The sequence below is a fragment of the Mustelus asterias genome, chromosome 26 (assembly GCF_964213995.1).
Source record: "Mustelus asterias chromosome 26, sMusAst1.hap1.1, whole genome shotgun sequence".
In the NCBI taxonomy this organism is placed as follows: domain Eukaryota; kingdom Metazoa; phylum Chordata; class Chondrichthyes; order Carcharhiniformes; family Triakidae; genus Mustelus; species Mustelus asterias.
Genome location: NC_135826.1, coordinates 50,323,422 through 50,385,036, shown reverse-complemented (window position 1 = coordinate 50,385,036; position 61,615 = coordinate 50,323,422). Strand labels below are relative to the sequence as shown.

Here is a 61,615-nt window from a genome sequence, read left to right as displayed (position 1 = left end):
CTGAAGTTTAATTTGGTCCATTTGGAAGTTGCCTACACTTGCCATGTGCTCCCAAAAGCTTGTATTTTTCAGTTACTCTAAAAGTACTTTTATTGTTAAGTGTTAATGAGAACTGTTTTACAACCAAAGTTCTAGTGCCAGGGACATGCTATGGCCATCAGAGTTGTTCAGTCTTATTACTGCTTCGAAAATTCAATTTTGTTATTTAGAAAGAGTGTGGGCAGAATTGTCTGGCCGTGCTGGTCTAAAAGCCAGAAATTCCAGCCGACTGTCAATGGGGTTTCACATTGTCCGCAACGCACCCGCTAAAATTTCAGTGGCAGGCAGGATGGGAGAATTTGTTTGGAATGTGAATAGACTAGAAATCAGGGAAGAAAGAATTTAAAGAACTTACATTTATATAGCAACTTTCATGACGAGCTTAGTGGTTAAGAAAAGGGTGGCATGGACAAGTTGGGCCAAAGGGCCGGTTTCCATGCAGTAAACCTCTATAACTATGTCCACAAAGTGCCCCATGAGTGCTCAACTGCTAATGAATTACTGTCTAGAAGGCAGAAAATGTTGTTATATGAACAAACATGACTGTCAATTTGCACACAGTAAGGTTTGACAAACAGCAATGGAAAGATTGGTTATATGCTTGGGTGATGGATGAAGGATATGTGTTGGGTAGGGCAAGGGGAGAGCTCCACTTACAAAGGCAGATGGGACATTGGTTTGATGCTTCACCCATAAGACAGCATCTCCGACAATGTAGCACTCCCAAGTGTCAGCATAAACTATGTGCTCAAGTCCTCTACTGAGGCTGTAACTCACAACTTTTAGATTCAGAGGCACTTTACGATGCACACACAAATCAATAATTCAGACCCCCTTTAAGATTTAAACTTAAGAGTGGTGATCATTTCCAGGCCATTTAAAATCTTGCAAAGGTGGAGAAGGAAGCTATTCATGCATTTTATTCTAGTTGAATTGAGCAGCCTGAATCCAGTTGCCAAACACTCAGGGTCGACACGCCTCGTCCTAATTTCATATCCATCAATATCAATTTGACAAACAAATTTAGAGATTAGAGGATCTTTAGGTGAGGTGAAAAAAATTATTCAGTCGAGAGTGGGACTGTAAAGTTAAGGTACTGTGCATTGTTGTGGCAGAAGATTTATTTTTAAACTGCTCCACCTCACATGATAGTAGCAATCAGTACTGGGCAATTTTTAAAAGCGGCACCTCGGCCTTTTGGCTAAGATGCAAATAAGATCAAGCCTTGGAGGAGGAGGACCTGCACCTACTCCAATCAGCTTGGCTCACGTAGATCAGGCCCAAGACAGGATAGGGGTTGTATACCCTGTCTTGTCAGCTTGGATCGGAAATGTCTCAACTTGTTGAGACTCTGAATTGGACTTGATTTGATCGAATTGGAATAAACAAAACAAAAATCAGTACTTGAGATGAAAAGTGTTCTGTTTCCCTGTCCCTTGCCTCGATGAGTGCCTCCACGTCTTTTAAAATAGAATCCCAACAGTGCAGAAGGAGGCCACTCAGTCCATTGGGTCTGCACCGACAATAATCTCACCCAGGCCCTATCCCTGTAATCCCACGTATTTACCCCGCTAATCCCTCTAACCTATGTATCCTGGGACACTAAGGGGCAATTTAGCATGGCCAATGCACCTAACCCGCACATCTTTGGACTGTGGGAGGAAACCAGAGCACCCGGAGGGAACCCACGCAGATACAGGGAGAACGTGCAGACTCCACACAGACAGTGGCCCAAGCCGGGAATCTAACCCAGGTCCCTGGAGCTGTGAGGCAGCAGTGCTAACCACTGTGCCAACGTGCCGGCTGTCTTTTAAAATATTTGGGATCTTGCATTTCAAAATGATTTTGTAAATATAACAAAGGATAACATCTTCAAAACCTGGGATAAGCACGTGCTGTGTGATCGGTTTCACATTTCCTATGTAACTTACACCTTCGATCTGTCCAGGAAACACAAGTGCTGCATTTGGTGGAGGCTGGTTTCAAGAAGGAGAACACTCATACCAGCGTGTTCAACCTCATTCCTCCCAAAGACTGCAGATTCTACGCGTTTCATAAGATGATCATACCCATGATAACTAAACACCAATAAATCACCTTTTACTAGCACTGTCATGAAGAACTATCTCTATAGTCTTAAAAACATTGAAAAGTAATAATTAAGGGATGCCTTGATCAGTTTTCGTGGCATTTTCTTTGTGATACAATAAAAAACGTTGAACAATGTGACATGCATACATTATGACTGAATGTATTAAACCTGAATTATCTGTGGCACATTTCTGGAAGACCTCTCGCTCCCAAATTCACACTTACCAGGTGTCTTATTTTCCAGCAGTTTCTCATAGAAGTTGATGCAGAAATGCCTTGGAGCCCCCTAAAAGAGATCAATGATGGAGCTACACTAGGCACAAGGTAACAACGTAAAAGGACGCGAGGCTGTCCTCCGACAGGAGTCACATACCTTTTAGGCCATTTCAGTAATCTTCTGAGTTACAGAATCATGGAAACATAGAAACTAGAAGCAGGAGGAGGCCATTCGGCCCCTTGAGTCTGCTCCGCCATTCATTTTGATCATGGCTGATCATCAAAATCAATATTCTGATTCCCCCTTTCCTCCCCATACCTTCTGATTTCTTTAGCCCCAAGAGCTATATCTAATTTCTTCTTGAAATCACACAATGTTTTGGCCTCAACTACTTTCTGTGGTAGTGAATTCCACACATTCACCTCCTCTGGGCGAATAAATTTCTCCTCACCTCAGTTCCAAAAGGTTTACCCCTTATCCTCAAACTATGAGCCCTAATTCTGGACTCCCTCACCATTGGGAACATTCTTTCTGAATTTACCCTGTCTAATCCTGTTAGAATTTTATAAGTTTCTATGAGATCCCCTCTCACTCTTCTCATTCCCCCAATGCTGTATGCAAATTAACTTCCGAGTTTCTATGATTCTCCCCGTGTCTGCATGGGTTTCCTCCAGGTGCTCTGGTTTCCTCCCACTGTCTGATGATGTGCAGGGTAGGTTGATTGGCCAAGCTAAATTTCCCCTTAGTGTCCCAAGATGTATAGATTAGAGGGATTAGTGGCATAAATACGTGGGGTAAAATGCTCTGTCAGAGAGAGTTGGTAGTCATGATGTGGAGATGCCGGCGTTGGACTGGGATAAACACAGTAAGAAGTTTAACAACACCAGGTTAAAGTCCAACAGGTTTATTTGGTAGCAAAAGCCACACAAGCTTTCGGAGCCTTAAGCCCCTTCTTCAGGTGAGTGGGAATTCTGTTCACAAACAGGGCATATAAAGACACAAACTCAATTTACATGAATAATGGTTGGAATGCGAATACTTACAGCTAATCAAGTCTTTAAGATACAAACAATGTGAGTGGAGAGAGCATCAAGACAGGCTAAAGAGATGTGTATTGTCTCCAGACAGGACAGCCAGTGAGACTCTGCAGGTCCAGGCAAGCTGTGGGGGTTACAAATAGTGTGACACACTATGTCACACTATTTGTAATAACAAAGAACAAAGAACAATAAAGCACAGGAACAGGCCCTTCGGCCCTCCAAGCCCGCGCCGCTCCCCGGTCCAGGATTGAATCCTGAATCCAGGATCCCCGCCCAATTTCCCAGCCTATCTACATACCAATATCCTATCCACCGAGCTGTCCCTCACAGCTACGATGCTTTGTTCATTACAACCTATTAACTCACCCCCACCTCCCCATTCCAGACCATGTGATCTCCAGGGAGAGGCGAAAACCCAGAGTGAAAAACCCCAGGGCCAATATGGGGAAAATAAAATCTGGGAAATTCCTCTCCGACCCCCTGAGGCGATCGAAACGAGTCCAGGAGATCACAATGGCCCTGATCGGAAAATGCTTCCCAACCCTAGTCATTTCCACTTCCACGAACACCATATGAATTCCCTGCCCCCGAGACAGGTTCCCAACTATCCGCAGTCTCGCTCTGTACTGGCACCAGCAAGATGATCATAGAATGAAGCCTTGAAACGAGAAACAAGGAACAATTAGCCCGCGCCGCTCCCTGGTCCAAACTAGACCACTCTTTTGTATCCCTCCATTCCCACTCCGTTGATATAGCTGTCTAGATAAGTCTTAAACGTTCCCAGTGTGTCCGCCTCCACCACCTTGCCCGGCAACACATTCCAGGCCCCCACGACCCTCTGTGTGAAATATGTCCTTCTGATATCTGTGTTAAACCTCCCCCCCTTCACCTTGAACCTATGACCCCTCGTGAACGTCACCACCGACCCGGGGAAAAGCTTCCCACCGTTCACCCTATCTATGCCTTTCATAATTTTATACACCTCTATTAAGTCTCCCCTCATCCTCCGTCTTTCCAAGGAGAACAACCCCAGTTTCCCCAATCTCTCCTCATAACCAAGCCCCTCCATACCAGGCAACATCCTGGTAAACCTCCTCTGTACTCTCTCCAAAGCCTCCACGTCCTTCTGGTAGTGTGGCGACCAGAACTGGACGCAGTATTCCAAATGCGGCCGAACCAACGTTCTATACATCTGCAACATCAGACCCCAACTTTTATACTCTATGCCCCGTCCTATAAAGGCAAGCATGCCATATGCCTTCTTCACCACCTTCTCCACCTGTGACGTCACCTTCAAAGATCTGTGGACTTGCACACCCAGGTCCCTCTGCGTCTCTACACCCTTTATGGTTCTTCCATTCATCGTGTAGCTCATCCCTACATTATTCCCACCAAAATGCATCACTTCGCATTTATCAGGATTGAACTCCATCTGCCATTTCCTTGCCCAAATTTCCAGCCTATCTATATCCTTCTGTAGCCTCTGACAATGTCATACTATTTGTAATCTGTGAGGCAGCAGTGCTAGCCCACTTCAGCGGTCACGGGCATTCGGCCTCTGATTTTCAGGTAAGCGTTCTCCAAGGCGGCCTTCACGACACACGACAACACAGAGTCGCTGAGCAGAGACTGATAGCCAAGTTCCGCACACATGAGGCCTCAACCAGGATCTTGGGTTCATGTCACACTACCTGTAACCCCACGACTTGCCTGGGCTTGCAAAATCTCACTAACTGTCCTGGCTGGAGACAATACACATCTCTTTAACCTGTGCTTAACCCTTTCTCCATTCACATTGTCTGTACCTTTAAGACTTGATTACCTGTAAAGACTCGCATTCCAACCATTATTTTGTAAATTGAGTTTGTGTCTTTATATGCCCTGTTTGTGAACAGAACTCCCACTTACCTGATGAAGGAGCAGCGCTCCGAAAGCTAGTGCCTTGTGCTACCAAATAAACCTGTTGGACTTTAACCTGGTGTTGTGAAACTTCTTACTGTGTCTATTCCCATAACCCCATGCATTTACCATAAAATATAGGAACAGAATTAGGCCATTTGGCTGAATTTACCATGGCTAATGCACATTTATCACAGCTAATCCACCTAACCTACACATCTTTGGACACTAAGGGACAATTTAGCCTGGTCAATCCACCTAACCTGCACATTTTTGGACCGTAGGAAAAAACTACAGCTCCCAGAGGAATCTGGCAATTCTGCCTCACAGCTCCAGGAACACAGGTTCAATTCTGGCCTTGGGTGACTGTCTGTGTGGAATTTGCATGTTCTCCCTGTGTCTGTGTAGGTTTCCTCCAGGTGCTCCGGTTTCCTCCCACACTCCAAAGATGTGCAGGTTCGGTGGATTGGACATGCTAAATTGCCCCATAGTGTCACAAGATGTGTAGGTGAGATAGGTTAGTAAATGTGTGTGTGGGTTACAGGAATAGGGTGGGGAATAAGGCTGGGCAAGATACTCTGTCAGAGAGAAGTAGTGCAGTCTTTATGGGCCGAATGGCCTCCTTTGGCACTGTCGGAGAGATGGTGTAGATTCAATGGGCCGAATGGCCTTCTTCTACATTGTATGGTTTCTATGAATAGTAAAGTTTATCTTTTAGTCACAAGTCGGCTTACATTAACACTGCAATGAAGTTACTGTGAAAATCCCCTAGTCGCTACACTCCGGCGCCTGTTCGGGTACACAGAGGGAGAATTTAGCATGGCCAACCTATCTAACCCGCACATCTTTGGACTGTGGGAGGAAACCGGAGCGCCCGGAGGAAACCCACGCAGACATGGGGAAAATGTGCAAACACCACACAGACAGTGACCCAAGCTGGGAATTGAACCTGGGTTCCTGGCACTGTGAGGCAGCAGTGCTAACCACTGTGCCACTGTAGCATTGAAGGCTAAGACCAAGTGCTGGAAAATGGGATTAGAACATATAGATGCTTGGGTGGCTTGCACAGACACAATGGGCCAAAGGGCCTCTATGAAAACTGCTCTATGTTGACACTGTGGGCGGTTTGGTTCAGACAGCACAGTGATGTACTTTGTGCCTCTCTCCCTCTGCTGCCAGCAAATGCCTACGGCCATACTAGTCTGAAAACGCCTGATCTCGGAAGCTAAGCAGACTCAGGCCTGGTTAGTACTTGGATGGGAGACCGCCTGGGAATACCAGGTGCAGTAGTCCTCCGCCAGGATCAACTGGGCCAAGTGCTCCGGACTCCTTGTCGGTCCTTGGGAGACGGACCCCCTTCCGGAGGAGCTCAGGCCTTTCACCGGGAGCAGGACCAACCTCCTCTACTTGGGGGCCCATCTCTGCCCAGCCGAGGAATCCTGGCCGGCGAACTGGCGGGAGCTGGAGGCCAAAGTCTCCGCCCGCCTGAGTCGCTGGACAGGACTGCTCCGAGTGCTGTCCTACGGGGCGCGAGCTCGCATCATAAACCAGCTGGTCGCCTCCATGCTGTGGTACCGGCTGGTCCCTTTGACCCCTCCCCCTGGCTTTGTCACCGATATCCAGAGAACCCTCGTGCGGTTCTTCTGGGGCAATCGACTGCACTGGGTCCCTGCTGCGGTCCTGTATCTCCCGCTTGAGGAGGGCGGACAAGGTCTGGTGTGCCTCCGCACTCAGATAGCGACCTTCCGCCTCCAGGCCCTGCAGAGGTACCTTTACGTTGAGCCCCCTCCACAGTGGTGTGCCATGGCGATGTATTTCTTCTGCCAGTGGCACGGCCTCAATTATGACGTGCAGCTCCTGCATATCGAACTGGGGCGTGCTTCGACCGCCCTGCAGGAGTTGCCCGTCTTTTACCAGGACCTCCTCACTGTCTGGAACAAGGTCGCCTCGCGACGCAGCTCTCCCCCGTCAGGAGTAGCGGCTCTCGTGCGAGAGCCGCTGCTCAGGAATCCGCTCCTCCAGCCGTATAACTTCAGGTGGCTGGCGGAGAGGAGGGCTGTGGACGCCGGGGTGACCAGAATCGGGGACGTGCTCGATGGCGGAGGGGTGGGCTGGATGAGTCCCCGCGTGCTGGCTGAGCGCGCAGGGACGTCCGTCCGGCGCGCGGCCAAAGCCATCCTAGACCTTAGGACGGTCGTGCTCGGCCCCGAAACTGCACGCAAACTTGAGACGGCGCAGGCGTGCGGTGGGATCGCGCCCGAGCGTTCCCCTGTTCGGGCGGAATTCCGCATTGGCCCAAAGCCTCAGCCCCCTCCCCTGGGTGAGGTGCCCCACAGCCTGAGCCGCCTCGCGGAAATGCCCTCCGTGCCTTTTTCTACCGTGCGGAGGCGTTTCCTGTGCGGGCTGCTGCTGCACACCTTCCACTACCGCCTCCTCGCCTGTCGCCCGGATACACCTTGGCGGGCCTTGTTGCCGCCGGGCGGCGGAGGTCCCCGCTGGAGGTCCCTCTACGGAGGGATCTCCCCCAATTACGTCGGGGACCTGGGGTGGAGGGTGATGCATGCAGCAGTTCCGCACAACCGTAGGATTCACTGGTTCACGGGCTCCGAAGACTGCCCTTTCTGTGGCCTTGTGGAGTCCGTGGACCATGTCTATGTTGAGTGTCTTAGGCTGCACTCCCTTTATGTTTTCCTAAAGAACCTTTTGTTGATGTTTTGTCTGCACTTCAGTCCCACGCTCCTGATCTACGGACACCCGGTGCGGAGAGGGGAGGGTCGGGATGGCGACCTCCTCGTGAACCTGCTCCTGGGCCTGGCGAAACGCGCCATTTACCGGTCCAGGCTGCGGGCGATCGAGGGGGCCGTCCATCCTGACTGTCTTCCCCTCTACCGCGGCTACGTTCGCGGCCAGGTGTCCCTGGAGAGGGAGCATGCGGTGTCCACGGGCGAGGTTGACACTTTCCGCGCCCGCTGGGCACCGCAGGGGTTGGGGTGCATTATTGACCCTAATAATCACATTTTAATTTGATGTTTTTTAAGTTTCCTTTGTATTTTGATTTCTGTTCGGGCTGTTCCCCCTCCTTTTTGGGGAGCTGCCCCTTTTACTTTGTCCTGATTTAATCTGAGTTTGTTTACTTGGTTTGGTTTGACCTAAAAAGAGGTCCCTCTGCTGCCGAGGTCGGTGAAATTCAGTAACAAGTGCAGGGGCTTTCTGCTGTTGACTTCTGGTATTTCCATACTTACATTGAGGGCGAGGCGCAGCTGCAACGTGCAGTGTCAGCGTAAGTGGAGAGCTGTTATAAAGCCAGCCTCCCCCGCCCCGGCCCTCGTCCTCTTGTTTCGCCCCCAAGTGTGGACCGACCCTTCACTGCAGAGGAATGAGTTTGGAAAGCCAGAGCCCGATCTTCTCGCAGGGCGAGGACTGTAAGCCGGACTGGAGGATAGCGAGCGCGGAGTACAATGACAGCGATACCCACTTAGAGATCCTGGGCAAACCAGTTATGGAGCGCTGGGAGACTCCATACATGCATTCCCTTGCCACCGCTGCAGCCTCAAAAGGTACTGTTTAATTTCCCTCTTCAATCTGACAAGCCCCACCACACACACACACACACACTTATACAATCCTGCTCACACGGAATGTCTTTTAAAATCTAGGTCACGCCGAAGTGGACCATTTTTATTTAGCATACTCTCCTTTTCAAACATTTATAACTGCAGCACTTAACCTTCCTCTGACTCCACCAAACCTGGCCAAAGCTGATTAAGAAATAAAATCAGTTCTTGGTGCACCCAGCTCATTTTAGTTCAGGGGAATGATTTGATTTGATTTATTATTGTCACATGTTTTAACACACAGTGAAAAGTATTGTTTCTTGCTTGTTTGTCTCTTTTGTGGGGGCCATGAATTGGGTTCAATTTGAATTGGGTTTTTGGAGCAAGCAAAGAATGGATTTGGAGGAAAGGACCAGATGACTCAATGACATTACAATCACAAAAATTTCATATTGGGGACTACCTGGACATTGCAATAACACCACCTAGTAGAGCACCGCCCCCTCCTGGCCGCATGAGACCATATTAATGTTCTTTCCCCAAGCACCCCTTGCGCAGCACGGCTGATTGTTGGTGGTCCTGCACCTGTCTAACCAAGAAAGTTGGCATGTTTCATTGTATTTTCTTCCTAAATAAGGTGCACTTTTGAGAATTAATTTTAACAATGCAGATTGGGGGTAGCATTGTGTATTGTAGCTCTATATTTTTTGATTAATTTGTTTGGAATTTTTTAATAAAACTGTGCCTTCATGGAATTGTTTTCATTTCTAAAATGTAAGTGTAGAATTTGTCTGGGAACTTTAATACAATCTGGATATATTAAAAATTACACCGCAAAAAAAAAGAATGGATTTGGGTTTGCCCGGTCCATTCTGAGCATTGGTTTTAAAGTTAAAGTTAAATTTTATTTATTAGTCACAAGTAGATTTACATTTACTGTGAAAATCCCCTTTGTAACTTTAAGATTGGAATAAAAAAATTAAAAAATAATAAGTGAAAGCCACCTGCTTACCAAGTTGCAGTAAATCTCCCTCTCCTGCACTTGCCATTGATTCGTTTGTAGCCACTGAACTTAAACAGGCAAAGCATACCGCTCATAGAGAAGGAAAGGAGAGGGTGCAGAATGTAGTGTTACAGTCATAGCTGGGATGGAGAGAAGATCAACTTAGTGCAAGGTAAGTCCATTCAAACATCTGACAGCAGCAGGGAAGAAGCTGTTCTTGAGTCGGTTGGTACGTGACCTCAGACTTTTATATCTTTTTCCCAACCGACACAATGTCACTTCATGCAGACAAAGTTTCAGTGTTTCAGTAAAGTAAGCGTGTACAAATTTGAGAATGAGATTCAAGTTTAAAAGCCAGCTGGGGTCAAGATTATTATGGACACAAATTTAAATTGTGTCCCTGGGTTTACACGGTAGCACAGTGGTTAGCACTGCTGCTTCACAGCTCCAGGGACCTGGGTTCGATTCCCGGCTTGGGTCACTGTCTGTGTGGAGTTTGCACGTTCTCCTCGTGTCTGCGTGGGTTTCCTCCAGGTGCTCCGGTTTCCTTCCACAGTCCAAAGATGTGCGGGTTAGGTTGATTGGCCAGGTTAAAAATTGCCCTTAGTGTCCTGGGATGCGTAGATTAGAGGGATTAGTGGGTAAATATGTAGAGATATGGGGGTAGAGCCTGGGTGGGATTGTGGTTGGTGCAGACTCGATGAGCCGAATGGCCTCTTTCTGCACTGTAGGGTTTCTAAGATTCTAAGATTCTCACAGCAGGGGTCAGATCATTTTCTCTCATTCTTGGGAACTTTACAAAGTTCTGACCACAAGTTGGTCTGACCCATGTTTAAGTTCAGTGGCTACAAACGAATCAATGGCAAGTGCAGGAGAGGGAGATTTACTGCAACTTGATAAGCCGGTGGCTTTCACTTATTATTTTTTAAATTTTTTACTCCAGTCTTAAAGTTACAAAGGGGATTTTCACAGTAAACCTACTTGTGACTAATAAATAAAATTTAACTTTAACTTTAAAGCCAATGCTCAGAATGGACCGGGCAAACCCAAATCCATTCTTTGCTTGCTCCAAAAACCCAATTCAAATTGAACCCAATTCATGGTCCCCACAAGAGAGACAAACAAGATCCAAGCCGACAAGATAAGGCATTGCATCCCATCTAAGGACTGATCTGATGCTGGATCTTAACTTGAAGGCTGAGTGACGGCATGGTGAGGGTGGCACATGGTAAGGGTGGCATGGTGGCACAGTGATTTGTACTGCTGCCTCACAGCGCCAGGGACCCGGTTCAATTCCAGCCTCGGGTTACTGTTTGTGTGGAGTTTGCATATTCTTCCCGTGTCTGCGTGAGTTTTCTCCGGGTGTTCCGGATTCCTCCCACACACCAAAGATGTGCAGGTTAGTTGGAGTGGCCATGCTATATTGTCTTTTAGTGTCCAAAGATGTGTCGGTTAGGTGGATTTGCCATGGTTATGGGGATAGGGCAGAGAGGAGGGTCTGGGTGGGATGCACTTTCAGAGAGTTGGTGCAGACGTGATGGGTTGGATGGCCTCTTTCTGCACTGGAGGGATTCTATGATTCTATTGTATGATTCTATGAATATGTAGTGTATTATTTACACCAGTCGTGTGAGAGTTGAGGTGTCAAAGCTAGGTGGACTGATGCAATGGAACAATGTTAAATAGCAAAGGGTGGAATTTTCCCGTCCCGCCCACCACAGGAATCGTAGTGGGAGGGACACGGACCATACAAAGGTCTGTTTGACCTTGGGCAGGATTTTCCAGCACTGGGACGAGCGTGGCCTGAAAATTCCTCCCAATGTTTGCTGGGAATCAGAAAAGTAATCCACAAACCACTTTGCCAAATTATTAATCATTATTCACTCAGGGAATTGTCATGGGCGAGAGTACTGATTGTATTAAAGGGACCTCCTTTGTATCAGCAACCAGCAGATATATTTGAGAAAATTATATTGAAAATATTCTTTACCGTCAAGGCAGTAAAGAAAAAATGGTATTTTAGAACATAGAACATAGAAAGCCACAGCACAAACAGGCCCTTCGGCCCACAAGTTGCGCCGATCACATCCCCACCTCTACGCCTATCTATAGCCCTCAATCCCATTAAATCCCATGTACTCATCCAGAAGTCTCTTAAAAGACCCCAACGAGTTTGCCTCCACCACCACCGACGTCAGCCGATTCCACTCACCCACCACCCTCTGAGTGAAAAACTTACCCCTGACATCTCCTCTGTACCTACCCCCCAGCACCTTAAACCTGTGTCCTCTCGTAGCAACCATTTCAGCCCTTGGAAATAGCCTCTGAGAGTCTACCCTATTTTCTTGTGTATAGGCCTTCAAAGCACATTCTCACTCATTCGGTTGATGTGTTAACTTAGCATCAAGATTGAATTTGTCTTGGTGTTTTGCTAATTAAGTCAGGTAATATTATCACAGAACTTTTTAAAATAAATTACCGATAATGAGCATATGTTTCAGGGTAAAGGTATGTCGCTGCTTTAGACGTGAGTGTCCTTATAAATGTGGGTGTCCAATTTCAGATATGAAGATGAAAGGCAGGATTTTATGGCCTTGCTCGTCCCGAAACCATAAAATCCCACCCGAGATCAATGGACCTTCCCTTTGTCCGCCCCTCGCCTGCTCCGATTCTCGTGGCGGCCTGGTAAAATTCCAGCCGAAAGTCAATTTACTGATTCAATACAATTAGGTTTTGGGTTCACTGGCTGGTCCAACATTTACTGCCCGTCCCTAATTGCTCCTTGAACTGAGTGATTTGCTAGACCTTTTAAGTCAATGACTGATTTGATTTGATTTATTATTGTCACATGTATTAACATACAGTGAAAAGCATTGTTCTTGCACGCTATACAGACAAAACATACCGTTCATAGAGAAGGAAAGGAGAGAATGCAGAATGTAGTGTTACAATCATAACTAGGGTATAGAGAAAGATCAACTTAATATAAAGTAGGCCCATTCAAAAGTTTGATGGCAGCGGGAAGAAGCTGTTCTTGAGTTGGTTGGCACGTGCCCACAGACTTTTGTATCTTTTTCCCAACGGAAGAAAGTGGAAGAGAGAATATCCGGGGTGCGTGGGGTCCTTAATTATGCTGGCTGCCTTCCCGAGGCAGTGGGAAGTGTAGACAGAGTCAATGGTTGGGAGGCTGGTCTGCGTGATGGATTGGGCTACATTCCCGACCTTTTGTAGTTTCTTGCTGTCTTGGGCAGAGCAGGAGCCATACCAAGCTGTGATACAACCAGAAATAGTGTTTTCTATGGTGCATCTATAAAAGTTGGTGAGAGTTGTAGCTGACATGCCAAATGACTGCTGTGGATCTGGAGTCACATGTAGACCAGACCATGTAACAACAGCAGATTACCTCCCGTAAAGGGAACCCGATGGGATTTTTATGAAAATCGATTTATGGGGTCACCATTCGACTTTTAATTGCAGATTTTTTTTTATCTATCGTGGTTGGATTTGAACCCTGAACGCCAGATCATTATCCCAAGTCTCTGGATTACTATCCAGTGACAATACCACTATGCCACCAGCTCCCCATGTCCACATTTTCTGTGTATAAAGTTATTTGTCAAAACTACAAATGCTTCTTGTCTTGCCACTTACTCAACTGTTGCACACTTGTGCCAGATTGTCACTCATTCAGAGGTTGACGTGACGTCTGTAACAGCTGCAGTTGGAAGGGGGCTCCATACAGTGGCCATTTGCCCCTGTAGTGCACTCATTGAAAAATATACAGATACAGGGTACATTTTCTTAAAATGCATTTACCAGTTGCATTGTTTTGCAGGTAATCTCTGCATTGCACATTGTCCCGAAACATAAAGATCGCTAGAAGCTGCAACATAAATATTTCACTGTCCCTTGTTCCTCAGGACATTTTCTCCCCTTCCCTTTTGTCTGTTAGCTGCCAACTCCTGGGTTCCTCCAATGTAACAATATCTTTCAGCTGTCTTTAAATATCCCAGCTTGGAATTTGGATGTAGAGGCAATGCAGTGACCTACAGTCAGTCACATGAGAACATTGGGCCAGTGCAAATATCTTGTGGAATTCTACAACCAGCACCGTAGCTCAAAGTACATCGACAGACTTGCTAAGCCAACAGCTGTTAGCTGCCACCCTATTTTCTGGTGGCGAAGCAGATTCTGGTGACACTGTGTTATCTGCAACGACAGACATAAATGCACTTGATTAAATGGTAAGTTGTGTAGCAGTTGATGGTGGGACAAAACAGTAGTAAGATCAGTTTCTTTCTCTTGGCTTAGGAGGACGTGTTCTGGAAATTGGGTTTGGAATGGCAATCGCGGCCACTAAGATAGAATCCTTAAATATTGAAGAGCACTGGATCATTGAGTGTAATGATGGTGTGTTTAAAAGGTTGCAGGAGTGGGCTAAAGAGCAACCACACAAGGTGAGTGCCCGGTGACTAGCCATTGGATAGTTTTGCAGTTGTTCCAATGAAGAAATATCTCTTCAAGTTTATTGATTTTTATGCTAGCCCCGTGCTTGCAAGTTGTAAAAGTGGAAGTGAAATGGCTCAACTGAACTCACTGGGAATCAGGGGGAAACTCTTCACTGGCTGGAGTCATACTTGGCAACAAGTAATATGGCTGCGGCTGTTGGAGGTCGATCATCTTGTCCCTGAGTCATTATTGGGAGAATTCCTCAGGCTAGTATCTTGGACCGAACCATATTCAGCTGCTTCATCTATGACCTTCCCTCCAAAGTAAGGTCAGAAATGGGGATGTTCACTGATGATTCCACAATGTGCAGCGCCATTCGTGACTCCTCAAATACACAAGCAGTCTCTGTCCATTTGCAGCAAGACCTGGATAATATGCAGGCTTAGGCTTATAAGTGGCAAATAACATTCGCATCACACAAGCGTTAGGTAATGACCATCTCCAACAAGAGAAAATCTAGTTATCTCCCCATTCAATGGCATTACCACTGCTGAATCCCTCACTATCAACATCCTGGGGGTTACTATTGACCAGAAACTGAACTGGACTAACCATATAAATATTGTAGCTACAAGAGCAGGTCAGAGACTGGGAATTCTCTGGTGAGGAACTCACCTGCTGACTCCCCACAGCTTGTCCATCATTTATAAGGCACAAATTAGGAGTCTGACCATGCAAATTGATCCATTTGTTTGGATGAGTGCAGCTCCAACAACATTCAAGAGGTTTAATGCCATCCAGGACAAAGCAGCTCACTTAATTGGCACCCCATCCACCACCTTCAACATTCACCCCCTCCAACACTGAAGTGAGGTGGCAGCAGTGTGTATCATCTCTAAGATACACTGCAGTGATTCACCAAGGTTTCTGAGCCAAACCCACCCAACCTCACCAAGGGCAGCACATGCATGGGAACACCATCACCTTCAAATTCCCCTCCAAGCCATGCACCATTCTGACTTGTAATTATGTCGCCATTCTCTCACTGTGGCTCGGTCAAAATCTTGGACTTCCGAAAGGCACTCGGGGGTGGGTGGGGCTGGGGGGGGGGGGGGGGGGGGGGTGGGTGGAGGTGGGGGGGAGGGGTGTGTGTTCATGACAGGCATACTTCTGTTTCTATGAGACATTAAACTCAGGCTACGTCTGCCTGTTCTGTTGGCTCAGGTAAATGTTAAAGACCTTGCTTTGAGGAGAGGCATGGAATTTTCCTGGAATCATGGCCAACCCTCAGCAAACAACAGAATTCCTGATCAATCATCTAATTACTGTTATGGTCTCTTGCTGTATGCATGCGAAAATCACTAGCCTACATGACACCACTCACTGTTTTAACATAATATGGGACATGCTTGAGATATTTTGGAGAGATTGTAAGACACGATTTGAATGCTAGTCTTTCTTTCCATCATATGGGAAATTTCAATAGAATGTTGCAGCACAGTAACAGGCTGTTTGACTCATCAAGTTGTTATTGGGTTTTCTTCTACAAGAGCTGCCTGGAAAAATTCCTGCGAACATCCAAATAACGGAGGAAGTACATTTATAATCTGTCGTTAATTTAAATGAGTCTTGTACATTTTTCAATGCAGATTGTTCCTCTCAAGGGTCTCTGGGAGGATGTGGTCGCAACATTACCAGATTCACATTTTGATGGTAAGTTTGGCATTAGTGTTTTATCCTGGGGTATCTTTATTATTTTATCAAATTTTTGACTATGTACACAAATTTTAACAACATTTTCTTTAGTAGTGACAGAAATTATGTTTAGAGGTAGGATTTGGAAGACAGAAATCCATTTAAAACACTGAAACTAATGTTTATTAACATATTAATTAAATAAAAACTTGTGTTTATATATTGCGTCAAGGGGGCGGCACGGTAGCACAGTGGTTAGCACTGCTGCTTCACAGCTCCAGGGTCCTGGGTTCGATTCCCGGCTCGGGTCACTGTCTGTGTGGAGTTTGCACATTCTCCTTGTGTCTGTGTGGGTTTCCTCCGGGTGCTCCGGTTTCCTCCCACAGTCCAAAGATGTGCGGGTTAGGTTGATTGGCCAGGTTAAAAATTGCCCCTTAGAGTCCTGTGATGCGTAGGTTAGTGGGATTGGTGTGTGGGGGTGGGGCCTGGGTGGGATTGTGGTCGGTGCAGACTCGATGGGCCGAATGGCCTCCTTCTGCACTGTAGGGTTTCTATGATTCTATGAACCATTCTTTGAAGAAAATACACTCAGTCGTGATTATCTAAAAAATGCATTGGCTGAAAGAATGGTGGAAACAGATTCATAGCAACTCTCAAAAAAAAGAAGTAAAGTTAAATGACCCAAGGAGCTATATCGGAGCGTTCTCAACCAAAATTTGACACTGAGCCACAAATAAAGGTATTGGCTGGAATTTTACTGTCCCACCTGCCACGGGAATTGGAGCAGACGAGGGGTGGCCCATGGAAAGATCAACATTACTCAGAACGGTGTTCATTCATCCGTTGTCGCAGCATCTGCATCTCCTCCGGAGCCTTCAACATGTCATTGATGAAGACGAACATCTCGCCAAGGCCATCCCCACACCCCCACTTCTTGCCTTCAGACAACCGCACAACCTCAAACAGACCATTGTCCGCAGCAAACTACCCAGCCTTCAGGAGAACAGTGACCACGACACCACACAACCCTGCCACAGCAACCTCTGCAAGACGTGCCGGATCATCGACACAGATGCCATCATCTCACGCGAGAACACCATTCACCAGGTACACGGTACATATTCTTGCAACTCGGCCAACGTTGTCTACCTGATACGCTGCAGGAAAGGATGTCCCGAGGCATGGTACATTGGGGAAACCATGCAGACGCTGCGACAAGGGATGAATGAACACCGCTCGACAATCACCAGGCAAGACTGTTCTCTTCCTGTTGGGGAGCACTTCAGCGGTCACGGGCATTCGGCCTCTGATATTCGGGTAAGCGTTCTCCAAGGCGGCTTTCACGACACACGACGGCGCAGAGTCGCTGAGCAGAAACTGATAGCCAAGTTCCGCACACATGAGGACGGCCTCAACCGGGATATTGGGTTCATGTCACACTATCTGTAATCCCCACAGACTGCCTGGACCTGCAGAGTTTCACTGGCTGTCTTGTCTGGAGACAATACACATCTTTTTAGCCTGTCTTGATGCTCTCTCCACTCACGTTGTTTGTATCTTAAAGACTTGATTAGCTGTAAGTATTCGCATTCCAACCATTATTCATGTAAATTGAGTGTGTGTCTTTATATGCCCTGTTTGTGAACAGAATTCCCACTCACCTGAAGAAGGGGCTTGGAGCTCCAAAAGCTTGTGTGGCTTTTGCTACCAAATAAACCTGTTGGACTTTAACCTGGTGTTGTTAAACTTCTTACTGTGTTTACCCCAGTCCAACGCCGGCATCGCCACATCATAACTATCCTGAGACCATAGGCGAGATTTTCTGGCCGCACTCGCCCCAAAGGTCAGAAAATCCCACCCGAGGTCAACGGACCTTTGCATAGTCTGTGTCCTCCTGCTACAATCCCCGTTATGGGCAGGGTGGGAAACGTCCCCCCCCCTTGTTGGACATGTACTCATTTGGGATATTCTGTGAGATCAGCGTTGAGCTGTGATACCAGCTGGAGCTGAATAACATTGAAATCACCATCAGTGATAAGGGTCAGTAAAGATTATTTTAAAATTCCTCGTAGTTTGATAGTAACATAGGAACACGTGGTAAGAAGAAATAAAAGTTTCAAATAGTAAATAAATTGAACAGTTTGGTTCCAGATTAAAGTGGAACATTTTTCAGTCCTACCCTCCATCTGCACACTCTAATGTTTTTGTAATTAAGAAAATAGCCTACAGTGCAACAATAATTTAATAAACTTACATTTGGAAGAGAAAGAAAACAGCTGTGGATGGAAGGAGGTGAAAAAGGAAAGAAAAAAAGGAAAAAAAAAGTTGAAAGAAGAAACCCCACCACAGTGGCACAGTGGTTAGCACTGCTGCCTCACAGCGCCAGGGACCCGGGTTCGATTCCTGGCTTGGGTCACTGTCTGTGTGGAGTCTGCATGTCCTAATCATGTCTGCATGGGTTTCCTCCGGGTGCTCCAGTTTCCTCCCACAGTCCAAAAGATGTGCTGGTTAGACGCACTGGCCATGCTAAATTCTCCCTCAGTTTTACCGCACAGGTACCAAAAATCAGTAACAACAATAGTCAGGTCTAGTTCCACATGTGATACACATACAACCAAATTAGAGTCAGTTATATGAAAGTAGGGAGCAGTCGTTCCTCAAACTAATCTAGGAAAGGTTGCCAAGCTCCATAAACACCATCAATGGAGCCCCTTATAGTGTAATTTATTTTCTCAGGTTTGAGATTCTGTATAAGATCACGTCTCCAATCAGTAAAAGAGGGCGGGGCAAACTGCTTCCAATTTAATAGAATGACTCTGGCTAATAATACAGAAAAGGCAAGTACATCAGCCTGAGCTTTTGTAAGAGGGACGCCATTTGGTTCCAGGCCAACCAGTGCTGTAATAGGAGAAGGTTCAATGTTACTACTGAAAATGTGAAAGTGATGTAAAAACCTTTGTCTGAAACAAAGCCAATTTAGGACACAACCAGTAAATGTTGGATCACAATTTGGATAAATCGTAGATAGTTTAACTTTGAATAGGTGAGTACAATGTAAGATTTTAAAATGGAGCAATCCAAGTCTTGCACATACAGACGAGGAATGTACACGAGAGAGAAAAGACTTCCAGTTACCTTCCGAGAAGTCTGAATCAAAATCTTGCTCCCAAAGTCTATCATTGCTGATTTCTGTCCCAGTATTGCTAGACCTCTTGGCAGACTTTTGACATGTTGCTTGTTCTACAACATGAACAGAGCTGTTTACTTAGAGTGGCTGTTTGCCCCCCCAGTCTTTTTGCATGCAGTACATATCCTGGTATTCTAAATACTACCATAACAGTGAACTCCACAGGTACTGGTTAGACGCACTGGCCATGCTAAATTCTTTCCCTCTCACCAAAACTCTGGTGCGGCCGCACTTGGAGTATTGCGTACAGTTCTGGTCGCCGCATTATAGGGAAGATGTGGAAGCGTTGGAAAGGGTGCAGAGGAGATTTACCAGGATGTTGCCTGGTATGGTGGGAAGATCGTATGAGGAAAGGCTGAGGGACTTGAGGTTGTTTTCGTTAGAGAGAAGAAGGTTAAGAGGTGATTTAATAGAGGCATACAAGATGATCAGAGGATTAGATAGGGTGGATAGTGAGAGCCTTTTTCCTCGGATGGTGATGGCTAGCATGAGGGGACATAGCTTTAAAATGAGGGGTGAGAGATATAGGACAGATGTTAGAGGTAGGTTCTTTACTCAGAGAGTGGTAAGGGCCTGGAATGCCCTGCCTGCAGCAGTAGTGGACTCGTCAACATTCTCGATGGGCCGAATGGCCTTACTTCCGCTCCTATGTCTTATGGTCTTATTAAGAGCATTCAAATGGTTATTGGATAAACCTATGGATGATATTGGAATAGTGTAGATTAGAGGGGCTTTAGATTGGTTTCACTGGTCAGCGCAACATCGAGGGCCGAAGGGCCTGTACTGCGTTGTAATGTTCTTTGTTCTATGTTCTACTGAATGAGCCCATATGGTTCAGATCAAGGGAATCAATTTTAATTACACATGATAAACAATAATAACAAAATGACAGGTTGAGTAAACGTCAAAGGTTTGTGCTGTGATTTGAATAGTGTTGACAGGTTGAATTTTTTAAAATGCTCTGTATTTGAATGAAATGTATGTTGCAATTAGATGTTATGGGCCAGATTCTCCAACCTCGCCCGCAGCTGAGATTCTCCAGTCCCGCTACAGTGAACGGAGATTTGGCTGAGCATCAAATTATCCGTTTCTTGCTGGCAGAGACAGCGAGGCGTGAACAGCTGGAGAATTCTGGCCAATATGCTGTTTAACAGTTTAGTTTAAAGTTTATTTATTAGTGTCACAAGTAGGCTCACATTAACACTGCAATGGAGTTACTGTGAAAATCCCCTAATCATCACACTCCCGACGCCTGTTCGGGTACACTAAGGGAGAATTTAGCATGGCCAATGCACCCTAACCAGCACGTCTTTCGTACTGCGGGAGGAAACCGGAGCGCCCGGAGGAAACCTATACAGACACAGGGAGAACGTGCAGACTCCGCACAGACAGTGATCCAAACTGGTGAACCGAACCTGGATTCCTGCTGCTGTGAGGCAGCAGTGCTCACCACTGTGCCACCGTGCCGTAACAGGTTTAGAATGGTGGAACTGAATTTTTTAAAACATTCTTTCACTGGGTGAGGGCATCACTGGCTGACCAACATTTATTCCTCATCCCTAATTGCCCTTGGGATTGCTTTTCCCCCACTATGGTTGTAGCATTTAGAAGACAGAGGATTAGACAGCAAGTGCCAACTGCAAACCTGAGTTAGAACTGCCACCGTAGACAATCTGCCAAAAATGCCTGTAATGGCACTGTCACAGAGTTTACAGATTAGTCATTGAGTGAGTAGAGATCACTAAAGTTAATACACTTGCAGAGCCACGCTTTCCAGGATTTGATTGCCAGTGAAATTCCTGTTGGGGAACAGTAGCTGTCAAGAATTGGTTGTCTGTCCATCATTAGAAATTCAAGGCCTGGAAGTTTAAGCCAGTTGGCTTTACAACCAGAAGCTGCATGTGGCCATGGCGTAGTGGTATTGTCACTGGACTAGTAATTTAGAGACACTGGCTAATGTTCTGGGAATTCGGGTTCAAATCCCGCCAAGGCAAATCTGGAATTAAAAATCAAATGATGACCATGAGACCATCGTTGATTGTTATAAAACCCCATCTGGTTCACTAATGTCCTTTAAGGAAGGAAATCTGCCATCCTTACTTGGTCTAGCCTACATGTGACTCCAGACCCACAGCAATATATGTGCATTTAGAACGGAACAATCTCATTAGTGACAGAAGCATGATTTTGTAAGAGGGAGGTCGTGCCTTACAAATTTGGTGGAGTTTTTTGAGGAAGTGACAAAAACGGTTGATGAAGGAAGGACCGTGGATGTCGTCTATATGGATTTCAGTAAGGCATTTGACAAAGTCCCACATGGCAGGTTGGTTAAGAAGGTTAAGGCTCATGGGATACAAGGAGAAGTGGCTAGATGGGTGGAGAACTGGCTTGGCCATAGGAGACAGAGGGTAGTGGTCGAAGGGTCTTTTTCCGGCTGGAGGTCTGTGACCAGTGGTGTTCCGCAGGGCTCTGTACTGGGACCTCTGCTATTTGTGATATATATAAATGATTTGGAAGAAGGTGTAACTGGTGTAATCAGCAAGTTTGCGGATGACACGAAGATGGCTGGAATTGCGGATAGCGAAGAGCATTGTCGGGCAATACAGCAGGATATAGATAGGCTGGAAAATTGGGCGGAGAGGTGGCAGATGGAGTTTAATCCGGATAAATGCGAAGTGATGCATTTTGGAAGAAATAATGTAGGGAGGAGTTATACAATAAATGGCAGAGTCATCAGGAGTATAGAAACACAGAGGGACCTAGGTGTGCAAGTCCACAAATCCTTGAAGGTGGCAACACAGGTGGAGAAGGTGGTGAAGAAGGCATATGGTATGCTTGCCTTTATAGGACGGGGTATAGAGTATAAAAGCTGGAGTCTGATGATGCAGCTGTATAGAACGCTGGTTAGGCCACATTTGGAGTACTGCGTCCAGTTCTGGTCGCCGCACTACCAGAAGGACGTGGAGGCGTTAGAGAGAGTGCAGAGAAGGTTTACCAGGATGTTGCCTGGTATGGAGGGTCTTAGCTATGAGGAGAGATTGGGTAAACTGGGGTTGTTCTCCTTGGAAAGACGGAGAATGAGGGGAGATCTAATAGAGGTGTACAAGATTATGAAGGGTATAGATAGGGTGAACAGTGGGAAGCTTTTTCCCAGGTCGGAGGTGACGATCACGAAGGGTCACGGGCTCAAGCTGAGAGGGGCGAAGTATAACTCAGACATCAGAGGGACGTTTTTTACACAGAGTGTGGTGGGGGCCTGGAATGTGCTGCCAAGTAGGGTGGTGGAGGCAGGCACGCTGACCTCGTTTAAGACTTATCTGGATAGTCACATGAGCAGCCTGGGAATGGAGGGATACAAACGATTGGTCTAGTTGGACCAAGGAGCGGCACAGGCTTGGAGGGCCGAAGGGCCTGTTTCCTGTGCTGTACTGTTCTTTGTTCTTTGTTCAATGCCCCTTCGAGGGTAATTTGGGATGGGCAATAAATGCTGGGCCAGCCAGCAATCCCCAAATCCCATGAACAAATTTTTTAAAAGGTGGCTTATCACCCATTGCTAAATGTAGAACTGGGATTTTGTTCGGTTATGTAAAAATTAGTAATTTTATATAATCATAGAATCCCTACAGTGCAGAAGGAGGCCATTCGGCCCATTGAGCCTGCACCAATGACTCACCCAGGCCCTATCCCCGTAAACCCATGTATTTACTCTGCTAATCCCTCTGACACTAAACAGCAATTTATCATGGCCAATCAAGCTAACTTGCACATCTTTGGATTGTGGGAGGAGACCGGAGCACCCAAAGGAACCCACACAGACACTGGGAGAATGTGCAAACTCCACACAGTCACCCGAGGCTGGAATCGAACCTGGGTCCCTAGGTGCTGTGAGGCAGCAGTGCTAACCATTGTGCCACAGTACTACCATGCCGTGCAGAGTGTTTTCCTCTTTCCTCTTTTTCCTTCTTTCCCCAGCCCAACAATTTATCCTGCTTTTAAAGCATTATCTCTTGTCCACCTACAAGATCTCAGCAAGTTATTTGGCGAGAGTTAAACCTCAATCTGTTTTCCCCACTTAAATCCGCACACATCAGTATTTCAGCCAGGATCACTGACTAGCAATCAGGAACTAGATTCTCGGCTCGTTTTGCTAGTCTCTAGTCGAGTGGCCCTGAGGCAAACTCCTGGGATCAGTAAACCTAGCGTAAAATTACAATCAAAACTATAATCGTGTAAGTCAGTGTGACTGAGGACAGAATTATCTCCATTAATTAAGCAACTGAAGAGTGATATTTGTTTTATTGCAAATTGACATTTCTCATCCTTCCCCCTTTGACCTTGTACCTCTTTATCTCTTTAACCTCCTCTAATTCGACAACCCTGCAACAAAATAGAGTTATAAAATTTTTATAGCACAGAAAGAGGCCCTTCGGCCCATCGTGTTCGCACCAGCCATCAAGCACCTATCTATTCAAATCCCATTGTCTCTGCCTTCCTCCAGTTCTGACTTTATACATCTCTGGCTTTCTTTTCCCCATCATCAGTAACTGTACCTTCAGCTGTCTGGGCCGCATAGATAGTCACTTGCAGTGCAGAAGGAGACCATTTGGCCCATTGAGTCCATGCTGGCTCTCCACAGAGCCATCCAGGCAATCCCACTCCCCTGCTTGGTTGCTGTAACCTCACAGGTTAATTTCCTTCAACTGCCCATCCAGTTTCTTTTTGAAATAGCTTCCATAGTTTCTTCCACCGCCCTCGTGGGTTGCAGGTTCTAGGTCATTACCACTCACTGTGTAAAAAACTAGAAGCAAGAGTAGGCCATTCGGCCCTTCGAGCCTGCTCCACCATTCATTTTGATCATGGCTGATCATCAAATTCCATATCCTGATCCCCCCCTCCTCCCATATCCCTTTAGCCCCAAGAATTATATCTAATTTCTTCTTGAAATCACACAACGTTTTGGCCTCAACTACATTCTGTGGTAGTGAATTCCACACATTCACCACCCTCGGGGTGAATTTTTTCTCACCTCAGTTCTAAAAGGTTTACCCCTTATCCTCAAACAATGACCCTTAGTTCTAGATTTCCCCACCAATTAGAACATTCTTTCTGAATCTACCCTGTCTAATCCTGTTAGAACTTTGTACATTTCTATGAGATCCCCTCTCACTCTTCTAACCTCCAGTGAACATAATCCTAACCGACTTAGACTCACCACATGACACGCCTCACACTCCCCTGCCTCTCTTGCCCAAATTGTTCATCTGTCCTCCCCTAGTAGAGTCCAGAATGCTCTGACATTCCATCCTTGAATATCTCCTCCTCCTCTTATGATCTTATGGTCTCTTTCCTCCTTAAAACCTACCTCTTTGACCAACCATTGGTCCTAATGTCTCCTTCTTTGGCTTGGTTTTAATTTCTCCTCTGTTTCCACCTTGTGAGGGCAGCATGGTGGCACAGTGGTTAGCGCTGTTGCCTCACAGCGCCAGGGATCCGGGTTTGATTCCCGGCTTGGGTCACTATCTGTGCAGAATCTGCACATTCTCCCCGCACCTGCGTGGGTTTCCTCCGGGTGCTCCAGTTTCCTCCCACAGTCCAAAATCATGCCATGCTAAATTCTCCCTCAGTATACCCAAACAGGTGCCGGAGTGTGGCGACTAGAGGATTTTCATACTAACTTCATTGCAGTGTTAATGTAAGCCTATTTGTGACACTAATAATTAAACTTTGTTAAGTTTTGCTATTTTCAAAGGCGCTATGTAAATGCAAATTGTTGTTTAATCTCTGGATGTGGAAACAAACAGGAATTCTTTCCTTTTTCATTTGCTTTTCAGGAATTCTTTATGACACTTACCCATTGTCAGAGGAAACCTGGCACACACATCAGTTTGCATTTATAAAGGTAAGTGCAGTGCGGAGAGTGTTCCAGATTTTGCAGTCAGCCGTGAATGATTAGTGCGAGTTGCTGATTGCACTTAACTCCTGCTCACAGTCTTTCTGTGGGCTTTTGCACTGGAAATCTGAAACTGTGCCACACTCCACTGGGAACCTGGCCCCTGTGCACAGAGGGCAATCAACATTTTCCGATGAGTTTAGTGCTGCAACTTCACACTCACAGGAGCAAAATAGTTTCAGTTACTGGAAATCTGAAACAAAGACAGAAAATGTTGGAAATAACTCAGAGGGCCAGCCGGCATCTTTGGAGAGAGAAAAACAAGAGTTAATGTTTCAGGACCTTCCCTCGGAAAGGCTGGAAATGTAATAGGTTTTGAGGAAGGGGTGGGAAGTGGAACAAAAGAAAAAAGTCTGTCACAGGACAGAGGGCAGGAGACACGTTTGTTCCTTTTCCCACTATTACCCCATCACCTGTTCAAAACCTATTTTTAACTTTTCCCTGTTCTGATGAAGTGTCACCGAACGGAAACGATAACTCTGTTCCTCTCTCCACAGATGTTGCCAGACCTGGTAAGTATTTCTCGCATTTCCAGTTTTCCTTCCACAGTGCACTTTTGTGATTTTTTTTTCATATTTGGGATTTTTGCATTTTTCTGTAGATGGCGCTCTTGATTTTTGGGATGTGTGGCCCTAATTTATTGAATATAAAGTGAGAAGTCTCACAACACCAGGTTAAAGTCCAACAGGTTTATTTGGAATCATGAGCTTTCGGAGCGCTGCTCCTTCATCAGCTGAGCGAGCAGCGCTCCGAAAGCTCGTGATTCCAAATGAACCTGTAACCTAGTGTTGTGAGACTTCTTACTGTGCCCACCCCAGTCCAATGCCGGCATCTCCACATCTTGAATAAATTTGGTTTGGCAGTGGGGAGAAAGGAAGTCTGGCATTTTGTGCATGTAGATTTGCATTTCTGTTTAATTAAATGTCTAGTCTGTTCAGCAACCAACAAATTAAGGGTAACTATTTACTCAAAACTTCATCTCATTGTCCTGTGTATGATGTAACAACCAACACCCACCTTCCACTTGTTTCGATGTCATCCTATAATTGTCCACACCTACTCGTCCACCACTTTTCCAGTCATCTCCTTGCGCCTTCCATCTAAATCCAATTAACTCCCCACAATCTTAAAATTGCAATTGATATTGACTCTCCTTGTGCAAAGCCATGGGAGGTTAATTAGTTCAATGTATCAAATAAACCTAGGAAGGACATGAGGGCAGAGCGCAGCCAGATCAAATTGTAATAATTAAATTCCTTTTCTTTCAGGGTCATGCCTTGCGATTGCTGAAGCCTGGTGGTGTTCTTACATATTGCAACCTCACCTCCTGGGGAGAGCTACTGAAGGGAAAGTATAATGACATTGAAAAAATGTTCCAGGTAAAAATGAAGCACGCCCATTATCCGAAGCTACTGTGCAATGTGGGACAGTTCTATTTGGCCCATTGGAAGCTCCAGAGAGCTTGTATTTTTCATTGAGTTATTGTAAAAGTAATCTCATTGCTCTGCATTGATGAGCAATGCTATGCAAACCAAACCTCTTGTACCTGCGATGTGCTCCAGCTATTCTGTAGTTGTCTTATAGCTGCTTTCAGAATTCAATCTTGTTACTTAAAACCAGAGTTCCTTTGGAATGTAAATAGACCAAAAATCAGGGATTAATTTAAATAACTCATTAATAGGATGATGAAAAAGGCATATGGCGCACTCGCCTTTATCAGTTGGGGTATAGATTACAAAAGCAGAGAGGTCATGATGGAGTTGTATAGAACTTTGGTGAAGTCACAGCTGGAGTGCTGTGTGCAGTTCTGGTTGCCATATTATCGGAAGGACATGAACGCACTGGAGGGGATGCACAGGAGATTTACCAGGATGCTGCCTGGGATGGGACATTTAAGTTATGAAGAGAACTGATTGAGGTGTTCAAGATTATGAGGGGCATGGACAGGGTGGATAGGGAGCAGCTGTTCCCCTTAGTTGCAGGGTCAGTTACGAGGGGACAAGTTAAAAGTGAGGGGTGGGAGATTTTGGGGGGATTGAGGAAAAGCTTTTTTACTCAGAGGGTGGTGACGGTCTGGAATGCGCTGCCTGGGAGGGTAGTGGAGGCGGGATGCCTCACATCCTTTAAAAAGTACCTGGATAAGTATTTGGCGCGCTATAACATTCAAGGCTACGGGCCAAGTTCTGGCAAATGGGATTAGGTGGGCAAGTCAGGCCCTTTCATGTGTTGGTGTGGACTCGATGGGCTGAAGGGCCTCTTCTGCACTGTGGGATTCTGTGATTTGGTACTTTCATGTCCTCAGGAAATCCCACAAGTGCTTAAAGAGGCACGCCAAGAGTGTGATGGAATACTCTCCACTTGCTTAGATGAATGTGGTTCCAAGAACACTCAAGAAGCTCAACACCATCCAGGACAAAGCAGTCCACTTGATTGGCACCCCATTCTCCACCTTCAACATTCACTCCCTCCACCACTGTGGGTGCAGTGTGTTCGATCTATGAGATGCACTGCAGCAGCTCACCAAGGCTTCTTCGATAGCACTTTCCAAACCTGTGACCTCTGCTCCATTGAACAAGGCAGGAGGTGCCACCTCCTGCAAGTTCCCCTCCAAACCATACAACATCCTGGTTTAGAAATGTATTCGACATCACTGGATGAAAATTCTGGAACTCACTTCCCAACAGCACTGTGGGTGTACATACACCACACACACAGCAGGAGTTCATGTTACCAGGGAGGCAGTGCTTGGTAGACTAACGGGACTGAAGGTGGACAAGTCCCCGGGCCCGGATGGAATGCATCCCAAGGTACTGAAAGAAATGTCAGAGGTAATAGCGGATGCATTAGTGGTTATTTATCAAAATTCGTTGGATCCTGGGGTAGTGCCGGCGGATTGGAAAACGGCTAATGTTACGCCGCTGTTTAAAAAAGGAAATAGACAAAAGGCGGGTAACTACAGGCCGGTTAGCTTAACGTCTGTAGTTGGGAAAATGCTGGAATCCATCATTAAAGAAGAAATAGCAGGCCATCTGGATAAGAATGGTTCGATTAAGCAGAGGCAGCATGGATTCATGAGGGGAAAGTCATGCTTGACGAACTTGTTGGATTTTTATGAAGATGTGACTAGTGCGGTTGACGGAGGGGAACCGGTGGATGCGGTGTTTTTGGATCTCCAAAAGGTGTTTGATAAGGTGCCTCACAAAAGGTTGCTGAAGAAGATTGGGTCACACGGAGTTGGGGGTCGGGTGTTAGTGTGGATTGGGGATTGGCTATCCGACAGGAAGCAGAGAGTCGGAATAAATGGGTGCTTTTCTGGTTGGCAGATGGTAACTAGTGGCGTGCCGCAGGGATCGGTACTGGGGCTTCAACTATTTACCATTTATATAGACGATCTGGAGGAGGGGACTAAGTGTAGGGTAACAAAGTTTGCAGACGACACAAAGATAAGTGGAAAAGTGAATCGTGTGGAGGGCGTAGAAGGTCTGCAGAGAGATTTGGACAGGCTGAGTGAGTGGGCGAGGATCTGGCAGATGGAGTATAACGTTGACAAATGCGAGGTTATTCACTTTGGAGGAAATAATAGCAAATTGGATTATTATCTAAATGGAAAAAAAATTACAACATGCTGCTGTGCAGAGGGACCTGGGGGTCCTTGTGCATGAGACGCAAAAACCCAGTCTGCAGGTGCAACAGGTGATCAAGAAGGCAAATGGGATGTTGGCCTATATCGCAAGGGGGATAGAATATAAAAGCAGAGATGTCTTGCTGCATCTGTACAGGGCATTGGTGAGGCCGTAGCTGGAATACTGTGTGCAGTATTGGTCCCCTTATTTGCGGAAGGATATATTGGCCTTGGAGGGAGTGCAGAGTAGGTTCACCAGTTTGATACCAGAGATGAGGGGTGTTGATTATGAGGAGAGACTGAGCAGATTGGGTTTGTACTCGTTGGAATTTAGAAGGCTGAGGGGGGATCTTATAGAGACCTATAAGATAATGAAGTGGCTGGATAGGGTAGAGATGGAGAGATTCTTTCCACTTAGAAAGGAAGCTCGAACTAGAGGGCACAGCCTCAAAATAAAGGGGGGTCAGTTTAGGACAGAGTTGAGGAGGAACTTCTTCTCTCAGAGGGTGGTGAATCTCTGGAATTCTCTGCCCACTGAAGTGGTGGAGGCTACCTCGCTGAATATGTTTAAATCACGGATAGATGGATTCCTGATCGGTAAGGGAATTCAGGGTTATAGGGATCAGGCGGGTAAGTGGAACTGATCCACTTCAGAACTGCCATGATCTTATTGAATGGCGGGGCAGGCTCGAGGGGTTAGATGGCCTACTCTTGCTCCTATTTCTTATGTTCTTATGGCAACAACACACTGCCACTTTCTCAAGCATTATTGGGGGTGAGCAATAAATGCTGGCTTTGCCAGTGACAACCACGTCCTAGTAACTAATAAATTAAAAAAATGTTTTTGGAAGGCAGTCACTATTATATAAACAAATATGACAGTCAATTTGCACACAGCAAGGTTTGATAAACATCAATGAAAAGACAGTTTAATATGTTTTGGTTCATATTTGAAGGATAACATTTGGCCAGGGCAGGGAAAGGACACCATCTGGATAGACAAATGGGACATCGGTCTGATACTTAATCTAAAAGACAGCATCTCCAACACAGCAGCGCTCCCTAACATAAACCTCAATAAAGTTCTTTTAGTGAGGCTGCGACCCACAATTTTCAGATTCAGAGGCGAAAATGGCATTCAAAGGCACACCACATAAATCAACAACTCAAAGAGTCTTTAAGATATAAGCTCAAGAGTGATGATAAATTTCCAGTCCATGTAAACTCTTGAAAAGATGGAGAAGGAAGCTATTCATGCCTTTTATTCTGGAATTGGGCAGCCTGAATCCAGTTTGCAGTGACTATGGACCTACAAGACTTGCCCTAATTTCACGTCAGCTTAGTTTAGTTACAGCATGATGATGGGCGTGGGCTCGGAGAGCTGAAAGGTCTATTCCTGAACTGTACCTTTCTTTGTCAATCAACATAAAATTGGCAAACTCACTTAAAGATCAGAGGGTCTTTAGATGACGTGCAAAAATGATGCAGTACAATGGTTCTGTGAGGTTGAGGTTTGTGCATTTTCGGGAAGAATAGAGTGAGATTTACTTTGCATTGAAGCTGTTCTACTTCACCTGATGGTTACAGTCAGTGCTCAAGTTGTAGTGTGTTTCCCTGTGCCAATATCTTTCACCTTGAACATCGAAAAAAGCTTTTTCAAAAATACAAAGGCTTTGGCATGTTGAAACGATTATATTTCTGTGTAAATAATCTTGCATGTCTGGGATAAGCCTGTGCTGTGTTATCAGTTTCACATTTCCTATGTAACTTGCACCTTTTTAATCTGTCCAGGAAACCCAAGTGTCTCATTTGGTGGAGGCTGGCTTCAAGAAGGAGAACATTCATACCAGCATGATCAACCTCATTCCTCCCAAAGACTGCAGATATTACTCTTTTCATAAGATGATCACACCTACGATAATTAAACACTAACCAGCCATTCTTTACCAGCACAGTTAAGAAGAAGCATTATGGTCTTAAAATTAATTACTAAGGGATGTCTTTTTATTAGAGTCAATGTATCAAATGCATCCCAGATTCTTTATGATATCAAGAAAAATGTCGAACACAATTAAGATGTTGACGTGTATGCATTATTTTTGAATACGATGAGGCTGTATTATGGGTGTCAAATGTTTGGAAAGCCAACCGCTATTTGTACTATAGGCATCACAATTTCAAAATGTGCATTCCCACATTTGCCTCAGTCCCAAACTCTCACTCACCAAATGTCTTATTTTCTAGCAGTTTTTACTAGCAGTCGGTGCAGAGATGCCTCGGAATACACTAAAGGAGACCATGGTGGAGCTATACTGCACTTTAGGGGCAACTCAAAATGGTGCGAGACAGCCCACCTGACCGGAATCTCCTACAAGTAGAATCCACGTGGTAATCATCTGGATTATGCTACTTCGCACTGCTGTTTATGGATTTGAAAATGGCAACAAAACTGAGCTAAAGGTTTTGTTCTTCTCAAAGCTAAGGAGATATTTGGTTGGCTGACATCCATGGGAAAACAAAGTAAAATATCCAACAGCTGTTGAGCGAGATGTTGCAAACATTATATTTGAAGGAAACTTGTATATGTTAGAATTAAAGATTTGGCCATATGTCATATATTTGTCTCATCATCTCTTCATATAGAAATTACTGCTCATAGAATCCCTACAGTACAGGAGGCCGCCATTCGGCCCATCGAGTTTGTACCGACCACAATCCCCCCCATGCCCAAATCCCACACATTTACTCTGCTAATCTCCCTGATACTAGGGTCAATTTAGCATGGCCAATCAACCAAACCCACACATCTTTGGCATGTGGGAGGAAACTGGAGCACCTGGAGGAAACCCACGCAGACACGGGGAGAAAGTGCAAACTCCAGACAATCACCTGAAGCCGGAATTGAATCCAGGTCCCTGGAGCTGTGAGGCACCAGTGCTAACCACTGTGCCATCTGTGTTTCTCCAAACATAAATTGACCCTAACGCTACTACAAGTCTCCCCTCTCCACTATTCTTGGAGTCTATGTTTCTGGAGTCTGGTTTCAGATACGTGGATAATTGGAATACATTCTGGGGAAGGTGGGACCTGTACAAACAGGACGGGGTGCACCTGAACCAGAGGGGCACCAATATCCTAGGAGGGAAATTTGTTACAGCTCTTCAGGGGGGTTTAAACTAATTTGTCAGGGGAGTGGGAAAAGGAGTTGTAGTCCAGAAGTCAGTGAGGGTGGTGAGGTATTGGGGAAGGTATCAGGGTCAAGGGTGGGTACCGGTAGACAGGAAGGTGGGTTGAAGTGTGTCTACTTCAATGCAAGAAGCATCCGGAACAAGGTAGATGAACTTGGGGCGTGGATTGGTACTTGGGACTACGATGTTGTGGCCATTACGGAGACGTGGGTAGAACAAGGACAGGAATGGTTGTTGGACGTTCCGGGGTATAGATGTTTCACTAAGTGTAGGGAAGCTGGTAAAAGAGGTGGAGGAGTGGCATTGTTAATCAAGGATAGTTTAACGGCTGCGGAAAGGCACTTCGAGGGGGATCTGCACACTGAGGTAACATGGGCTGAGGTTAGAAATAGGAAAGGAGCGGTCACGTTGTTAGGAGTTTACTATAGGCCCCCAAATAGTAATAGAGATGTGGAGGAAGAAATTGCTAAGCAGATTATGGATATGTGTGGGGGTCACAGGGTAGTTGTCATGGGGGACTTTAACTTTCCAAATATTGATTGGAACCTTTGTAGGTCAAATAGTTCGGATGGGGCAGTTTTTGTGCAGTGTGTGCAGGAGGGTTTCCTGACACAATATGTGGATAGGCCGACAAGAGGTGAGGCCACATTGGATTTGGTACTGGGAAATGAACCGGGCCAAGTGTTAGATTTGGTTGTGGGAGAGCACTTTGGAGATAGTGACCACAATTCAGTGTCTTTTGTTATTGCAATGGAGAGGGATAGGGCCGTACGGCAGGGCAAGGTTTACAATTGGGGGGGAGGTAATTATGATGCGATTAGGCAAGAATTAGGGGGCATAAGTTGGGAACAGAAACTGTCAGAGAAAGGAACTAATGAAAAGTGGAACTTTTTCAAGGAACAAATACTGGATGTCCTTGATAGGTATGTCCCTGTCAGGCAGGGAGGAAATGGCCGAGTGAGGGAACCATGGTTCACGAAAGAGGTGGAATGTCTTGTGAAAAGGAAGAGGGAAGCTTATGTAGGGATGAGGAAACAAGGTTCAGATGGCTCAATTGAGGGTTACAAGTTGGCAAGGAATGAGCTGAAAAAGGGGCTTAGGAGAGCTAGGAGGGGACACGAGAAGTCCTTGGCGGGTCGGATCAAGGAAAACCCCAAGGCTTTTTACTCTTATGTGAGGAATAAAAGAATGACCAGGGTGAGGTTAGGGCCGGTCAAGTACAGTAGTGGGAACTTGTGTATGGAGTCGGTAGAGATAGGCGAGGTGATGAATGAATACTTTTCTTCAGTGTTCACCAACGAGAGGGGCCATGTTTTTGAGGAAGAGAAGGTGTTACAGGCAAATAGGCTGGAGGAAATAGATGTTCGGAGGGAGGATGTCCTGGCCGTTTTGAATAAACTGAAGGTCGATAAGTCCCCTGGGCCTGATGAAATGTATCCTAGGATTCTTTGGGAGGCAAGGGATGAGATTGCAGAGCCTTTGGCTTTGATCTTTGGGTCCTCGCTGTCCACGGGGATGGTGCCAGAGGACTGGAGAATGGCGAATGTTGTTCCTCTGTTTAAGAAAGGGAATAGAAATGACCCTGGCAATTATAGACCGGTTAGTCTTACTTCGGTGGTTGGTAAATTGATGGAAAAGGTCCTTAGAGATGGGATTTACGACCATTTAGAAAGATGCGGATTAATCCGGGATAGTCAGCACGGATTCGTGAAGGGCAAGTCGTGCCTCACAAATTTGATTGAATTTTTTGAGGAGGTAACTAAGTGTGTTGATGAAGGTAGGGCAGTTGATTACATGGATTTTAGTAAGGCGTTTGATAAGGTCCCCCATGGTCGGCTTGTGATGAAAGTGAGGTGTGGGATAGAGGGAAAGTTGGCCGATTGGATAGGTAACTGGCTGTCTGATCGAAGACAGAGGGTGGTGGTGGATGGAAAATTTTCGGATTGGAGGCAAGTTGCTAGCGGAGTGCCACAGGGATCAGTGCTTGGTCCTCTGCTCTTTGTGATTTTTATTAATGACTTAGAGGAGGGGAATGAAGGGTGGATCAGTAAATTTGCTGATGACCCCAAGATTGGTGGAGTAGTGGATGAGGTGGAGGGCTGTTGTAGGCTGCAAAGAGACATAGATAGGATGCAAAGCTGGGCTGAAAAATGGCAAATGGAGTTTAACCCTGATAAATGTGAGGTGATTCATTTTGGTAGGACTAATTTAAATGTGGATTACAGGGTCAAAGGTAGGGTTCTGAAGACTGTGGAGGAACAGAGAGATCTTGGGGTTCATATCCACAGATCTCTAAAGGTTGCCACTCAAGTGGATAGAGCTGTGAAGAAGGCCTATAGTGTGTTAGCTTTTATTAACAGGGGGTTGGAGTTTAAGAGCTGTGGGGTTATGCTGCAACTGTACAGGACCTTGGTGAGACCACATTTGGAATATTGGGTGCAGTTCTGGTCACCTCACTAAAAGAACGATGTGGAAGCGCTGGAAAGAGTGCAGAGGAGATTTACCAGGATGCTGCCTGGTTTGGAGGGTAGGTCTTATGAGGAAAGGTTGAGGGAGCTAGGGCTGTTCTCTCTGGAGCGGAGGAGGCTGAGGGGAGACTTAATAGAGGTTTATAAAATGATGAAGGGGATAGATAGAGTGAACGTTCAAAGACTATTTCCTCGGGTGGATGGAGCTATTACAAGGGGGCATAACTGTAGGGTTCGTGGTGGGAGATACAGGAAGGATATCAGAGGTAGGTTCTTTACGCAGAGAGTGGTTGGGGTGTGGAATGGACTGCCTGCAGTGATAGTGGAGTCAGACACTTTAGGAACATTTAAGCGGTTATTGGATAGGCACATGGAGCACACCAGGATGATAGGGAGTGGGGTAGCTTGATCTTGGTTTCAGATAAAGCTCGGCACAACATCGTGGGCCGAAGGGCCTGTTCTGTGCTGTACTGTTCTATGTTCTATGTTCTACTGACAAGAAAGTTTTTTTTGCTTTTCTCAATGTTACTCCCCAGTCAGCCTAAAAGGTATGGAGGAGTGCTTGGTGACTTTCTCTATGACCCCCCCTCATGCTCGCAAATGCGTATTGCAGATTTTCAAAAGGTGGTTGTAGAGAAGGGATTGTGACATTTTAAAAAATGGAGAGGAAGCTTTATTGTGCCAAATGTGATTTGTAAAAAAGTTATTGAGGAGCTGTTTAGCTGCCTCACAGCACCAGGGACCAGGGTTCAATTCCAGTCTCTGGTGACTGTGTGGAATTTGCACGTTCTTCCCGTGTCTGCGTGGGTTTCCTCCCACACACCAAAGGTGTGCGGGGTTAGGTTGATTGGCCATGCTAAATTGCCCCTTAGTGTAAGGGGAATAGCAGGGTAAATATGTGGGGTTATGACGGTTTGGGTGGGATTGTGGTTGGCGCAGGCTCGATAGGCCAAAAGGGCTCCTTCTGCACTGTAGGAATTCTGTGGTTCCGTGTTTTCCAATTTTTACCATAACCTATCTGCTGGAATCCATGGAGGCATCTGAAAAGTTTAGAGGGGGAAAACCAGCGACAAACAGATGAGATGTTGTCTGACAAAATCCCACACAGCTTAAAAACATTACTTACAAAACAAAATGAAAATCAGAAGAAATGCTTCAACTTTTTCAAATGAAAGTTTATAGGACATTTTTACGTATGATATCACCACATAAAGAGTTTATTCTTCCACCAAAGCATCACATCATTGCCCACAAGTTCCATAATATTAGCTGCAATTATACCATCCATCTATTTCCGATACCAAATGCTTAATCTTCTTTCCCTCTTTATTTTCTTCTGCAGTTGGAGAATTCCGTAGAGAAGTGCTTCAGCTGTGGGCGGGCAGCCTAATGTAAAACGGACAATGTCAATTGGTCCAGATAACATTTTAGGTAATCACAAAGAGAATGGCAACACTTTTGAATAAATTTAATATGAACTGAGATTTAACTGTGCAACACAAAAGTGGCTCTTAGGTTTCAGGTAAGACTTTCTCTCCCTTGATTCCTCCTATCTCCAAACAAACCAGAAGCATCTAGTAATGGTTTTCAGTGTGGTCCATGGACCATTAGTCCACGAGCTGGTCCAAAATTCAAGTCACTGGTGTGCAATTCCATGGCCATACAAAAGAACAGGCTAGACCTCTAATACCCACTATGAGATCCAAGAGGCAGACATGCTCCCGTGTGCATGGCAGGAGTTGTCATAGACGAAATCAACAAGGTAGCTTTAGAAACAAGATTTATGTTACAGTTGCATTATATAGCTGCAAGATGGCCAATAAATGCTGGCCAGCCAGCGATACCCATGTCCCATGAATGAATTTTAAAAATCTGATTTTCTACACTTGTGGGGATGAAACCAGCTGAATGTGGAGCCTGAGATGAGAACTGAAGCCCTCCAGCTTGAAACCAGGTATCAACTTGTGTCTCATCTTATGCAATGCCATTCTGCCCATTAATTCTGAGAAGTTTGTTTGCTGTGGCAAAAAGTGGGTGAGGTAGGACCGGTGGGTGGTCCAGGGGGTCTTCTGCCCTATTTAAGTGATTTGTGGATGAAAAGGTTTCAAGGATCTCTGCAGTAGAAGTTCACCACTGGCAGGTTACTCCATCTGAATAGCACCACAGTTGAGCCAGTCTTCAGCTGGCAAGAAAGTATGTGCTCTCCAGCAGGGTTTAGAGACCTATAAGATAATGAAGGGGTTGGATAGGATAGAGATGGAGAGATTCTTTCCACTTAGAAAGGAAACTAGAACTAGAGGGCACAGCCTCAAAATAAAGGGGGGTCAGTTTAGGACAGAGTTGAGGAGGAACTTCTTCTCTCAGAGGGTGGTGAATCTCTGGAATTCTCTGCCCACTGAAGTGGTGGAGGCTACCTCGTTGAATATGTTTAAATCACGGATAGATGGATTCCTGATCGGTAAGGGAATTAGGGGTTATAGGGATCAGGCGGGTAAGTGGAACTGATCCACTTAGATCAGCCATGATCTTATTGAATGGCGGGGCAGGCTCGAGGGGCTAGATGGCCTACTCCTGCTCCTATTTCTTATGTTCTTATGTTCTTTACAGGACTAGCAGCAGGAGCCCTGAATGATTTTCCCCACACCAATCTACAGCAACCCTAACTGAGATCAGCCAACATGACAGAAATTGCAAATCAAATCTGGAACTTCCTGGTCTGCATGGCTCTCAACTACACAATCACCTCGTCAACTGAGTCAACAAGGGGGGTGCTGGCTTTCAGGGAGTTAATCCACTAATTGAAACTAATTCTCCCTCATCAACCCACCCTACAGTCTTCTCTGCTGGTCACATGCTTTTAACTTTATTCCACCAATGAGCCAGGCCCTTGGTTGGTAGAAATGAGTGAAAGAACCAAGTCTCTGCTCTTCTATCTTATTCATGGCATCTATTCAATAGGCACCAGTTCCGCTTATGACTTAATTTTCTCATTTCCTTACTGGGACAGTGTAAGGACCGAGACACTACCAAATATTTAACAGGACAATTAAAGAAAATCACATCAAGTGGGCATTAGTTACAAGGCCAGCATTTATTGCTCAGCCCTAACTGCCCTCAAGAAGGTGGTGATGGTGAACCGCCTTCTTCAATACAACTGATTGACTTGCTATGCCATTTCAGGAGACAGTTCAGAGTCAACCACATTGCTGTGGGTCTGGAGTCACATATAGGTCAGACTGGATTAAGAAAGATACATAGAAAATAGGAGTAGGCTATTTGGCCCTTTGAACCTGCTCCATCATTCATTTTGATCATGGCTGGTCATCTATATTCAATATCCTGATCCCACCTTCTTCCCCATATCCGTGAATACCTTTAGCCCCAAGAGCTATATCTAATTTCTTCTTGAAATCACAACTTTTTGGCCTCAACTACTTTCTGTGGTAGTGAATTCCACACATTCACCACTCTTTGGCTGAAGAAATTTCTCTTCACCTCAGTTCTAATAGGTTTACCCCGTATCCTAAAACTATGACCCTTAATTCTGGACCGCCCCACCATCGGGAACATTCTTTCTGAACCTACCCTGTCTAATCCTGTTAGAATTTTATAAATTTTTATGAGATCCCCCCTCACTCTTCTAAACTCTGATGAAGGCAGGGATTTATGGAGTTGGGGTGGAAACTAAAGGCCAAGACTGACAGAGTGGTTATCTCTGGACTCTTGCCTGTACCACGGGATAGTTTAGAGAGGAATAGGGAGAGGGAAGGTTTGAATTCATGGCTGAGGGGATGGTGCAGGAGGGAGGGGTTCAGGTACTTAAGCAATTGGGGCTCGTACTGGGGAAGGTGTGACCTCTATGAGAAGGATGGTCTACACCTTAATCAGAAGGGGACCAATATCCTGGGGGGTAAATTTGCTAAGGCCATGCAGGGAGGTTTAAACTGATTCGGGGGGGGGGGAGGGATCCTGAGTAGTGGGGCTGAAAGTGAGGGATGCATGGATGGGGACTGCAATGCACGGCATTGCAGAGGTGGGGTGGAGCAGGGTTTGAAATGTGTATACTTCAATGCCAGGAGTATTCGCAATAAAGTGGGTGAACTTGCAGCGTGGATCAGTACCTGGGACTTCGATGTTGTGGCTATTTCAGAGACATGGATAGAGCAGGGGCAGGAATGGATGCTGCAGGTCCCGGGGTTCAAATGTTTTAGTCGAAGTAGGGAAGGAGGTAGAAGAGGGGGAGGGGTAGCATTATTGGTCAGAGATTGTATCACAGTGTCAGAGAGGAGGTTTGATGAGGACTTATCTGTTGAGGTAGTATGGGCGGAGATTAGAAATAGGAGAGGAGAGGTCACCCTGTTGGGAGTCTTTTATAGACCTCCTAAAAGTTCTAGAGAGGTTGAGGAAAGGATTGCGGAGTCAATCCTGCTTAGGAGTGAAAGTAATAGGGCAATTGTTATGGGGGATTTTAACTTGACTAATATTGACTGGAATTGTTATAGCTCTAGCTCGTTAGAGGGGTCAGTTTTTGTTCAAAGCGTGCAGGAAGGTTTTTTGACTCAGTATGTAGACAGGCCAACTAGAGGTGAGGCTATATTGGATCTGGTGCTGGGAAATGAGCCAGACCAGGTGCTAGACTTGGAAGTTGGTGTGCATTTTGGTGATAGTGACCACAATTCGGTTACGTTCACCTTAGTGATGGAAAGGGATAGGCATGAACCTCGGGCCAGTGGTTTTAGCTGGGGGAAGGGTAATTATGAGGCTATTAGGAGAGAATTAGGAAACATAGGTTGGACTAGGAGATTACAGGGACTGGGAACGTCCGACATGTGGAGTTTTTTCAAGGAGCAGCTACTGCGAGTCTGTGATAGGTATGTCCCTGTCAGGCAAGGAGGAATTGGTAGGGCTAGGGAACCGTGGTGCACCAAAAAAGTTTCTTTGTTGGTTAAAAAGAAAAAGGAGGCTTATGTTCGGATGAGACGTGAGCACTCGGGTAGTGCACTAGAAAGCTTTAGATTGGCTAAGAGGGAGTTGAAGAGCGAGCTTAGAAGGGCTAAAAGGGGACATGAGAAGACTTTGGCGGATAGGGTTAAAGAGAATCCTAAGGCGTTCTATAGGTATGTCAAGAACAGAAGGTTGGTTAGGGCAAGTTTAGGGCCAGTTATAGATGGCAGAGGGAAGTTATGTGTGGAACCGGAGGAGATTGGTGAAGCATTGAACCAATATTTCTCTTCGGTGTTCACGCAAGGGGACATGAATATAGCTGAGGAGGACACTGGGTTGCAAGGGAGTAGAATAGACAGTATTACAGTTGATAAGGAGGATGTGCAGGATATTCTGGAGGGTCTGAAAATAGATAAATCCCCTGGTCCGGATGGGATTTATCCAAGGATTCTCTGGGAGGCAAGAGAAGTGATTGCAGAGCCTCTGGCTCTGATCTTCAGGTCGTCGTTGGCCTCTGGTATAGTACCAGAAGATTGGAGGTTAGCGAATGTTGTCCCATTGTTTAAGAAGGGGAACAGAGACTTCCCCGGGAATTATAGACCGGTGAGTCTCACTTCTGTTGTCGGCAAGATGTTGGAAAAAATTATAAGGGATAGGATTTATAGTTATTTGGAGAGTAATGAATTGATAGGTGATAGTCAGCATGGTTTTGTGGCAGGTAGGTCGTGCCTTACTAACCTTATTGAGTTTTTTGAGAAAGTGACCAAGGAGGTGGATGGGGGCAAGGCAGTGGACGTGGTATATATGGATTTTAGTAAGGCGTTTGATAAGGTTCACCATGGTAGGCTTCTGCAGAAAATGCAGATGTATGGGATTGGGGGTGATCTAGGAAATTGGATCAGGAATTGGCTAGCGGATAGGAAACAGAGGGTGGTGGTTGATAGTAAATATTCATCATGGAGTGCGGTTACAAGTGGTGTACCTCAGGGATCTGTTTTGGGGCCACTGCTGTTTGTAATATTTATTAATGATCTGGATGAGGGTATAGTTGGGTGGATTAGCAAATTTGCTGATGACACCAAAGTCGGTGGTGTGGTAGACAGTGAGGAAGGGTGTCGTAGTTTGCAGGAAGACTTAGACAGGTTGCAAAGTTGGGCCGAGAGGTGGCGGATGGAGTTTAATGCGGAGAAGTGTGAGGTAATTCACTTTGGTAGGAATAACAGATGTGTTGAGTATAGGGCTAACGGGAGGACTTTGAATAGTGTGGAGGAGCAGAGGGATCTAGGTGTATGTGTGCATAGATCCCTGAAAGTTGGGAATCAAGTAGATAAGGTTGTTAAGAAGGCATATGGTGTCTTGGCGTTTATTGGTAGGGGGATTGAATTTAGGAGTCGTAGCGTTATGTTGCAACTGTACACAACTCTGGTGCGGCCGCACTTGGAGTACTGTGTGCAGTTCTGGTCCCCACATTACAGGAAGGATGTGGAGGCTTTGGAGAGGGTGCAGAGGAGGTTTACCAGGATGTTGCCTGATATGGAGGGGAGATCCTATGAGGAGAGGCTGAGGGATTTGGGATTGTTTTCGCTGGAAAGGCGGCGGCTAAGAGGGGATCTTATTGAAACATATAAGATGATTAGAGGTTTAGATAGGGTGGATAGTGATAGCCTTTTTCCTCTGATGGAGAAATCCAGCACGAGGGGGCATGGCTTTAAATTGAGGGGGGGTAGTTATAGAACCGATGTCAGGGGTAGGTTCTTTACCCAGAGGGTGGTGAGGGATTGGAATGCCCTGCCAGCATCAGTAGTAAATGCGCCTAGTTTGGGGGCGTTTAAGAGATCCGTAGATAGGTTCATGGACGAAAAGAAATTGGTTTAGGTTGGAGGGTCAGTTTTTTTTTTAACTGGTCGGTGCAACATCGTGGGCCGAAGGGCCTGTTCTGCGCTGTAATGTTCTATGTTCTATGTTCTATGAATAAAATCCTAACCGACTTTGACTCTTCACATTTGACAGACCTGCCATCCCAGGGATCAGCCTGGTAAACCTTCGCTGTACTCCCTCTATAGCAAGGGCATCCTTCCTTTGGTAAGGACACCAAAACTGCACACAATACTCCTGGTGTGGCTTCACAAACACCCTATACAATTGCAGCAAAACATTCCTATACTCAATCCTCTCACTATGAAGGCCAACATACTATTTGCCTTCTTTACTGGCTGCTGTATCTGTGTGCTTACTTTCAGTGACTGATGCACGAGGGCACCAAGGTCTTGTTGAGTATCCAACTCTCAATTTACACCCACTTAAATAATAATCTGCCTTCCTATTTTTTGCTACCAAAGTGGATAATCTCACATTTATCTACATTATACTGCACCTGCCCACTCACTCAGTCTGTCACTGAATGGAATATTTCCTTCTTTAAAGGACATTGGTGAATCAGATGGATTTTTATTACAATCTGATAGCTTTGTGGCTGCCACCCTTTTTTAAAAAACTCCAGATGTATTTAATCAATTAAATTTAAATTCTATAGCTGCCTTGTGGGATTTGAACTCACGTCTAGGCCTTTGAATTATTAGTCCAGTAGCATAAACACTTTGCTAACGTATCCCCTCTATCATTGGTAAATTAGCAACTTTCTCTAGGATAACTGCACTCACCTGGAACATAAATATCTACCGGCACAATTCTGTCACAGCCCCTCACCACGGCGTAGGAGTAATGGTAATAACCACCACCATTTGCACAGCTGTAAGAACAATATCACCATTAGAATTTTTGCCCTCAGTGTGGTGATCATACAACTAAAAGTGCCGCAAAATTTAGTAGTGTGCTCACCTGCCCATGGAGACTACATAGCGAGGTTCAGGCATCTGATCATAAACCTGCAGTGCACAATAATAAAAGTAAAGCAGAGTTCATCTTTACATTGTTAATAGCTTGCTCTTTTGTAAATTTCTGATGTTGCTGGCCCTTGCTGGAGTCCTGGCGGCCTGCAGCAACATGCAAAATGGTCAAACATCAGAGTGAACTGAAACTGGGAGTTAGGGAGCTAACTGACCATTAATAGGCTGGGGCTCTTTTGTTCTAGACAGATAAAGGTTTAAAAATGATCTAATATAGATCTTTAAAGTTATGACTAGGTTCAAATGGTAGACATAGAGAAGATGTCTTTGGGACGGCACAGTGCCAGAGTTAGTATTTCGGAAAAACCTGCATGCGAAATAACAGATCTTCAGACATCAAAGAACAAAGAAAAAGAACAAAGAAAATTACAGCACAGGAACAGGCTCTTCGGCCCTCCAAGCCTGCACCGATCCTTTGCTTATTAAACATAAATTCATTTACGATAAAAATAATTGCAGACACGACTTGTTTTAAAAGGAACAAAAACAGAAAAGGGCTGGGAACATAGCAGGTCAATCAGCTATGTGGCTAAAAAAACTTTTGGGTTGTACCCATCAGTCCATTGTTCTCATCACAAATGCTACCTGGGTGACCTGCTGCGCCTCTCCAGTTTCTCTGTTCTAGCTTCATTTTTTGCAGCCTTTGGAAGGTTTAAACATTGAATTATGTTAAGAGGGGGGTACCTGTAGAAAACACAACCACAAAACCATTGGGTTACCTTTCGAAGGGCTGGAGCCATTTTGTTTGTGAGGGTGCCAGCCACGATCATAACGTCCGACTGCCGAGGACTGGCACGGAAGACTATGCCGAACCTGTCCATGTCATACCTAGGCGCTGCCATGTGCATCATTTCGACGGCGCAGCAGGCGAGCCCAAAGGTCATGGGCCACAAAGAGCTCTGAAAGCATTCAAAATGAAAATCCTTTTGAACACATATGCTTCCCACTTCCAATCAATAATTTAACATAATGCCTTTGTGACATGTACAGCAAACAGAATATGGATAAAGGGAGAAATTACAACTGCAGGTTTTATTACTATTGAATATGATACACAGTGGCATATTAAAACGTGTTCTTAGTGTCCCCAAAGATCCACGCTAGTACATAATAGCCAAATGCATTCTTAAACACAATTAGTTAGCATAAGTTGACATTTATTGATTTTTAATTATTTGCTTATCCACAGACATACACAGACCAATGCAATCTGCAGCACTCACCCGCCGGGCCCAATTTATCAGCTCATCTAGTTTTGTGATGACAAACTCCCCTTTATTGCTGGGAAGTGAAGACTTCTTGGCAGCTACTGCACTGCTTGTCTGTTTTGCCAGTGTGGAGCTGTAAACAAATAATTCCAGTCCCATTTAGATTTTAAATAAAAGCTCCAGAACAAAAAAATGTCAAATTCACAGTGAAGTTACAGAGATATTCTTGGAGATTGGACAGATTCAGTTAATCTGTTCAAGTCACAAAAATAAAATGGACAGAATGGTTATGAGGATGATTGAGGTAGTCATGCAAGGCCCACGGAGGGAGTGGGCCGAATGGTCTTTCTCGTTCCAGGTTTACGGTCTTGGCTCAGTCAACATCTTAGAGAGAAACAGCAATGCTTCGAGCGAGACCCACCTACGAAACTGATTCTTCTTTCAGACATGCTGCACATTTCCAGTATTTCCTGATTTTAATCGCCACTCTATTTATTCAAATTGATAAAATGTGACATTGTTAAATTGAACATTTTTAATAAAAACAAGCATCTTATTGGGATTAAACCTTAACCAGTGCTGCCATTTTCACTTGGAAAGGTGCTGGTAATGGATGATGGCTATACAATAAGTGGAATTGTGGGCTGGTACTTGGGGTGGGTTTCCCTCATGGTAGACAAGTCTGAGGAGTGTTTAAGTTTATTTATTAGTGTCACAAGTAGGTTTACATTAGCATTGCAATGAAGTTACTGTGAAAATCCCCTAGTCACCACACTCCGGCGTTTGTTCGGGTACACTGAGGGAGAATTTAGCATGGCCAATGCACCTCACCAGCACGTCTTTTCGGACTGTGGGAGGAAACCAGAGCACCCAGAGGCAACCCATGCAAACACAAGGTGAACGTGCAGACTCCGCACAGACAGTGACCCAGAGCGGGTCCCTTGTGCTGAGAGGCAGCAGTGCTAACCACTGTGCCGTGCCGGGGCGGCACGGTAGCATAGAGGTTAGCACTGCTGCTTCACAGCTCCAGGGACCTGGGTTCGATGCTCGGGTCACTGTCTGTGTTGAGTTTGCACGTTCTCCGTGTCTGCGTGGGTTTCCTCCGGGTGCTCCGGTTTCCACCCACAGTCCAAAGGTTAGGTTGATTGGCCAAGCTAAATTGCCCCTTAGTGTCCCGGGATGCGTAGGTTAGAGGGATTAGCGGGTAAAATATGTAGGGATACGGGGATAGGGCCTGGGTGGGATTATTGTCGGTGCAGACTCGATGGGCCGAATGGCCTCTTTCTGCACTGTAGGGTTTCTATAATTCAGTGTTTTTCCTCTATTATTATCATAGTGGTCCACACTCCAAGGATCTACTTGTTGTTCTCCTGCCACATTCCTTGGTCACCTCTTTGCTGAAATTTTCAGGCTTCCTCGGCTACAACCATTTCACACTTCCTCTAGGTCACTTCCCTGTTTTCTTTTCAGCTGTGGTCTTCACTGCCGTGGCTTACTTCAACAATTCAAGAGTACATGTGCATACTTACACATGTGCACTCACTACATACACTCACATTAGGACCAGCCTTTCAGCTGGCTTTTATCCCAGTCTTTGCATGTTGCTGGAAGGCAAAAGCCACAAATCTCTCTAGGATATTATGCACAAGATATCTCTTGAATAGATGATGCTCATCTTCCATTATCTCCCATTGTCTCCACTGGATATGACGATTAACTTCTGTATGCTTTAGAAGTAATCTTTGTTTGGAAACAGGGAAGGATTCTATTCTATTGCCTCACAGCTTATCAACCTTATCAAGCTTATGGTAAAAAATTGCAACATGCTGCTGTGCAGAGGGACCTGAGTGTCCTTGTGCAGGAATCTCAAGGAGTTGGTTTGCAGGTGCAGCAAGTAATTAAGAAGGCAAATGGAATTTTGTCCTTCATTGCTAGAGGGGTGCAGTTTAAAAACAGCGAGATTATGTTGCAGCTGTATAAGATGCTGGTGAGGCCACACCCAGAGTACTGTGTACAGTTTTGGTCTCCTTACTTGAGAAAGGATGTACTGGCACTGGAGGGGGTGCAGAGAAGATTCACTAGGTTGATTCCAGAGTTGAGAGGGTTGGCTTATGAGGAGAGACTGAGTGGACTGGGGTTATACTCATTGGAATTCAGAAGAATGAGGGGCGATCTTATAGAAACATATAAGATTATGAAGGGAATAGATAAGATAGAAGCAGGGAAGTTGTTTCCACTGGCGGGTGAAACTAGAACTAGGGGGCATAGCCTCAAAATAAGGGGAAGCAGATTTAGGACCAAGTTGAGGAGGAACTTCTTCACACAAAGTGTTGTGAATCTGTGGAATTCCCTGCCCAGTGAAACAGTTGAGGCTATCTTATTAAATGTTTTTAAGACAAGGATAGATAAATTTTTGAACAGTAAAGGAATTAAGAGTTATGGTGAGCGGGCGGGTATGTAGAGCTGAGTCCACAAAAAGATCAGCCATAATCTTATTGAATGGTGGAGCAGGCTCGAGGGGCCAGATGGCCTACTCCTGCTTCTGCTCCTAGTTCTTGTGTTCTTATAACCTCCAGTAACTTAGTCAGTGACTGATTTTGCATCCTCCGGCACCTTTGGTTTGTATGTCCATTTTTTAAAAACTCGCAGTTTTAGTCAATATTTCTGGACATAATTTGGTGTTTTTCCTCCATTATTATCATAGGTGCAAACCAGTGAAACTGTTCAAAATAGCATTTAATATGTCATAAACTGTGCTTTTATAATTGACATCTGTGTAATGCCCAATAATAAGTGCAATTTGCCCAATATTGCCTGTGTTGAGTATGGATAATGCCAATGATGGCAACTGCTCAACACACTGTGTACTATTTATACCTCCAATGATCAGCTTAATACCATTTCCACTACAATTTGACCAGACTGACATATAGTCTACACCACACAGATGTAAATGCTTTAGAGGCAGTTCAGAGGTTTACTAACCTAATACCAGGAATGGATGGGTTGTCTTAAGAGGAAAGGTTTAACAGGTTAGGCTTCAATTCACTGGAGTTTAGAAGAGGAAGAGGAAAAATTGAAACCTTTAAGATTGTGAGATGTCTTGACAGGATGGATGTAGAAAGGATGTTTCCTCTTGTGAGAGAATCTAGAACTAGACGTCACTGATTAAGAATAAGGAGACACTTATTTAAGACCGAGATGAGAAGTTTTTTCTCTCTCAAAAGGTCTTGAGTCTTTGGAACATTTTTCCTCAAAAGGCAGCGGAAGCAGAGTCTTTGAACATCTTTAAGGAAGAGCAAGATAGATTCTTGATTAACAAGGGGGGGGGGGTGAAAAGTTTTCAGGGGTCAGCAGGAATGTGGAGTTGAGGTTAAAATCTGATCAGCCATGATCTAATTGAATGGCCAAGCAGGCTCATAGGGCCAAGTGGCCTACTCCTGCTCCTATGGATGTGTATGTATATGGATTAGTCTTAGCAAGAATGTTTGAATTTACCTGTCTGCTTTTTCTGTCACTGTGGTTTGATGGAGACACTGTGATTGATTAGCAAGGAGTGAACTGGGTCTGAAAATAAAAAGATAGTAATTAAACAGTGTTACATAGAAACATAGAAGATAGGAGCAGGAGGCCATTTGAGCCTGATGTGCCATTCATTACGATCATGGCTGATCATCCAACTCAATAGCCTAATCCTGCTTTTTCCCCATAACCATTGATCCCATTCGCCCCAAGTGCTATATCCAGCCGCCTCTTGAATACATTCAATGTCTTGGCATCAACTACTTCCTGTGGTAATGAATTCCACAGGCTCACCACTCTTTGGGTGAAGAAATGTCTCCTCACCTCCGTCCTAAATAGTCTACCCCAAATCCTCAGACTGTGACCCCTGGTTCTGGACTTCCCCGCCATCGGGAATATCCTCCCTGCATCTACCCTGTTTGGTCCTGTTAGAATTTTATCAGTCTCTATGAGATCCCCCCCTCATTTGTCTGAACTCCAGCGAAAACAATCCTAACCTAGTCAATCTCTTCCCATACATCAGTCCCACCATCTCCGGAAACCTTCGCTGCACTCCTTCAAGAGCAAGAATATCCTTCCTTAATTTATTGATATTTCCCAAATCACAAAAGTTCAAAATATTCATCCCTTGGAAGTCATTTTTAGGTGTTTCTCAGAAATACAATATGACATCATCCAAAGTTGTTATTTGCAATGCTCCAAAAACATAGGAGACAGATAAGTTACACAGCATAAAGATCCAATCCACGGCTTTCTGGAAAGCAGCAACAGGAAGGTTCTCAAACGGTGAGCTCATTGGAAAAAATAGAAAATGCTGGAAATAATGAGCTGGTCGGGCAGCATCTGTGGCAAGAGAAGCAGAGTTATGCTTCAGGTTAATGAACCTGGAATGCTCACTCTTTTTCTTTCTTTCTGCATAGATACTGTCTGACCTGCTGATACTGTTCAACCTGCTGAGTTCTTCCAGCCTTGTCTGCTTTTATTGTAGATTTCCAACATCCACAGTTGCCTCACAGTGCCGGGGACTTGGGTTCGATTCCTGGCTTGGGTGCTATGCGGAGTCTGCCCGCCCTCCCAGTGTCTGCGTGGGTTTCCTCCAGGTGCTCCGGTTTCCTCCCAGAGTCCAAAAGAAGTGCTGCTTAGGTGGATTGGCCATGCTAAATTCTTTCTCCCTCAGTGTACCCAGACAGGCTCCAGACTAGGGGGTTTTCAATGCAGTGTTAACGTAAGCCTCCTTGTGACACTAATAAATAAAGTTAAACTTAAACTTATTTTGCTTTGGCTTTACTGAGCACTGAAACGGTGAAAGGAGGAAGCATGGTCATTTACCTGCTATTTGGGGATCTTTGCACAAACTGGCTGCCCTGTTTACCTACATAACAAGAGACTGCACTTCAAAAGTAATTAGCTGTGAAGGACATCCTGAGGATGTGACAGTTTCTGTATGAATTTTTTAAAGAACCGGATTCCAAAAGGTTAAACTTCATTCAAAATTTCAACAATTATGGCATTTTTATTCATTAATAAAAATTCACTTGGAGATTGTATTTTCTGTTTTCAAAAAAGTCATGCGACAGTGATGGGTGCGAGTGGTAATAACAGCGCAAACACAAGTGTACAAACACAGCAGAAAGATGCATTGAGGATTCTTGCACTAGGTGAAATCTCTAACTAGATATAAAGTAGAAGGGGTTGCTGAAATAGTGCGAGGTCTGAACCAATAAGTAGTTTTTTAAAAAAGTTTGTATTAGTCATAAGTAAGGCTTACATTAACACTGCAAAGAAGTTACTGTGAAATTCCCCTAGTCGCCACACTCCGACGCCTATTTTGGACTGTGGGAGGAAACCGGAGTTCCCGGAGGAAACCCATGCAGACACGGGGAGAATGTGCAAACTCCACACAGACAGTGACCCAAGCCGGGAATCAAACCTGGATCCCTGGAGCTGTGAGGCAGCAGTGCTAACCACTGTGCCGCGCAAAGACGACCTTATTAATTTTTTTTCCGATGCCCTGGGAGTAAAATTTGAGATTTGTTTTCAAATCCAAAGGGGCAGCAGAGTCAAGCAAGCGTCAACTCATTTTTAAAAAAATAATTTATTCGTGGGACATGGGCGTCGCTGGCTGGCCAACATTTGTTGCCCATCCCTAATTGCCCTTCAACTGAGTGGCTTGCTAGGCTGTTTCAGAGGGCAGTTGAGAGCCAACCACATTGTGTGGCTCTGGGGTCACATGTAGGCCTATAAAATAATGAGTGGCATTGATAAGGTAGATCGTCAATATCTTTTCCCAAAGGTAAGGGAGTCTAAAACTAGAGTGCATAGGTTTACGGTGAGAGAGGAGAGATATAAAAGGGTCCAGAGGGACAGCTGTTTGACACAGAGGGTGGCGAGTGTCTGGAATGAGCTGTCAGAGGCAGTAGTAGAGGCAGGTACAATTTTGTCTTTTAAAAAGTATTTGGACAGTTACATGGGTAAGATTGGTATACAGGGATATGGGCCAAACACGGGCAATTGGGACTAACTTAATGGTAAAAACTGGGCAGCATGGACAAGTTGGGCTGAAGGGCCTGTTTCCATGCTGTCAACCTCTATGACTAGGTAAGGACAGCAGATTTCCTTCCCTAAAGGACATTAGTGAACCAGATGAGATTTTTTGGAATTACTCTGGGTGCATCTTTTAATCTTCCTGTTGTTAGATAACTATGAAACATTCCCAGGGATTCCAAATACATATCTCATCCCCGACAGAATGCTTCCGATTCTACACTTGACACTACTAATATTGGAACAGTGACAGCAGGAGGGCAGAGAGTAAATTTATGAGAGCTTTCAGTGCTTGTCAAATACTTAAACCTTTTAAAAGTTGGACACAAAGATAACAAGCAGCTAATCATTTAAGAATTTAGAATCCAAACATTTCATTCACCAGGTTCTTTTTAGAATATTAATATTTTCATTCAAAATATGCCTATTTTCGAAAATAAAAGCAGAAAATGCTAGAAATACTCAACAGGTCTGGCAGCAAATGTGTAAAGAGAAACAGTCAACATTTCTGGCTCTGATTTACCAACTATCTTAGTTTAAAATTTCACAGCTTTAAAGCACAATTTTGATATCATGCAAATACCATAACAGTTTTAACTACCTCACTCAAGCACTGCATTTTGAGTACAATTCGTCCACTTCCATCTTCACTAAACCAACTGCAATTTTGCCACTCTGACACAGGAAATGTAAAGAGCAAAATGAAAGTAGCTGACAGCATGATACTCTGGCAAAATATGGGAGAAAGGAGCTTGAGCAGTCATTACAAACACACTGCCCCCCACAAAATCCTTGACAATTGGGAAAGCAAAATCAAAAAAGGATACCAAGATATGGACCTAGAATGCAAACCTTTTCTTTCTCTTTCAGATGCTGACACATTTCCAGCATTTTCTGAAAATTCCAAATTTCCACAACTCACCTCTAGATCAAAATATAAATTTAGCTAGTGAGTCTGTTTTTAATTTGAGTTTAAAATTTCCAACTTTGTGCAGCGTGCCCCACCCCCTGTGGCTTAAAGTTGAACTAATCCCACAACTGTCCAAGTCTCCTCAGCCCAAGAGACAGCAGCTGAGCAGCCTTTTAGTCTAGAGATACCTTTTTACAAAGTAATGTCAGGCTTACGGATTTACCTGCAGACAATGGGTACGAATCTGCCGAGGCGCAGAACTGCAAAAAACAAGTTTTAAAAAGTAAATAAATGAGTAATAAGAATCTAAATAAGAAATACAATTCAATCCTGTTATTAAATTGAATATTGTTAATATTTATTCATCTTGCACTATATAGTTTAGATAGCTGGTAGCAAACCTATGAACTATGAGAACACAAGTTTGACCAGTTTAACATGAGAACCAGGACACAAGATCTAGCCGCAATAAAATGGAGGTTTGACTATTGATATGAACAGTTACAAGTCTGTTAGTTCACCTTTACATAGATTCATAGAATTAAACGTAGAAACATTGAAAATAGGTGCAGGAGTTGGCCATTCAACCCTTCAAGCCTGCACCACCATTCAATATGATCATGCACTTTCAGTATCCCACTCCTGTTTTCTCTCCATACCCCTCGATCCCTTTTAGCCACAAGGGCCACGTCCAGCTCCCTCTTGAACATATCTAACGAACTGGCCCCAACAGTTTTCTGTGGTAGAGAATTCCACAGGTTCACAGCTCTCTGAGTGAAGAAGTTCTTTCTCAATTCAGTCCCGAATGACTTACCCCTTATTCTTAGACTATGACAGCACAGAAGGTAGTAACTTGGCTCTTCAAGCCAGTGCTGGCTCTCTGCAGGAGGAGTTTAGTTAGTGCCACTCTCTCGCGTTTCCCTGTACCCCTGCAAATTTCTTCCTTTCAGGTACTTAATGTTTTCCCTTTGAAAGCCGCTATTGAATCTACCTCCCGCACACCTTCAGGCAATTTATTCTCTCTCAAAATGTGAGTGTCACCAGCTCGGTCAGTAATTATTGTCCACCCCCAACTGCCCTTGTGAAGGTGATGAGCTGCTTTCTTGAACAACAGAAGTCTGTGTGGTGTAGGTACACCCACAGTGCTGTTAGGGAGCGAATTCCAGGATTTTGACCCGGTGACACTGAAGGAATGCACTCCAGATCTTAACCACTTGTTGCATAAACAAGGCGACCCCCATCCGGCCTTTGGTTCTTTTGCCATTCACTTTTAATCTGTTTCCTCAGATTTCCTCAGGCCTTCCACCAATGGGAACAGTTTTTCTCTGTTGGTAACAATGGAGATTTGAACACCTCTGTCAAATCTCCTCACAACCATTCCTATCCTAAAGAGAACAACCAAGCTTTTCCAACCTATTCATTTAACTGGAGTTCTTCATCCCTGGAACCATTCTCATAAATACTTTCTGCACCCACTCAAACATCACTTACTCCTTAAGTTGCTGTGCCCAGAATTGGACATAAAAGTTTTTTTTAAGTTTAAAGTTAATTTATTAGTGTCACAAATAGGTTTATATTAACACTGAAATGAAGTTACTGTACAATGCAAGCCAATGTTATTCCTTTGTTTCAGAAGGGTAGCAAGAATAATCCAGGTAATTACAGGCCGGTGAGCCTGACGTCAGTGGGAGGGAAATTATTGGAGAGAATTCTTCGAGCCAGGATTTACTCCCACTTGGAAATAAGTGGACGTATTAGCGAGAGGCAACATGGTTTTATGAAGGGGAGGTCGTGCCTCACGAACTTGATCGAGTTTTTCAAGGAAGTGACGAAGATGATTGTTGAGGGTAGGGCAGTGGATGTTGACTCCGATAAGGCCTTTGACAAGGTCCCTCATGGCAGACTGATGCAGAAGGTGAAGTCGCTTGGGATCAGAGGTGAGCTGGCAAGGTGGATACAGAACTGGCTCGGTCACAGAAGACAGAGGGTAGCAGCAGAAGGGTGTGTTTCTGAATGGACATCTGTGACAAGTGGCGTTCCTCAGGGATCAGTGCTAGGACCTTTGCTGTTTGTAATATATATATATAAATGATTTGGAGGAAAATGTAACTTGTTTGATTAGTAAGTTTGCGGACGTCACAAAGGTTGGTGGATTTGTGGATAACGATGAGGACCGTCAGAGAATACAGCAGGAGATAGATCAGTTGGAGACTGGGGCGGAGAGATGGCAGATGGAGTTTAATCCGCACAAATGTGAGGTAATGCATTTTGGAAGGTCTAATACAGATAGGAAATATACAATAAATGGCAGAACGCTTAAGAGTACTGATAGGCAGAGGGATCTGGGTGTACAGGTACACAGGTTATTGAAAGTGGCAACGCAGGTGGAGAAGGTAGTCAAGAAGGCATACGGCATGCTTGCCTTCATTGGCCGGGGTACTGAGTTTAAAAATTGGCAAGTCATGTTGCAGCTTTATAGAACCTTAGTAAGGCCGCACTTGGAATATAGTGTTCAATTCTGGTCGCCATTTCCTCCAGGTGCTCCGGTTTCCTCCCACATTCTGAAAGACATGCTGGTTAGGTGCATTGACCATGCTAAATTCTCTCTCAGTGTATCCAAACAGGTGCTGGAATGAGGCGACTGGGGGATTTTCACAAAGAACAAAGAAAATTACAGCACAAGGACAAGTCCTTCGGCCTTCAAAACCTCTAACCGACCATGCTGCCCGACTGAATTAAAACCCCCTACCCTTCCGGGGACCATATCCTCCCATTCATGTATTTATCAAGACGCCCCTTAAAAGTCACTATCGTATCTGCTTCCACTACTTCCCCCGACAGCAGGCTCCGGGCACCACCCTCTGTGTAAAACACTTGCCTCGTACATAACTATAGGGTTCGTGGTGGGAGATACAGGAAGGATATCAGAGGTAGGTTCTTTACGCAGAGAGTGGTTGGGGTGTGGAATGGACTGCCTGCAGTGATAGTGGAGTCAGACACTTTAGGAACATTTAAGCGGTTATTGGATAGGCACATGGAGCACACCAGGATGATAGGGAGTGGGATAGCTTGATCTTGGTTTCAGATAAAGCTCGGCACAACATCGTGGGCCAAAGGGCCTGTTCTGTGCTGTACTGTTCTATGTTCTATCTCCTTTAAACCTTGCCCCTCGCACCTTAAACCTATGCCCCCCTGTAATTGACTCTTCCACCCTGGGAAAAAGATTCTGACTATCCACTCTGTTCATGCCCCTCATAATCTTGTAGACTTCTATCAGGTCGTCCCTCAATCTCCGTTGTTCCAGTGAGAACAAACCAAGTTTCTCCAACCTCTCCTCGTAGCTAATGCCCTCCATACCAGGGAACATCCTGGTAAATCTTTTCTGTATCTGCTCCAAAGCCTCCATCAATCCACCAACCTTTGTGTCATCCACAAACTCACTAATCAAAGAAAGTCAGTATGTATGAAATGTCATAGAATCCCTACAGTGCAGGAGGAGGCCATTTGGCCCATTGAGTCTGTACTGACCACAATGCCACCTAGACCCTATTCCCGCATCCCCAAGCATTTACCCTGCTAATCCTCCTGACACTAGGGTCAATTTAGTGTGGCCAATCAACCTAACCCGCACATCTTTGGACTGTGGGAGGAAACCGGAGCACCCAGAGGAAACCCACGCAGACACAGGGAGAATGTGCAAACTCCACACAGATAGTGACCCACTGCCGGAATTGAACCCAAGTCCCTGGTGCTGCGAGGCAGCAGTGCTAACCACTGTGCCGCCCCAAAGTTTGGATGTAACAAAAACAGAAATGAAATGGATCTATCCAACCCCACCAAGCCATGATCAACATTGTAGAAAGAATGGGTCACATATGTGAATCCTTTCTGCACTCTGTCCAATTCCTTCACATAATTCATAAAGTGCGGTGCCCAGTAGTGGATGCAATGATTTGATTTGATGTATTGTCACATGTATTAGCATACAGTGAGAAGTATTGTCTCTTGCGTGCTATACAGACAGAGCATAGCGTTCACAGAGAAGGAAACGAGAGAGTGCAGAATGTAGTGTTACAGTCATGGCTAGGGTGTAGAGAAAGATCAACTTAATGAAGTAATACACAATGCAATGTTCAAGCTGAGGCTGAACTATTGATTTTTACAAATTCAACCTAGCTTCGCTGCTGTTGTAATCTATGCCCCTATTAATAAAACCACTCTCTCAACCTGTCTTGCCAACTTCAATGGCTTATGCAGACACACCCAGGTTCTTCTGTGTCCCTTTAGAGTTGCACCCCCTACTTTATACTGTCTCTCCGTGTTCTAACAAAGTGAGTCACTTCACATTTCTCAGCATTGAATTTCATTTCACCTGCCAACTCATTCCACCATCTTGTCTTTGTCCTTTTGAAGTGCTATGCTACCCCCCCCCTCGCAGTTCATAAGGCTTCTGAGTTCTGTACCATCCTCAAACTTTGTGCCCTGTGCACCAATGTCTAGCTCATTAATACATTATTGTTTCCAGTCTAACTTGGTCCTGAATTATTGGTTCCAGTTCAACTTCGTCCTGGACACATATTAATACATATCAGGAAAAGTAAGGGTCCCAACACCAACCCCTGGGGAACTCCATTCCAAACCTTGCTCCAGCTAGAAAACATCCATTAACCAAAACTGTTTCCTCTCACCCAGCCAATTCCATTCTCACACTGTTACTGTCCCTTTCATTCCATGAGCTACAACGTTGCTCGCAAGTCTGGTGTGTGACCCTGTATCAAATGCCTTTTGGAAGTCCACGTACACCACCATCAACAGCATTGCCCTCATCAACCCTCTCTGTTACTTCTTCAAAAAACTCCCACACGTCAGTAAAACACAATTTCTCTTGAACAAATCCATGCTGGCTTTACTTAAGTAACCCGCATTTGTCTCCATGACTATTCATTTTGTCCTAAATTGTTTCTAGTTTAACTTGGTCCCAAATTATTGTTTCCAGTTTATTTTGGTCCTGAATTATTGCTTCCTGTTTATCTTGGTCTTGAATTGTTGGATCCAGTCATCTTTTGGTCCTGAATGATTGTTTGCAGTCTATCTTGGTCCTGAATTATTGGTTCCAGTTCAACTTCGTCCTGAATTATCATTTCTAGATAGGCAGGAGGCTGCTCCAATTGTGTTGTACATCTCACACAGAAAGTAAATCTATATAAATATAGAATATGTATATATTGCGCACACATGTACAAACGATGTAAACTGTTTAATATAAAAACAGAAAATGCTGGAAAATCTCAGCAGGTCTGACAGCATTTGTGCAGAGAGAATAGAGCCAACGTTTCGAGTCAGTCAGATTTGTTCTCTTTCCACAGATGTTGTCAGACCTGCTGCGATTTTCCAGCATTTCCTCCTTTGGTTTCAGATTCCACCTGCCGCAGTGTTTTCCCTTTATCTGGGCTGTTTAATAGTTGCAGCAGTTGACAGCCCAGCACTCTCAAGGAGGAAAGGTCAGGGGAGACCGGCAGGTTTCTGGCCTTTTCTCAGGAGCGGGAATTCAGCCCCTCCATCGCCGCCCAGCCCACGAACTACAATCATCGTCCTTCCTCTCTCTCTCCTGCACCCGCGGCCGCTCGGAGAAAGACAAACCGCCGCTAAAGCGACGGCCCATCAACGCACTCACCCCCCAACGTCGCCATCTTGGCCGGAAGCTGGTGCAGCGCCGAATTGTGTCCCCCCCGGGCAGCTGGTCAAAGGTTCCGGGGAAGGGTGAATTAAAAACAAAACCGCGCCCTTCACAAAAAAGCAATGAATGCAGTGGGGAGGTCAAATAAACCCATTTTAGTCCTTTGTCACCCGCAGGCGAAGTGAGAAATTAAAATACAAATGTTCAGAAAGTCTCGCAGAAAAGAAAAGATGCCGTTCGTCCCTGGGTGGGCTCGAACCACCAACCTTTCGGTTAACAGCCGAACGCGCTAACCGATTGCGCCACAGAGACCAACTGGTTGAAGAAGTGTCGGGAAATGCCTAGAAAACCGATCGACCGCAACGCAATGGCGGCTGCGACTCGCCAGATTAAAGGGACAAAATGTTTTAAAGAAAGCCGGGCGGCAGGGAGGGGGATTTTTGAAATGGTTAGAATCCCCCACAGAATTCCGGGCCAAGCGGCCTGACTGAGCCTCCTGGCCGCACACTTGGGCCCTCAACCGTCGCTGTTGTGCATGGCGCCGAAATAGCTCAGTTGGGAGAGCGTTAGACTGAAGATCTAAAGGTCCCTGGTTCGATCCCGGGTTTCGGCAAGGTTTTTTTTCCTCTTTAACCCGCTCATCAATTTAAAGCTGCATTGGTAGGGAAACCCCAACATTTTTCCTACACTGCATTTCAATGGAAATACTTAAAACAAAACCCATTCAGGCACTCCACCCAATCTCTCATCCTTTGCCTCTCAGTTTTTCCTTCTGCTTTGAGAACTTCTTTATCCTTGGACCACCACCCCCCCCACCCCGCTGCCACAGTGCAGAAGGAGGCCATTCAGCCCACTGTGTCTGTACCGACCACAATCCTAACCCTAACCCTAACCCCCACCCTATTCCCCTAACCCTCATTTACCCTCGCTAATCCCCCTGACACTAAAGGTCAATTTAGCACGGCCAATCAACCTGACCCCCGCACATCTTTTGGAGTTACTGACAGGAAATGTTGCTGCACAAAGCCCGTACAATGATACGACACATTGGGCGCAATCTTACCAGCTTGCCGCACTGGTCGATCGGCGCGACGAGCTTGGAAAATTGCATGCAAGGCCAAAAGTCTGATTCGCTCAGGGCAGGAACTGATGGCATGGTAGTACAGTGGTTAGCACTGCTGCTTCACAGCTCCAGGGTCCCGGGTTTGATTCCCGTGCTCGGGTCACTGTCTGTGTGGAGTTTGCACATTCTCCTTGTGTCTGTGTGGGTTTCCTCCGGGTGCTCCGGTTTCCTCCCACAGTCCAAAGATGTGTGGGTTAGGTTGATTGGCCAGGTTAAAAATTGCCCCTTAGAGTCCTGAGATGCGTGGATTAGTGGGTAAATATGTGGGGGTAGGGCCTGGGTGGGATTGTGGTCGGTGCAGACTCGATGGGCCGAATGGCCTCCTTCTGCACTGTAGGATTTCTATGATTTGGCACAATTCCAGCCCGAACCCGAGAATGGCTTCCTGCCCAGAAAGGGTGCAAAGCCAATTTATTTGGTAATGCCTTAATTTAAATGCCATTAGCACGTTTGGCAGGGCTGTTTCACTCTCGCCAGGGAGACATCACGCTGGTGAGAATCACTACTGCTCTGCAGTAGCGGAGACGAGGCGCCATGGCCATGCTGGGAGAAATTGGAGGCTTGGGCTGCCAGGGGCATGGCCAGGCAGTGCCAGCCTGGCACCCTGGCAGTGCTGGGGCAATGCCAAGGAGGCGTGGCCTGAGTGAGGGTTGGTCTGCATGGATGGGGATATGAAGTGGAGATGCCGGCGTTCATGTCACACTATCTGTAATCCCCACAGCTTGCCTGGACTTGCAGAATCTCACTGGCTGTCCTGTCTGGAGACAATACACATCTCTTTAACTTGTCTTAATGCTCTCTCCACTCACATTGTTTGTACTTTTAAGACTTGATTAGCTGTAAGTATTCGCATTCCAACCATTCTTCTGTAAATTGCGTTTGTGTCTTTATATGCCCTGTTTGTGAACAGAATTCCCACTCACCTGAAGAAGGGGCTTGGGGCTCCGAAAGCTCGTGTGGCTTTTGCTACCAAGTAAACCTGTTGGACTTTAACCTGGTGTTGTTAAACTTCTTACTGTGGATGGGGATATGACAGGTGGCTTATGCAGGGGGCTGCTCTGCAAGGGAGGTAGTCATGCAAGGGGAGGGAGGGAGATCTGCAGGGGGTGGCTATGCAGAGAACGCATTTGGGGGGGAGGGGCAGAGAAGGTTGTGCCCAGGGGTGTGGGGATGGCACATCCGGGGTTCACCAGGGGACTCATGGGGAGGGTCCTGATGCTCCGATGCTGGCAACCCGTGTTGGCGTGGTGGGGTTAGAAAGGCTACTGATGATGGAGGGGGATGATATCCATTGGGTGAAGAGGGGGTTGGTGGTGGTGGGAGAGGTCTCCCGGTTTATTGGGAGAGATCGGAGAAGCTGAGCATCTGAAGCCGGCTCCCCTGGGACACTTAGGCTTCCACCCGCCCCCGCAAAGCTCCCAACTGTCAAAAACCCAAGTGTATTGAAGATTGCTGCACTCGTCCAAATAAAAGGTGTGGAAGACTTCCATTTTCAGGCTTATACAACAATTAGAATTTTTGGGGAAAATTCAGCCCATTGAATCTGAGCCATCTCTTTGAAAGAGCTATTATTTACTCACACTCCCCTGCATTTTCCCATTGTCTTCTAAACAATTCTCAAGTATTTATCCAATTCCCTTTTGAAAGTTATAATTGAATCTGCCTTCACCATGCTTTCAGGCGATACATTCTAGAACGTAACACACTGTGTAAAATATTATTTCATGTCTCGAGTTCTTTTGCTAATTACCTTAAATCAATTTCTCCAATCCTTCAAGATTTTGAACACTTCTAAATCTCCCCTGAACTTTCTCTGCTCTAAAGAGATGCACCTCAGTTTCTTTAATCTTAAAGTGAAAGTTTATTTATTAGTCACAAGTAAGGCTTAAATTAACACTGCTTAAATTAATATGCAGTTACTGTGAAATTCCCCTGGTCGCCACACTCTAGTGCCTGTTCAGATCAATGCACCTAACCAGCACATTTTTCAGACTGTAGGAGGAAACTGGAGCACCCAGAAGAAACCCATGCAGACAACGTGCAAACTCCACACAGACAGTGACCCAAGCTGGGAACGAAACCTACATCCCTAGCACTGTGAGGCAGCAGTGCTAACCACTGTGAGGCAGCAGTGCTAACCACTGTGCCACTGTGCCACCCCTATAATCTCTTCATGACCCTGAAGTCTATCAACCCTAGCGAATCCCTTTTGCATTCTCAAAGGCCTTGAAATCTTCTCAAAGTGTGGTGTCCAAAATTGGCCACAATGCACAACTCCCGGATGCCCTTTTAATAATGTTCTCAATTTGCCCTGCTACAACCAGTTGCACACAGTCCAAGGTCCTTCTATTGCTAGGATGCAGGATCAGAAACCCCTAGTTATATAATGAAGCCAGACTAGACCCTAACAATTTTCCTATTTTGGCATAAATGTGAGGAAAGGATGTTTCACCTCAGGAATAATTTCACTGACAAACGAAAGATCTTTTTATCAAAACAAACTTTATTCGTAACACAGTTTAAGTGTAACTCCAACAAAATGCAACAGTTTAACTCATAACTGTTAAACAATCTTTAAACATGAAAAGAAACAACTCTTAACTGTTAATTTATCACTCATCAGTTCCAATTAAGCAATATTTCTCTTATAGATTTAAACCCCACTTTAAAATATAGGCAGCAAATCCAAATATACTTGTTCTGACTTGGGTTAACTGCTTTGCAGCTTCTTGAGAGATTTTGTAGAGAGGAAGAGCTGCTTGCAGGCTGCTTGCAGCTGCTTGCAGGCTGCTATCTGACGAAGGGGCAGTGCTCCGAAAGCTTATGGTATTTGCTACCAAATAAACCTGTTGGACTTTAACCTGGTGTTGTGAGACTTCTTACTGTGCTATCTTTAACCAGCCCTCTCCAGCAACTGCACTCTTTTAAAAATGAAAATGAAACTGTTTTTTCCGCTACAAGCTGAGCTTTTCCCATTAACCTATTATCACATGACTCAGTCAACCTAGTCTGAAACCCCAGGAGAACTTAAGGAAACAAAGGTACATTAACTCTACAAAGTAACACATTCCTCACTAAAATGAATTATACTACTTTCTCAACAACTGCTACATTCATAGAAACATAGAAACTAGAAGCAAGAGTAGGTCATTCGGCCCTTTGAGCCTGCTCCACCATTCATTTTGATCATGGCTAATTATCGAATTCAATCTCCTGATCCTCCCTTCCCCCCATATCCCATGATCACTTTAGCCCCAAGAGCTATATCTAATTTCTTCTTGAAATCACACAACGTTTTGGCCTCAACTACATTCGGTGGTAGTGAATTCCACACATTCACCACCCTCTGGATGAAGAAATCTCTTCTCACTACAGCTCTAAAAGGTTTACCCCTTATCCTCAAACTATGATCCCTAGTTCTGGACTCCCCCACCATTGGGAACTTTCTTTCTGAATCTACCCTGTCTAATCCTGTTATAAGTTTCTATGAGATCCCCTCTCACTCTTCTAAACACCAGTGAATATAATCCTAACCGATTTAGTCTCTCCTCCTATGACAGACCTGCCATCCCAGGAATCAGCCTGGTAAACCTTCGCTGTACTTCCTCTATAGTAAGGACATCCTTCTTCAAATAAGGACACCAAAACTGCACACAATACTCCAGGTGTGGCCTCACCAGAGCCCTATACAATTGCAGCAAACCATCCCTATCCCTATACTCAAATCCTCTCGCTATAAAGGCCAACATACCATTTGCCATCTTTACTGCCTGCTGCACCAGCACATTTACTTTCAGTGACTGATTCACGAGGATTCCAAGATCTCGTTGAGTATCCACCTCTCTCAATTTACACCTAGCAAGTAATAATCTGTCTTCCTATTATTGCTGCCAAAGTGGAAAACCTCACATTTATCCACATTATATTGCATCTGCCATGCAGATACCCAAACACTCAGCCTGTCCAAATCACGCTGAAGCATCTCGGCATCCTCCTCACAGCTCGCCCTCCCATCCAACTTTGTATCATCTGCAAATTTGGAGATAATGCATTCAGTTCCCTCTTCCAAATTATTAATATATAATGTGAACAGTTGGGGTCCTAGCATAGATCCCTGCAAGTCACTGACTGCCAATCAGAAAAAGACCCATTTATGCCAACTCTTTACTTCCTATCTGCTAACTAACTTTCTATCCATCTCAAGACATTACCTGCAATCCCATGTGCTTTAACTTTACATACTAGTCTGTTATGTGACACCTCGTTGAAGGCCTTCTAAAAGTCTAAATAAACCACTGTTTCTCCTCGGTCAACTCTACTAGTTACATCCTCAAAAGATTCCAATAGATTTGTCAAGCATGATTTCCCTTTTGTAAATC

General features: G+C 45.1%; 2 protein-coding genes, 2 non-coding genes and 1 pseudogene across 4 annotated transcripts; 3 read left to right on the top strand and 2 right to left on the bottom strand.

The window, feature by feature from the left end:
• The first annotated feature begins 6,470 nt into the window (after positions 1–6,470).
• LOC144479773 (5S ribosomal RNA) lies at positions 6,471–6,579 on the top strand (annotated as a pseudogene).
• Positions 6,580–8,522: 1,943 nt separating this feature from the next.
• On the top strand, positions 8,523–31,362 carry gamt (guanidinoacetate N-methyltransferase). The gene is made up of 6 exons (XM_078198716.1): positions 8,523–8,843; positions 14,155–14,300; positions 15,942–16,005; positions 25,006–25,073; positions 26,393–26,503; positions 30,538–31,362. Exons 1-6 carry the CDS (start codon positions 8,663–8,665, stop codon positions 30,676–30,678), a joined length of 711 nt encoding a protein of 236 aa, XP_078054842.1. The 5' UTR covers positions 8,523–8,662; the 3' UTR covers positions 30,679–31,362.
• Positions 31,363–35,556: 4,194 nt separating this feature from the next.
• Positions 35,557–56,646, bottom strand: ndufs7 (NADH:ubiquinone oxidoreductase core subunit S7). The gene is made up of 8 exons (XM_078198718.1): positions 56,111–56,646; positions 50,660–50,696; positions 46,959–47,027; positions 43,476–43,593; positions 42,972–43,151; positions 42,185–42,231; positions 42,007–42,095; positions 35,557–35,788 (listed from the first exon to the last, which is right to left on the bottom strand). The coding sequence occupies exons 1-8, from the start codon at positions 56,124–56,126 to the stop codon at positions 35,691–35,693; spliced, it is 654 nt and encodes a 217-aa protein (XP_078054844.1). The 5' UTR covers positions 56,127–56,646; the 3' UTR covers positions 35,557–35,690.
• On the bottom strand, positions 56,352–56,425 carry trnan-guu (transfer RNA asparagine (anticodon GUU)). Its single transcript has one exon. It is a non-coding gene; the product is annotated as a tRNA-Asn (tRNA).
• A 7-nt stretch (positions 56,647–56,653) lies between the features above and the next one.
• Positions 56,654–56,726, top strand: trnaf-gaa (transfer RNA phenylalanine (anticodon GAA)). The gene has a single exon. It is a non-coding gene; the product is annotated as a tRNA-Phe (tRNA).
• The last annotated feature ends 4,889 nt before the right edge of the window (positions 56,727–61,615 follow it).

Bases quoted from the DNA above. Each gene is read 5' to 3' on its own strand.
- ndufs7 (XM_078198718.1), bottom strand. The intron at 43,152-43,475 runs GTGAGTGCTGCA...GAATGCTTTCAG, and splicing joins TGATAAATTGGGCCCGGCGG to AGCTCTTTGTGGCCCATGAC. The intron at 35,789-42,006 runs GTGAGTGCAGTT...GTTTTACATTAG, and splicing joins GGTAGATATTTATGTTCCAG to GCTGCCCGCCCACAGCTGAA.
- gamt (XM_078198716.1), top strand. From the start codon at position 8,663: ATGAGTTTGGAAAGCCAGAGCCCGATCTTCTCGCAGGGCGAGGACTGT. The intron at 14,301-15,941 runs GTGAGTGCCCGG...TTTTCAATGCAG, and splicing joins CTAAAGAGCAACCACACAAG to ATTGTTCCTCTCAAGGGTCT. The intron at 25,074-26,392 runs GTAAGTGCAGTG...CTTTTCTTTCAG, and splicing joins ATCAGTTTGCATTTATAAAG to GGTCATGCCTTGCGATTGCT.